The 72,089-nt window shown below is 47.1% G+C and overlaps 1 protein-coding gene across 1 annotated transcript; it reads right to left on the bottom strand.

Annotated features, from left to right (window-relative positions):
* Positions 1-9,307: 9,307 nt before the first annotated feature.
* UQCRFS1 (ubiquinol-cytochrome c reductase, Rieske iron-sulfur polypeptide 1) lies at positions 9,308-36,201 on the bottom strand. The gene is made up of 2 exons (XM_069607071.1): positions 35,852-36,201; positions 9,308-10,119 (listed from the first exon to the last, which is right to left on the bottom strand). Exons 1-2 carry the CDS (start codon positions 36,063-36,065, stop codon positions 9,509-9,511), a joined length of 825 nt encoding a protein of 274 aa, XP_069463172.1. The 5' UTR covers positions 36,066-36,201; the 3' UTR covers positions 9,308-9,508.
* Positions 36,202-72,089: the final 35,888 nt, after the last annotated feature.

Below are 72,089 nucleotides of genomic sequence, written 5' to 3' on the forward strand. Positions count from 1 at the left end.
AGAGCACCTCCTTCAAGCCATAGGCAACAACCTAAAAAGCTCAACCAAAACCATGTTAGGTGATCTTAATCTAGGCCCGCTTTACCCAAAGGACAAAGCAGCCGCCTCACTAGCCAAGGAACTATCCAACATTGGGTTTGACCATAAAATCACCGCAGCCACCTATTGCAAAGGCAGATCCATAGATTGGATTGCAGACCACAACTGTTCATCCTCCATCACCAATATTCAAGCCCTCCCATGGACTGACCACCACTGTATTAATTTTTCTATTCCCACCATCCCCACTCGCAAGGTGCTCTCATATGTCCCACCGGCCAAAGTCATGAGCTCAAAAAAACTCACTAAAATCAACCTCTCCTCAACATCCAAGAGCTTAAACACCCATTCACCAACGCCCCCATCTCTCTCTGGCCAACACATACACCCAACCCCTCACTCAAGCCATTGAGTCCTTAGCACCCCTAGAAGACAAAAGAAAAATATATGCACTCCAAGGCATGGATCAGTGAAGTACTAACTTTAATGCGCACCAACAAACGCAAAGCTCTACCAAAATGTCAAGCCACCCCCAATCAATCCTCACTGAAAGAATTCTAAGATATCTCCTCCTCATACAAAAAAACCACAATATTCCTAGCTAAATCAGAATCATTCAACTACAGGATCGCCAGAGAAATATTCGACTTCAAAGATCTCATCACCCCGGCCTCTAGCCCTGATGAAATCAAAGATGAAACCTGGTGCTCCAACATTCAGGCGACTTTAATAAACAAAGTGAAAATGCAACAAGAAAAAATATTAGTACAAAACAAAACCCTTCACCAACCAAAGCACTTCATCTGCACCCTCCCCAACCAATCCTACCGATGAAACCCCTCTCTTCAGATTCAGGAGCGTCTGAGACAGAAGTCACTGACCTACTAAAACACAAACATTCCACATGTAAAGGGGACATCTATCCCTCAACCATCATCACAGAATCACTGGTCTCCATCATCTGGAACTGCACCACAAAGCTTAAAAGAAGCCTGGGTTTGCCCACTCATAAATAAAACCCACATTGGACCCGAATGCGCCAACAACTAACTACTGCCCGATCACCACTGTGCCCTTTCTTCTTACAATTCTCAACAAAGCTGCTCACATCCAAATCCAGCACTATCTGGACTCCAATGCCATCCTGGGCAGAAGACAATCAGGCTTCCGTAAAGGACACGGCACAGAAACTGCACTCCTAGATTTAAAGAACCTAATCACCAAAATAACGGACAAAGGCAACTCTGCCTCCTTCCCGATCTCTCTGCAGCATTTGACCTTGTAGACCACGACATCCCCATCCATCAAACGCAGCCCACCTCGAGTAACACCTCCTCTTGGATTTCCTCCCTCTTAGAAGGAGGAGCCATGATATGATATATATGGCATTTGTAACGCGCCTATACACAAGTGTTTCAAGGCGCGAAAAGGCCATGAAAGTTTACTCTGAACAGGCCAACGCAGCCCCCACCATCATCAACTGTGGAGCGCCCCCCCCCCCCCCCCCCAAGAATCATGCACTGCCCCCACACTCTACAACCTATTCACCAAACCCCTCTTTGACCTGCTGGATGCACTCGGCTTAGCTAAACTATGCCGACCATACCAAAGTCGTCCTCCCCCTCACTGGGGACTATGACAAAGATACAGAAACCTTCTACCAGATATATGCCAGCATCCAAACCTGGATGGCAATCAATGGTCTTTGCCTCAACGGGGACAAAACTGAGGAAACCCTCTGCAAACTTAACCAATTATTCTTAGTTCACCAACAACACAAATACACCAGTCTCTACCTCTGTAAATACACTGGAGTCTACCTAGATGCCACACTCTCAATGACCAGACAGGTCAGCGCCATCTCCTCTGCCTCAGCCCTCACCACCAATCTGATTTATGCCATAAAACCCTTTCTTACCAACCAGAACTGCCTTTCCATCGTAAGAGCCACCATAGGAGCAAGACTAGACTAGCCCGTCTTGCAGGAACCTCCACAAAAAAACATCAACGGGCTACAAATAGTACAAAACATGCTCTGCGCCGCCCTACATATCCCTAAAAATGAACATCTCAGGCCAGGCGAGACGCCCGCTGGCTCCCAGTCAAAGGATCAATTTCAAAATCCTCACACTCACACAAATGAGTCAATCTCTCTGCTCCTTCCTACCCAACAGAAACCATAACCAAGAACACTTTGGCACGCCCAAGAAGAATCTTCTACGCTAACCAACTCTGCGTACCCGCCATAACAAGAGCCAACGCTGGTGGCATTAGCTTCCCCTACATAGCTCCCAAAGTTTGGAATGCCCTACCCAATGCACTCAGAGCAGAACCAGCTCTACTCCCCTTTCGAAAGTCCCTCAAAACCATGCTTACCCAGATACTCAGTGTATGAAATCTTGCGCCAAAAAGGAAATGCATTCTTTATGCAACTACAAGCAAGAACAAAATGTATAACCTTGGTAACTGCCATGTTCTTTCCCTGTGTAACCAGCAATGGTATCTGGAACAGCACCACAATGAGCGCTTTAAAAATATGAATAAATAAAAAAAAGGATGGGGAGAGAGCAAGATCTTACGGTTTCTGTCTCAGCTATCTTTTCTAACTGCTCACCTATCTTTTCTAACTGCTTTTCAATCGACTATTTTATCAGTCTGGCAGGAAGAAGCTCAAAAGGGACATCCTGGTCTCCAACCCAGGCTTCACTATCGCCGATACCCATAACAGCGCTTCCTCCAGACAGACCCTTATTGACCTACTCTGCCGTTCCCCCTCGAGGCCTATGGATCCCTCCCGCCTCCCCAGGTAGGGACTGTGTTCTCTCCTTTTTCCTCTTCTCCCATTAATGGCGGCACCCTGTGGGAGGCCCTCCTAGCACCCTTCCACTCCTCCAAGAAAATCATTGTCTACTTAAATGGCACTGTCTTGGTCCAGTGCCCTCAGGCCAATCTCCTCCTCTTTGATCAACACTGCCCGTGCCTGATCAACTTCCTCTACCACCATCCCTTCTTACCCCCCCCCCCCCTCTGCTGCTTCTCTGGCCACCCCTTTTCTCCTTCTCACAGACTACCCTGCCTTCTCTTACTTATTCCTCTGCCCATGCAACTCCCTGCAGGGTGTATGCACTCTGGCCTGTACCCCTCCACTGAAGTCCATTAAATGTGGCAACCTGCTCCACATCGCTACTGTCAACTCTAGTTCAGCTGCCAAACACTGACATCTGCCGTATCCTGGAAGAGCTTGATTTTGATGTACTCTCTCACAAAGACTTGGTTCACGGCCAGCTGTGTCGCTCTCCTTTCCGATGGCTACAAGATACCCTGCGAAACCATCGCCCAGGTGGGGGTGGAGCCTTATTTTCCCCCAGAGTGGATCCCTGCTTCCATCATTCCAATGCAGCACTACTCCTTTGAATGCCTGGTCTTCAGGCTCTTTATCCTCTCTTACTGTGATCACCATCTACAAACCGCCTGGCCAGGTCGCCCTCTTCCTCTGAGTGGACTACCAGCCCTTTCTTCAGGACTCTTTCACAACCTCTGCGATTCTCGCTCTCCATTCTTCCCTCTGGCCTGACTCACTCTGCAAAAGGAACACACTGGATGTTCTGATCTCCTCTGACCTCTCCTTCTCCAACTCTCACCACTCCTCTCGAAGTGATCACTTTCTCATTTCTTCCCTGCAGCTCAAGCAGACTCCAGCACTGCCACCTACCTTCTCGTTCATCCGACCCATGAAGCGTGTGTCAGTTGAGGGGTTTGCCACTACCTTCCTCCTCCTGCACCTTGGCTGACACGCACCCCGACACAGCCCTCCTCTAACCTTCATCTCCAACACTTTGGATGTCCTTGCCCCTGTCAGGAGGATCCGCTTGAAGCCCAAACCCAAGTGCAACACAACCTCTCCTCCCTTAAAGAAAAGTGTAGATCAGCAGAGAGGAAGTGGAGGGCATTGGGAGCACCCCCTGCCAAACTGGCCTGCCACCTGCTCCAAAGGCATAACAGACTCAGTCTTCTCTAAGAAGAGAGCATACATCCAAGACTGCATCTCTATCATCTGACAACTCAGCCAAAATGTTCAAAATCTGGAAGGAACTAGCCAATCCTGCTGCAGGGTCTACCTCTCCTGCTCCCTCACAGGCCTCTGCACGGCCTTGGCCTCATTTCACTACTAAAACTAAGGATATTCTGTCCACCGTCTCTTCCACTTCTGGCCCGTCAGATGCCGCCTCTCCTCCTCCATTCCCCCGTTCACCGTTGGCGATGTTTCTGATCTAATCTATGCAAGTCTTGTCAAAGCAGGTTCTCCCCCTGAACCATCAAGGACCACATCGGCTCCCTTGCGCCAGCATTGGCCGATTTCTGCAATCACTACTTTGCCACTGGAACTTCCCTCTCTCTCACTGGTTCATCAACCACTACACCTGGTACCTCTTGCCCACTGCATCACTACTTTCTGCTCCAATTTTCAATGTTATGCAGATGACACTCTTTGGGGCTCTCCCCAGCCACCTCTGCTTCTTCCCTCATACCCGACTGTCAGGAATGGTGTGCCGCCAGTGAGCTCTGCCTCAATGCCAGCAAGCCTAAGATCCTCATCATTGGGACACCCACTCCCTCCATTCCTCTTACTCTCTGGCCAACCACTCTGGGCCCTCTTTCTACTCCTTCATGTGAGGCTAAGAACCTCGGTTTCATCTCCGTCTCCACCCTCTCCTCACATCTCTGATGTCGCTCAGAATTCAAACTATAAGTAGCACCTCCTCAGAGGTATTCTTCCATTTCTCACTTTCCGCCAGAAGCTCAGTATATCCAGAAATCTGGTCCTCTCTCAGATGGAGTATTGCAACAGCCTCTTTTTAAATCTTACTTCCTTTACTCTTCGACCTTTACAACTTATCCAGAACAGGACTGCAAGACTTCCTTGGCCTCAAGCCCAGACATCGCATCTCTCCAGCTCTGAAATCTCTTCACTGGCTCCCTGTGGCTGCAAGGGGTCACGTTCAAGACCCTCTGCATCATCCACAAGGCTTTCTGGGACTTTGTATTACTACCTCTCTTCCAAAAAAATCTTCCTTCTAAAGCCCTCTGCTCAGCCACCTCCAACAGGGAGGGTCAGGCGCTTCTACAAGCAGAGAGTTGGGGGCAGATCTATCTTCTCGGCTGGGGGGCTTCCTTCTGAAACAGCCTCCCTGCCTCTCTCAAAATTGAGCAGAATCACCCCTGGTTCCAGAAGCAACTCAAGACCTTCCTTTTCGCTTACACTGCCTCCTATCCCCTGCTGATGCACAAGACTGCTCCACGCACTGTCACCCTCTGAACTCGGGCCCAGGCTCCGGCATGACCAGTTGCCCTTGGCACTGCCAGCGGGCTCCCCAGCCCTTAAGGGTCATCTGCAACCGTACAGTTTCTTCTCTGCACTTATGAGCCACCTGCTGGCTGCACTTGAGTTAAATGCACTTCCCCCTTCCGTTCCGCCCCTGGCACTTCGCTCCTCCCCTCTTCCCCACACTTAGTCTGAATGACAAGGCCTAGTAAGATTTTTGTCTTCCCTTCGTTTCCCCCCTCCTTGTCTTGTCACACCTAGGAACATTTGTGTACAGGCGCTTTATATAAATGCCTGATCAGACAAGGAAAGATAGCAAACAAAGGAGTCATTTTGTCTGTTAATGTGTTCCCATTCTGTATATACTTCTTGCAGTGGCTGCTCTATGGCATTGATGGGAGATTTTACAGTGTCAAGTAACCACCACACAATATTGTCAGGTGAGGGATTTAAAAGCAGAAAGCTTCCCTCTGTGAAGCTTAAGTCCATCGGATCACCTACCAAACCCTCAGCACTGCTCAGAGGGACAGATCCTTTGTTGTGCTCCTATATTGTTGCAGGCTAGGGTAGAGTTGGAGTACTCTGCCAGCCCACGCTGTTTAACACAGCTGTGCTTTAACAAAGGAGTAGCTGCTGTCCTCCGGAGCAAAGCTACAGGCTCATCTGCTCGGAGCCCAGTAGCTACATTGCGAGGACTCCCCCTCATGTTAGTGCATGCAGGACAGCAGAGCCCAAAAAGAGACAGAGGGTCTGATCACAACACTCACAATGATAATGTTAAAGGACATTTGTACCGCGCACTATCACCACCGGAGTGGTCCACTGGCGCTCTGGTGGCTCTGAAAGATCGAGGGCGAGTTAGTGTGAGGAAGCTGGAAAAGTGCAAGAAAGCAGTAATGTTTTGTTGTTGGCCTCAGCCCGGTGGGTCAGTTGGCTGGGCCTGGGGTGTGAAGCCGGTAGTAGTCGTGTACTGTTGAGAGTGTGTTTTTTGTTTCGTTGTTGCAATGTAGTGAGGTTTGTGCAGGTGGTTGTGCTGTAGGTTTGCGTTTGGTTTGGAGTTTGAGGTGTATGCAGAGGGAGAAATTGTTAGTGGAATTGGTTAGTTGGCATCTCTATACTGAATTGACATGTTGGGCTTGCATAATTTCCCCAGATGGGGTGTGGGAGCACCCCTGCGCCTCTGTCCCGATATGGGACCGTCGTATTCAAGGTCCTTTTCACATCTGACTCCCACCTCCAACGGCCTCCATCATAACCCCACTTGTCCTCCCTTCCCACTCACATAGCATTCAAAAACAATTGTGCATTGCACTGTAAGAGCATTGCCGTACAACAGAAGGCGGAGTGAAACTGTAAACATATATGTCCAATGTACTAAACGTGGAAAGAAATACAAGCTGCGTAAATATTACTGACGTCAGCAATTCCGTCATTTTAGGCCTAGGTTTTGTAACTATTAAATTGAGAGTAGGCTTCATGAACATTGCTGAAGTGAACGCGTTTGCCATTGATTGAATAGGATATTTCTGCAGCTTCCTAGAGAACCTTTAGGTTGCCAAGTTTCCGGCAGGGTAGCTGGCAGCGCAAAATGAGTCCTTGTTAAAGAGTTAGGCCTAGATTGTATTTTCTCCTAGAAAACCTCAGACAAGAATGTTGCGAGAACTGTGTCCTTGGCATATGTAGACTGGTACGTGATAGTAACAAGGACATGTTTTAACATGGGATAGCACCAAGGTTGGGAATAGCTTGGGATGCCAAGGAAATATCACTAGTTGATGCCAAGAGAAGGGGTGGGGAATTCACTCTCCTCACTGATGGAGGTTAAGTCATCATAAGATGCACAAGAATGTTACATATTGTTGCAGTAGTCAATTAGGGTAGGCTAGATTCTATTCTAAGTAGTCTGTGTAGGCAGAAACCAATAGGAAGGTTGGAATGTACTAGTCTCCTCATGCTTTTCTGAAAGTCACTATTGGTCTACAAAGCATATGGTGTGGTTTAATAGTCTTGTGTACGATCTGGCACACCATTCCTGGCCATTCACTAACATGGAGTGCAGATTGCAGAGCCCTCACCATCAGATTCACTGAATGAAGAACAAAAAAAAAAAAAAAAAAAAAAAAAAATCCTGCGTCCAGTCCTTTCAACCATTTCATTTGAAAGTCCTCAGGGGGGGGGGCGTGGGTGGTATGCAGCAACTGCACAGATGGTGCCAGTTATTAGCCTTATAACCATGGCGATAGATTCTCTTCTGTATTATTTTTGTTCTGGGGCTTCAAATGTGCCCTTTGCAGCACTCCGGTAACAAGCTTAATATGTTGGAGACCTTCAAGGCCATCACTTGGAGTGTTGGCCTGAAGGGCTCCAGCAAATGTAGCCTGTAATGCAGGCACTGCAAACTGCACATTTAAAACAAAGCAATACACACAGGGCTTAATGTCCGCCAATGTATCATGAGATCCAGCCAGCATGGAGCAGAAACACTAAATGCCCAATTATCAGCATCAGCACATTGCCATTTTACAATGGTTCCGCCTCCTCAGCACCTTGCTGATAAAGGATTTATGGCTGTTCAGAGGGCATTTAGTGTTTCAGCTCCCTGCTAGCTGGCAGTCACTTAATTGGCTTCTTAACCGATGGGTGGATTCCTGTCTGTTCGAATATATGCACCCCACGGTTTTCCTGTTCTAAACAAAGTGGGTGTGAGGGGGAGAATGCATATGAATGTCCAAGTCTGATGCAAAAGAGCAGAGTCAGTTTCTTCATACAGTATAGCATGCCACAATGGCGGCTAATGCAGGTCGCTTAGATGGACTCCAGTCACTGACAGCTCAAACAATTCCTAGAAAATATTTTTCTTACAGTCAAGAAAAAATCCTTGCATCTATTGCAAGAACTTCAAATCTGAGGTGAAATGCCTTTAGGGCACAATCAAGCAAAGAACCGAAACCTGGAAGAACCATCTTACTCTTACAAAGTCAAATCCAGCACATAAAAGACAAGAAGTGAAATTACATAATTACATGTTAAGCTTCCCCCCCCTCACAAAACCAATTTAAAAACCAAGAATAACGGCTCGATTTTAAAATGAAGCTTCTCACCATGTCTCCTGGCTATTCTAACAAGCAACACTGGGTCCGTTTTTTTTTTTTTTTTAAAACATTCCTTTAGTCCTACGAATGCATTTGTAAAAAAGTGACCAATTGGGAAGACACGCGCATGATGGTACCTGGACCATTGAATACAACGGTCTCCAAAAGTCATCACAAGCAAAGTGGTTAATATGGGCAGTCCCGATTATACTTCGTCTAGCGGGTTGATAATAAAACTTCCTTATTCAACATTGGTTGCTGGAAATGTAAGATTAATGATGCACGTTTCAAAATAATTAGTATTTAACTTGACATTTAGACAAACGAAAGGACCCAGTACCTTTAGCCCCAGGCTAATTATTTGGTGGGAATGAAAAACTATCAATGTTTCTAAGAAGCGGAATGAACCAATGGTTTAAATAAAATAACACTGACCTTTAGCTTTTTGAGTTCCACACATTGGGGTCCAAAAGTGCTGTACATACGTACAGGTATTCCTTCACAGTAGGAAGTCATAACTGTATCCAATAATTTAAACATTCGCATCGAGAACAAACCCCTCCCTTCCTTCCTCCAGGGTCCACCCCAAAAAAGCAAGTTAGTTTTCATTTGTTTGACATTTATTTTGCATTGAGATTTTGTCTGGCATTGAAAAACGAGTCAATTATCCTGAAACAATAAGGACACAGCACAGCAGTTAAATAAGTGATATTGTGAGGGATCATAAATATACAAAAAATAAATATTGTGCATTTATATTTTCATAAAGCATCCCGAAAAGTGACCCACCTCAATTACTCTGCACAAAACGTACAGGATTCTAAAACAATGTAAAGATAAGTGACAATCTGCATGTTTTGCTGATGCATTTATTAAAACTTACACCAGTGTATTAAAAGCATTACACATTCAATACAAGCTTAAAACAGGTTCCAAAGTTGCAAATGGCCAAATAAAGCCTGGAAGTTAATTGTAATTCTACAAGCATCCGGTGCAATGCAAGTGGAAACAGAACCTTAAATACATGGAATGGAGAGGCAATTCCTCCACTTATTTAACCAACTATTACAAGGTCGTCAGAGACAAATTCATAAAAGGGAACCTCAAGGTTATAAGGAGCAGGGCCTTTCCTGATCCTTCCCGATGCATCATAATGCGACCCATGGCAAGGACAGTAATAACCACCAAACTCGCCTGCATTTGCGATGGGCACACAACCAAGGTGAGTACAGACACCTATAAGTATAGCCCATTCTGGTTTTTGAACTCGGTCTAAATCATGCTGCGGGTCCCTTAACTCTGTCAAACTGACTTCAGCTTCCTGGTCAATTTCTTTTTGGGTTCTATGGCGAACAAAAAGGGGTTTTCCTCGCCACTTGAAAGCCATGTTCTTGCCCTCTGGAATATCAGACAACTTGATTTCGATCTTCGACATAGCCAGCACATCAGCAGAGGCACTCATGGTCATGACAAATTCTGTGACTATATTCTTGGCAGCATATGCTGTTGCAACAGCTGTTACTCCAGTAACCAGATAGGAGAACCCCCTTCGATTGTCCACACTGTCCTGAGAAGACTTTGTGCTGTTCTGTACATCACTCCGCCTGTAGTCTGAAAAGTCGGGCACAGTGACATCGCTGTGAGCAAAACGGACAGTGGATGGCCCTAAAAGAAGTAAAGAAAAGCTTAAGCAACCAACAGAAATATAACATACAATGTAAAACTAGTTGAAATAGGCTCTTGGTAGTTTAATGAATCCACGTGGGTGGGAGGGGTTTAGAGTCGTTTGTCCAATCTTTAAAGAGTACAGGGCACTTTGAAGCAAATAATGTGTATTCGACCAATTTGTACCACATAACAGACCTGTGAATTGGGGCCACAATACGTTGCAGTGACCTATACCCTCAACAATGGCACCTCAAGGACTGCAGAGGGATGCAGTTTGTTCAGGAACCCTTGAATAGCTGAAATGCTATTTTGTCAGGTGACAGGCAGTGACATTTGGAATTCGCTTTTCATCAAGACAGACGGTTTTGGGCATTTGGAAGGCGGCTACACAGGGTATGTACTGCCATCCCCATTGACATGCAACGTAAACCAGGATTTTAATGGATTAAACAATTATATACAAGACATTGATCGCAATTTATTGCATAAGAAATTTGCTGAATTACAATTAAACAAAGAAAATGTTATTTTACAAAGGAATACAAGATGCACCATCTCAAGCTCGAGATCCTACTCATCGGCACACCCACTCCCTCCTTCCCTGCAGCTCTCTGGCCTGCCTTTCTTGGCCCTCTTCCTGCTCCCACCTGCAAGGCAAAAAACCTCGGGGTCTTCTTCGACTCCTGTCCTCACATCTCTAAGAAGTCCCACTACCATCTGCACCACCTCAGAGGTATTCTTCCTTTCCTCACCTTCCCCCAGAAGCTCACCGTCTCCAGAGCCCTGGTTCTCTCTATGCTGGACTATTGTAACAGCCTCTATCTCTCTATGCTGGACTATTGTAACAGCCTCTATCTAAATATGCCTGCCTCTACTCTCCACCCTCTGCAACTTATCCAGAACAGGACTGCGAGACTTGTCCTTGGCCTCAAGCCCAGGTATCGTATCTCTCCAGGACTGAAATCTCTGCACTGGCTCCCAGTGGCTGCGAGGATTAAATTCAAAACCATCTGCATTGTCCACAAGGCCTTCTGGGGCTGGGGCCGAAATACCTTCAACTCGCTCTTCCTAAATATCTTCCTCCCCGAGCTCTTCGCTCATCCGCCTCCAACTCCCTCAGGGTCAGTCGCTTCACCAAGCAACGAGTTGGTGGTAGATCTCTCTCTTCGGCAGGGGCCTCCCTGAAACTTGAGGAGAACCATCTCTGGTTTCGGAAGCACCTCAAAACCTTCCTCTTTGCGTCTGCTTTCTCTCTTCCGCTCCCCTGCCGACTCCTAGCTGAAACTGCACTGGTTACATGGCCTCCCTCTCTGCTCACAGGCCCTGCCCTGCAAGTTGGTCAACTGCACTGCCTCCCTGGCAACCGCACACTTGGAAACTGTTGCTGTATCCCTACAGTCCCTCTACCTGCACTTACCTGGCCATTTATTCTGATCCTTCTATCCCATGTACCCCACTTTCCCCTCCCCCTCGCAACTTTTCCCCCCCTTCCCATGCACTTGCGTGATCTGAATGACACCTGGCCTAGTAGGATCGTTATCCGTCTTCCCCTGTTCCCCCTCCCTTGCCTCGCCGCACCTTGAAACACTTATGATATGGCATTTATAACGCACCTATACACATCAAGCAGTGACCAACATAGCCAGAATGCTCCCAGCTTGGCAAGTGATAAATCTGCATCCACTAAACAGTTCCGAAACCATGGAGTCCTTTAAAGGCCATCATTCCGTTGGGTTCAAATCAGTTGGAAAAAGTAGTTTAGCATAAGGGCAAAAAAAATAAATAAAAATATATATATAGTAAAATTATACACATCTACCTGTACACCCTTCACTACGAAGAGGGGCATGGGGTGGAGGTGTGTGGTGTGCTTGCCTCATTTTATCAAAATAAGGCAAATACTGGTACCGTCTCCATTTGGCACCTCTACACATTGCAAATGGTAGCAGGGCGTGGTAATTTGTAACAAATATTGAAGTGCATTCTTCAAATAATGGATAATTTGAGAGTAAAGGGACTGCCTAAAATTGGTCTCCAGAAAAAGGAGCGAGTGGAAGCGTGGACCTTTGCTGCTCTGAATTGTGTTTTTCTGCTGTGCCCACCTGGAGTCCATCTTCTCTTTCTACTGCAAGAGGGAGGTTCCAGGACTCTTAAGCCACCTAGACCCGCGGAGCGGAGTCGGTGCAGAGTCACTGGAGTCCCTGGAAGTCCACGGAAGTTCGCGGTGCGCTTCTAATATCTGCAGCACCAGCAATATAATACAACGATTCAAACTGTCTTGCAGGTAAAGCTGTGCTACTCGGCACTTTACTAGAACTTATTATATTTGGAAGCTACGCCACGTGGGGACTGCGGGGAAACCTTTGACCCACGTGATCGTTCACCAGACAGTCGCCAGTAAAATGCGAGGAAACATTTAACGGATAACACTTTAAACGTGCGAAACTACCGGACATAAAGTCCTTGCTCTCTTGCAGTGTTCAAGGAGCCTTTTTTTTTTTTTTTCTGCCTCTCTCTTCCCAGACCTACGTCCAACAGTTACATAAATTTCAGACACCGCGAGGGGACTGCGGGGAAACCTTCCTTTGACCCTCGCGACCCAGTTTATTGGTACCTCTCCCCCTTGAAACCTTGCCCTCGTCTTGACACCAGATTGCTTTTCCCCAACCCAAATTAGCTTCATTCAAGTTAAATCTTGCAACTGTAACCTTACCGCTCCCGATTCATCTTTTCCCAGCATTTTCCATTGGCGGACGGACTCCCCTACCGCCCTCGCTGCTCCCGGACCGCTGTGGCTGCAAGCACGGCGGGTGCCTCCCGGTGCCGCGCATCTCCCTTAGGCCGTTTTGGTGCCCCGCTGCGTGTGTGAAGGGTCTGATTGACGGATCCGTCAGCGGTTGTCCCCGCGTTAAGTGCGGGGTGCGTGCAGGGCCCCGTGGCACCCATTGTTTTTGCGGCTTCTCTTCCCTGTGCGGGAAATCAACCAATTTCGGCGGCTTCCTGGCATTGAGGAGGCCCCGCCCATGAATAAACGGCTAGATTCTGCTATGTTAGCGAACCAGGGAGCCTCAACAAACCAGCCCCCTAGTGGTCAAGCTGGTACACTGCGGATGCAAACAAGACAGCAATCTGGCAAATTACACTCAATGCAATGTTCAAATAAAACTAATCAAAACATCAACCAAAACATTTCACTTATGTCTAATGAAAATATCTGCCTCATATCAAAAACAATTCTTAGAGAAACCACCACGTATATGAAGACGTCAGACGCCCTTCAACAAACCTCTACTTCAGATACCATATCTGACCCAGCAATTACTGACGATATCTCCTCTGTGGTATCCACCACATCACAGACAACTGTGCCACAGTTACCTAAATTAATATCACCAATAGATCTTGAATTTCAATACACAGAAGTCACGCCTCGGACAATCCAATTGGAGAAGAATGACGTTCTGTGTCCTGACCCAACTAGCACTCACCAACCACAGAATCCTGATAACTCTATTCTTTCCAACCTACAACACTCCACTATTCTTCAACCAAAAGTAACTCTACTATCTAGTCACCAAGCTGACCCTCAACTTAGTGCAACTCCCTCACAAACTCGGGAAGACCAAAAAGATAGAGCAAAACTGGCCAAAGCAAAATGGAAATCCCTGCATGAACGCAGAACAAAATCAGAACGGCACGATTTGCTCCCACAAGCAGTCTCGAAGCAACAACTGCAGCGTTTGTCGCTAGACTTAACGGAGATTGAAGCCCTAATGGAGCTTCAAGAAAACAAAAGGAAGACCTCTAAAAACACTTGGGACCGACTGCAAACTTCAAATAGTGATCGCTGCGGACCATTTACAAGTGCTAAAACACATCAAACAACAAGCACACCATTGCCGGTCATGAATGCAAGCATGCAACCACTACGGCAGTCTAAATGCGAGAATATATTCTCCACATCTGATCCCTACCAACCTCTTCCTGTGCCAAACCCACCCCAACACCAAGAGTCGATCCCTACGACGATGGTGGATCTTCAAAATATGTTGGTAACAGTTTGCACTCAAGCTCTAATTCCGTACATGAAACTACAAGAAGCACAGGCAGATACAGCACGGGATCATGCCTCAATCCTAGCCTCAATCTACTCGAAACAAAAAATCCAAGAGGTACTAATGATTAAAATAGAAGGCCGGATTCAAGCGGAGGCTGAAACCAGTGCCTCCTGGCAACAAAGGCTAGCTGATATAGCACAAAAGGAAAGAATCGAAAAAGCACATATCACTGATGCACTGATACAACTGATGCATACTAACATAGCTAATTCTGCACCAAATGTAGCCCCCCAGCGAGATACGAAATATAGTCCAAAAAATATGGCAACACAAACGGACCAGCACAATCAACACCATCATGAGACAGCTACGCGCTTTTCCTCGGAATTAAACAATAGAGGAAGCACCGTTGATTGCTTAATTGACTTAACCATCAATCCAAAAGATTCAATAAGAGAGCCAGCTAATTGTTCAGAAGTACTTGCTGACTGTGCCGTAAAAACGAAGGCCTCCTACAGTATCTTTGATCCAACGCGGCCACACATCAGCGCCAATTCCAGTCATCCGAAATCAAAGAAACAATACAAACAGCATCAAAAAGGCTCACAAGCTTTCTTACGCAATCTCAATTTCCCAGCAAATCATACTACTAAACTATCAAGACTCATACCGCAACAGACTCTGACCCGACCTATCATCGAACCGGATCCAACAATCAGGAATCTGCAGCAACAGCAAATGCTGACAATTCCACCAAGTATTTCTAGTGAAGCTGACATACCTAAAATAGACCAAGCTGAGACAGAACTTTTACTAAATTTATCTACATACTCAAGCAATCATAACGAAGTTAGCACTCAAGAAGAGCTCCAATCCGATGTATCTGCCCAACTCACCATCGATCACTATGAACGGACACAGTCAGACCTCCAATCCATGACAAACCCTGTTGATGAGACCTTCGGAGATTCTGACTTTCAAGTCCCTACCATTGATTTGGATGGTTCTGCCATCTCGCAAACTTCATTAGATTTTTCAATTCTTAACCAACCGATGCCCGCCATCTTGAAACTTCCTTCTTTAATCAACCCAAGAGAGAAATCTTCAAAAAACAGACTCCAACTCGCAAGAATTGATACTCAATATGACAATTTAATCCTTAATAGGACAAATACCTTGCGTCTCTTTCACGCCATTCCAGCACTGACTAAAGTTACTACGAAAGACATACACCTAATCGAATTCATAGATCACAAAAAACTTGATAAAATTGCGATTGAATGTGCTACACTGAAGATTCTGCGCTTGATTGAAGCCCATACCGAAGATCTCCGCACGTTGGGTTTTCATCTCAGCGTCACAGATATGACAAACGGCTCTAACCTTGAACAAGAGATTGATGAAATGAGTAATACAACAATATATTCTTCATTTAGCTCCAGTGACAGTCATTATTTAGCAAACCGGCCCGCCTCTCACGCGCGATCAATAAACCTTGTGAAGAAGTCTACCCTTTATCATAGACACCAGTCGACAAAGGACCGACAGCCAATATGGAGAGACATGAGCTACATATCCACATCTATAAACATGAGCGTCCAAGAATCTACTTAGCAACGACCGGATCAACACTCAAACTCTTTGACAATTTGCTCATGGAACACCCGCGGTCACCTTCATCTGTACCAATCTGTGAGACCCGAACTAACAAACTCTGATATAATTTGTCTCCAGGAAACATGGCTACATCAAAAACCAGTAAGTGATGGATACACTGCTTATATGAATCCAGCGATTTGCCGGCAAAAAGGACGCCCTTCCGCTGGCCTTCTAACTTTCATCAAAATGGGCTCCCATCTTAATGTAGTAGAAGCGCAAGACATCTCTCCGTGGATCCAGAGACTCATTATACAACAAGAGAGGACTCCGGAGAAGAACTCTACACAAGACCTTTCGATACCTGGCCACAAGCAATATATGGGCATCTTCAATCTATATTGGAATCCCAATAAAATGTGAAGACCTCTTTTTAGATTCTTTCTTGACAGCAATGGACGAAGACTCATTGAAATATCCTGGAACTATATTTATCCTATGCGGCGACTTGAATATCCACCTTTTTTCCTCGAACGGCGAAGAGCTACCCGACCACTTGCTAGAACCTCGTGCTCGGCGATGGTCTAAAGAAATGACAGATCGAAATATGATGCGGCTTGATGCCTTTAATGCATCTTCTAACTGATTTTCCCCAACGTGGTCACGCGGTACTAGCTCTGGGATCATCGACTACATCTATCGTTCACGGAGCATCAAAGAGCCCATACGCCGGATGGAAAATATTGCCACAAAGGATAGCGACCACTATATTTTGATTAGATCATGGTCCAACAGCAAAGAACCTCCACTGCGACTTCAATTGCCTGAATTGGAAGCTAATTCTAGGGCAACAAGACTGAAATTATCACAATCTGAAATAAAATCCCTCCCAGACAAATTCACCAGCACAACGATGATAGATGAATCCAAACTAAATTATGAATGGATACTACAAAATTTCCATCATTCTCCAACAGCTGGACTCCAACCGAGAAAACAACATCATCATGCATACAGCCGCATGATAGCTCTAAGGAAAAAAGCCCTAAGAACTCAGATCAGGCTACTGAAGAAACTACCAAATCCAACCAAGGACATTCAGATTAAACACCTAAAACAAAGTCCTAAGAATTGGTTGAAAAACGCTAAGATGACACTGGAACAAAATGACGCAGAGTCCATGTTAAGAGCTATGGGGACGCGAAATACACGAGATCTTTGGAAACTGTTGAATGAAACAACCACTACAGCTGACCACATGATCTCCGAGGTCCCTGAAACAAGCTGGATTATCCATTACAACCAGCTATATCAAAAGCGCCCCGTGAACAACTGCGACGAATCAGCACCCTGACAACCAGACTGGACGTTCGAGTGGAATCTTCCGGATATAAACGATGCAATACGCCATCTAAATGTATCTCGGGCCCCCGGCCCAGATGGCTTATCTAATGCCATTATTAAAAAGAATCCCGACACATGGGCAGCTTTCTGCAGCCATCTATTTGTACTGATAAATCGCACCAAAAAAATCCCTGTGTCATGGCAAAGAGCGACAATAATCCCCATCTATAAGCAAGGACCAACTGAGAACCCTTCAAACTATAGGCCCATTGCGCTTTTGGACCCATTAGGCAAAGTTTTCGCAAACATCCTTCTCTTGAAACTGAACCAATGGGCCACCGCAGCAAACAGACACGCCATTCGTCAAACTGGTTTCGTAAAAAATGTCGGGACCAATATCAATTTACTCATCTTAAACCTACTTAAACACGAAACCATCAGATCCAACACCCCGACCTACGCGGCCTTCATCGACCTCCATCTCGCCTTTGATAAAATCAATAGAAACATCTTATGGGAAAAATTGTCAAAATGGGGTTGCCCAGACAACATACTGGAACCAATAAAACTGCTATATTCATCTACACAAGTGCAGATCCGTTTGAGCAAGAGTGGTCTTATCACACAACCGATCAAAACCTGGCATGGACTCAAACAAGGCTGCCCACTGGCTGCAGCCTTGTACAATTTGTATACATCAGATTTTGAAGAGACTATAGCTACTCCACAAATGAATCCGCCAAAACTAAACCAATTCCAATGATTCTTTATGCCGATGATATTGCAATCTTTGCCAAAACACCGAGAGGTCTGCAGACTGCCCTGAATAACCTCCAAAAATACATGGACACAAATCAGTTGGAAATAAACACCAGGAAAACTAAGATCATGTCGTTAACCACACAAAAGGGCCCCTTTCAGAAAACACCATCATTTTTTCTACAGAAGGAAAAAATTGAGCAAGTGCAAACAATTAAATATCTAGGGGTCTGGCTCAATAAATCCTCAGTTGAACAACCATGGATTGACCATCTGAAAAGCAAAGCCCATTCTCTAGCGCGTCAGGGCTTAATACTACATAAAAAATTTGGGAAATATTCAATGAATCCAGTCATAATCTTTTATAAACAAAAAGTTGTTCCCATTTTAACATACGGCGGAGAGTCATTGATAAACCTATCAATAACCGTATGGGACCAACTGGAGCGAATCTTTTGGACAAAGGTCTTAGCCATCCCAAAATGTATTCCAACATCTAGAATCCGATTTGAACTAGGCCTCCAATCCCTACACACGGTGGAAACAACTAGATCTTCTCAGGAAAATAAACAACAATGAGAAGATTCCCGCCTTGAATATTCTTCGTCCAATCGATGGAAACATCAATGCAATGGCTCTGAACAAATGGAAGGTATTCCTTAACCAAGAAAGGATAAGATATGATATATCACTTGAAACCCTACTCTGTAGACCCCAAAGAGCCAAAATTCAAATTGAAAGATTCGATTGGATATCAACAATAAATGAAAAAAATGGATATAAACTTACGTTAAATTGTACCACCGAAGTTAGAGCCCTAAATGTGATCCCTCGCTATCTGAAGCCATTTCCCGACCGTCTTATTAGAGACACCTTCATGAGGCTGCGTCTCAATATACTCCCAACACAACAAATCCTTGCGATACGAGCGCAGAAAACCCTCCGACATCAAATATGCAGGTATTGCAAGGAAGATGACACTATCGAAACTTTGCATCATTTACTAATGCAATGCCCAGCCTTAGCAGACAAGCGCCTTGCAGTTGCTATACTCTATATGCAATCCAACAAACCTATGGACCCTAAAGAACGATGGGCACACATTTTATCTGGCAATAATATTTCTATGACAACTGCGGTTATCCGCTTCTGGCAAACAATCCAGACACACGTAATACCTGATCATGGACAATCGCTTTATCTTGGATAAATGCAGACTATCTTGTTAAACTTTTGTGTGACCTAATGTAATGAGATTTTCTTGGATAAATGTAAGGTTTAAAGTGATAAACCATATGCATTTTAATAAAAAAAAAAAAGGAAATGGGATTTCTGCCTGTGGATTAGACCACCGACTGCTACAGATTTATTAAACTCATACTTGGAGGCAGATCGTCGTAAAAAACAGGGCACTCGGGGCACACAGTGTAAAAATTAAGCATGACTAAACTACCACAGCATGCAAGCAGAAGGCTTTAAACTGTGCGTTGTCGGTCCGGTCCTGCATTACAGTACAGCAGGAACAACACCTAACCTTACAATTAGAAGTCGGACATAAGTCAAAGAAAGATTAGGCGCTGTAAAAGCTTTCTACTGTGCTGATGAGAGATGAACCTACTGAAGAATGGAGGTTTACACCTGTGAGAGACAAGCCCAAAAAACACCTTTTAAACCACTAGCTACTACAAAATGAAACGAGCACTAGTAAAGCCAAATGGATTAAATTTGAAAATGTGGAGAGTGTAGACCATCCACTGGCTTAAAAGCAAAGTGGAAGCGTCGTAAGTATTAAGTCCGTATTTGCGTTTTTTATTGCTCCAATCGTTACCTATCATGTATGCTCGATATATCAGCCACGTCTCAAATGCATAACAAGGATTGGCTTCCACTTGTAATCTAGTGTCATATTTCAACACATGGCGGCTTAGAAGGGGCCTAGTGAACAAAGTTGAATGAACGGACAGTATCACGCTACCGGGTTATTAGCTTTTGTAATGCTTTTTGGAAGCAATTACACCAGGCATGTTAAGGAGTTCTGAACCTTTTGTTCTGGAAAATGTCAATTTATATTGTTATATACCATTATCTGAGAAGATGAAATATTTCTATGAAAAACATTGAAAATCTACCCAAGCATGGCTCGAAATGAAGATTCAATGAGCAGGAGCTAAAACCAACTCCTGGTGTTGTGCATCAGGTAGGAGCTACCAAAGGGGAACCCAAAGACTACACCACTCACTGCAATTGTAAACTCAATACGAGTACTTTCCGTTTGCCAATTATGTAGGACCCATTAGTGTGTCACACAGAATTCTTTATTAACACTCATGGCATAGTGTTGGCACCAGTGGGCCTGGAAGCTAATGGTAGCTGCACTTTACAAGATAAACTGGCTCTACTAGACTAAAAGCAGGAGCTGAACAGTTCCAAGCAATTGCACGGGAGGGGATCTCTGCCCAAGCTACAGGTCCCGAGTTCATGCAAGCAAAACACTGCCAATAGTCCAATTCAATAGCAGCATGGGCGAGGCACCATAAAGTGCACCTGCAAAACCTACATTGACTTGATTTCACGCTAGATATACAATTATATGATAATGGCACTATACACAAGTGTTTCAAGACGCGACGAGGCAAGGAAGGGGGAACAAAGGGGAGGACAGAACAATGATCCTACTAGGCCAGGTGTCATTCAGATCGCCCAAGTGCAGGGGGGCGGGAAATAAGTGCAGTACATGGGATAATTGAATAAATTAGATAAATAAAAACGGCCACTGATGGCAGTGCCAGTTAAGTGCAGATATAAGGGCTGGTAGGGGGACTGTAGGGATACAGAAAACAGTCACCCGGTGCAGGGGGTCCCAGGGAGGCAGTGATGGAGGGCAACTGGTGGGGCCAGAGAATCAAAGGGTGGCCAGGTGACCAGTGCAGTTTGTGCCAGGAGTTCATCAGGGCACAAGGGGTTGGGGGGGGGGGGCAGCGGGGGGGGAGAAAGCAGAGGCAAAGAGGAAGGAATGGTTGCATACTCCCAGACAGGGGCAGATCGAACTCGGGTGAACCAGAGCCCAAAAGGGGAACACTCCAGCATGAATGGATTGAAGGGAAATTATACAAGCCTTTACTCAAGCAAACAGATGCACCAGTCAAAGAGCATATCAAAAACCTACCCTGTGACAAGTCAGGGTCTCCTTACCCACCACCGAATGCCAGACAGCCGACCACTCGCCCACTGGAAAATAGCAAGAAGGGGCACAGACAGGATAGCCAGCAGACAGAACGCTGCAGCTTTGAATGTGGGCTTCTGCTAATTGTTAGAGGCTGGATTCGAAGCTCCTGATCGGCTGTCAAAAGGGCCATGTTCATGAACGATACATAAGTGGCCTATGGTGAATAGAAAAAGAATACCAATATGACCCACAAGCCTAGAACTTTCTAGTGGCAGCAACCACTGTGTAGGAAGGGAAACACAAACATCCATCCACCCCAGCCCCCAATGAAAATGCGCAACAAGACTATTTTGCAATAGCACAAGCGCACTGGCAGCAAGAGAACATAGGAAATATAAAGGATCTCAAGGAGCAAGGGTGTGCTACCAGGGCAGATTTCATACTGGCCCAAAGGGTGACGGATGGTATGCCATGCTTCAGCCCAGTGAAACAGTGGCTGTGTTGATGGAGCAGGGTCCAGTGAAGTAACGAGTAGAGTATTAGGAGAGTGCGGGTTGAAACCCCAGTGTCTCCAAAAGGGACAGGGAGAAGGGAGTGAAATAGCGAACTTGCGATGGCCTTGAACGGGCAGCCTTCAGCAACCACCCGACGCATATACATTTTATTTAACTATAGAAATATAATGGAAATATAATGGACTGTAGTTTGTCCTGTTCATTGGAGGGTGGGTGAAAGCATACCTGTCACACGATAGACATTGCAACAGTAACCAAGCTTCTGGATGCTGTGCCTCGTTTTGGAATGCTTGCGAGCATAAACTGATTAAAAGTACTCCCTTTACAGGTCAAGTCATTTAGGAGTATGCACAGCATTACATATGCACCTAAAGCATCTCTGCCCACAGCACCGCCAATCAGCACGGATAGTGGAAACAAAACGTCAACATATAAATTAAGCTGGTTAAGTGTGTGGTCCAGCAGGTTTTAAATAACTAGAAGAACAAGTTACTTATGCCTGGTAACGTTTCCTTTGATTGGATGTTCCTGCCACGTTTTCCTGAACCTTTTTTTCCCCCAGACAGAGGGCGATGTGCATCGATACAGTCAACTCAATGGCTTCCAGCCTCGAGTCGGCGTCCTCGGCGGTATATAATGGCACGTGCAGCACCAATTAGCTTCACTTCTGTTTTTACGCCTTCCTCACGCAGAGCTACCAGCCTCAGTGAGCGCTGGACAGTATTAGAGCGCAAGTGTAATGCTGAAAATTCAACAGAGGGGTAGGTTGGGAGGGGCGATGAGGAATAACGTGGGAGGAACATCCAATCGAAAGAACGTTACCAGGGGTAAGTAACTTGTTACTTGAACGGATTGTGTCCTCCCACGCATTCCTCATCTTGTGATAAACTAGCGATAGGTTTTGGAGGAGGGAGTACGAATTTTCTGTTTCAAAAATCACCATGGATCAGATATAAGACAGCTTTTCTAAATCGCCCTTCCTGGCTATAGAATGAATCCAGGCAGTAATGTGTGGATGATAGTCCAAGAACGCACACATTTATCAGCATCCCCCTTTGAAGATTATAAGATGTTGCCATGCCCCTTGTGGAATGGGCTCTTAAATCCTTTCCGGGGATCTTTCCCAGCCACTTTGTAGCATTCTGAAAAAGACTGAATTATCCTTTTGGACAAAGTTTGCTTTGTGACTGGAAGACCAAGTTTGTGTCCAGTACACCCAATTAACAGCTGACCATGTCGATGTATCTTTGTCATCCGAGAAATGTAAAAGATCACGTTTCTGGGATTAAGCCTATACTCTTCCTTGCCAGAATGAGGGGGCATATAGAAAGTTGGAAGCACAAACTTTTGTGCCAAATGGAAATCTGACACAAAAGGTAGCCAGGGGATAACTATCCAAACAAAAAAACAAAAATTAAAAAAAAAGGGTAAATGGAGGATTACTAGATCTGGCCCGCAACTCAACTCACCCCGATGTGAACGCAACTAAGAGAATGGTTTTCAATGTTAGCAGTCTTAATGGACATGATGGCTCAAAGAGATTTTAATACCAGATTAAGATTCCAAACTACTGGGACTTCAAAAAGGGGTAGGAGGGAATACATTATTGAGCCCTTTAAGAAATTGTATGATCAATAGAACTTTAAATAGGATACCTCTTCCGAGGAGCGCTTATAGATTGAAAGCATAGCAAAGTATCCTTTAAAAAGGTCCTAATCTGGAGCCCCAGATAAGACAAATATAACAAAACAAAAAAAAAAAAAAAGACACCACCATAGTCGTACTGCACCGAAGGGTCCATATCCTTTTCCCTACACACCAGCTGCAGAATATGTTCCAACAACAGCAGTATAAGGCCTTCGTTGCTGGCCTTCTGGCCGAAAGCAAAATCTCCATTACGTCATCCGGGGGGTCCCAACCCTTATATCTCAACCTCTCAGAAACCATGAACGAAGGTTGAGTGTCTTGACATCTGCATGGAGAACAAGACGACCCTCTGGCGAGAGAAGGTCCTCTCTTTGTGGAAGACGAATTGGAGGGCAGATGACATGTCCAGAAGGTCCTCTAGGCTCAATCCAGAGCAATTAGGATAATTGATTTCCAAACCTTCTCAAACCTCCTGCTCACGTGAGGAATGATGGGGACTGGAGGAAACGTGTACAGTAGTGGACACTTCCAGTCCACTACGCACAGGTCTCCTAGAGCAGAACGGTATGCACTTCCGGTTGACACTGGAGCAGAACAAGTGTGATGCTGGAAATGCATTGAGGGACAGGGCCTCCCTGTCCTGTACTACTTTTTCATTTGTGTTCTGCACAGGAGGACATGTGGGACTCCTGCAGTGCAGCTCTTCCTCTTTTTGGTTGTGGTGAACAGACCGCTGGGATACCCTTATGGCACCCATGGGTGGGGGTACAACCCGGCACCCCCTAGTGTATGTTTTTGGGCACCCTTGTGTGGCCCACAGAGCAGAGGGATGAGCTGGTGGCAGCTCCATGCTGAATTTGACAGGTGCTCAGAGTATCCTCCATTTTGGGATATAGTTGATCCCCCCGATAGGAGACAAGATGGCCCCGTGGCCTCTTGCTTTCCATTATCTGTTACCTTGTTTTCCAGACCCGTCCCTTCCCCCTGACTGGCTGTTGGGTGGAAGTTCTATATAATGGTATGGGGGTAAAGGGGGGTGGGGGTTGTCCAGGCCAGAATGGCTGGAGCCTTCCCAATGACTATGTTGTGGGTACGCCCGTGGGGTGGGACCTGGGTGAATGGAGTGTGTGACCAATATACATTTCATGTTCTGGGTGTCTGGTTTCCGGTGTGTGACACAATGAGACAGCCCTGCCCAAAACTGGTATGAATGCAGTGTGGAGTGCTCAACGGCTGGGTACTTGTCCCAATCCACATTCCTTGTTGGAAGTGTCTGATGAAGAATGGCCTGAATGCACTGTGAGCCTGATTGGCGGCCTGCATGAATGAATCCCCTTCTGAATGATGCAGTATAAATGAGAGACAGTATATCTGGGGATGTCTCACTGATGGAAAATCGTTCAGCAGCCAAAAATTACTTATCCTTGAAGCCTGCGGGAAGAATAGTTGCTGCTTTCCTTCACCAATCTGAAAGCTGCTGTGTCAGTCAAGGACGGATCCAAGAGAGGACCTGGCTATGAGACCTCTTCCCGCGCTACGAGGGACCATTGGGGACCAGTTTACCTCCACAAAGACTCCCTGGAAGTCAGTCCTCGAAAGGCTGCCGACCGGAGATAGGGACCACTGAGGAATCTGAAGCGAAGCACACAGGCGTTGAAGTCCATCGCCTTCGATTACCATAATCGTCGACCAGAGTTGCAACGCTCCATTTCCTAAGACATTTGTATCCAGGACTCCCTTGATCATCACCGTCGACCGCTTTCTCAGTCAGGTCACTGACGAACTGAGGAGAATCCGCGGGTGGGATTCCCGCCACAGGAAGTCCTCAAAGATACGGACGAAGATCCGAAAGCCAGCCACGTTTGAGTCCCAATCCCCGACGCTAACTGATGATGGCCAGACGCCCTTGCTGGGCCTACGTTCTGCATTGATCTGCTTTGTGACAACAAACCATCATTGAGGTGCACCGCAGACCTCATTCGCAGGACGTCCATGGCAGATCCTTGACGAGCACTGCAAGGACTGAAGCTGCTGCCTCTGCAACGTTCACCCTGAGGAATCTCGACGATCCATGGCTCCTGCCTTAAGGGAGTTCACTCAACGACCGGTCGTCGAACTCTGCTAAACCAGGTACATTGGGTTAGTAAAAAAATGTTTAGAAGGAAAAAGACTGCTAAACAATATATGGACTGGGCTTGTTAATATAGCTTATTTACAGGTTGCCTAGGTGGGGGATCCTCACACACAACTGTGCCTAGTGATAGGGGCCCAGTATCAATTGTTCAACCACTTGTTTCCCTCAATGTCTGGTGTTGGGTTTGCATTGCTATCGATTTGTATTCCATTTGAAACTGTCAGTAGTTGGTGCATTTTAATGGAGTCAGAGTAATTATGGTACCCATAGAAAACGTACATTTATCATTATAGTGTTGCCCGAGCACAAAGTGTGTATGTAACTTGACCGTTATTTATAAATAACGGTCATCACCAACATAGTGTGTGACATTCCTTTGTGGGGGCTTGGGGACTACATTGTACTTAAGAACCAGCCTGCATCACCTCCAGAGAGCTTAAGCCTCGAATGCTCGTCCAACGTTACTAAATAGAGAATCTTGGCTGGGGTTCTCAGTGCTACTCTGCTATATAGAGAGCAGGAGTACAGATACACCCCCTCCAGTCTTTACAACAGGTCTACCTGAGGGGTTCCCAAAAGGTGAGGATCTCTTGAAGGACTTCCTAAGCCAGTTCCTTTGCCTGCTCAGAGGGTCCACTGCCATGTTCTCTCTGGCTAGGTGAACTGCTGATATGGAGACACTTTAATTTCCCATAACCAGAGCTGCATTGCCTCTGCACAGTGGTAGTGACTCTACACCGCCTCTCTTGTTACGGTACATGAACACTGTGTTGTCTGTCAATATCAGGACATTCTTTCCCTGTACAGAGGGCAGAAAGGCCTTCAGCGCTAATCTGTTAGCACTCAGCTCAAAAGGTTGTGTAGTTTGGATTCCGATGGAGACTAACGAGTGCTGACTGATAGTTTGTGTGGGCTCCCCACCCAGTGAGTGAGGCATCCGTAACTACTGTTATCTCCGGCCACGGTTGCCAAAAAGTTTCTCCGTTTAGATTATTGTCCTTGCAGGCCCACCACAGAAGCTCCTGTGCGACCCTGTTGGAACCTGAAGGAGTTCCTTCATCCTGCCCGAAAATTAAGACCACCGAGTCCTGAAGGCCCACGTAAGGGATCGCATGAGATGCTGGGCACTCTAGAATTTGATGACCAGAGCACACCTCAGGTGCTGAGGTCCCCAGTCTGTAGAGACTGGCAGGTAATGTTTATATGGGCTTGTAACCTGCCGAAAGCCCGCGGGCATCAGGGCACGGAGACACAGAAAGATTAACATCATAAAGCCCAAGGCATAAAATAACGGTATCGCAAGAATAAGTAATTGCTTTTCATGTTATAGATCATGTCACGCGAACTGCAATGTAATTTCAGAGAAGGTGAGCATGTTTATTCTTTGTACCAAGCTCCAGGACAGTACAGGAGCTATGCAGAGGAAAGCAGAGATCCAGGCTGACCCCAAAATACACTTTTAATGAGCACTTCTGGAAACTACAGATACGGGTGAGTGTGTGGGAGCTGGTCTGTCTTCCACTGTAAATATTGAGAGGGACGCAGGATGGCACTAAACAAGTTAGCTCTTTCTCTCTGATCCGTCATTGCTGGCACCTCTGTACCCCAGCATTTTTCAACTTCATAATTTGTTTGCTCACTTTTGCACCCTAAAAGGGTCTGTTTTTTGTTAACTTTGCTCTAATGTATCCACCGACCCTATAACTTTCTCTTGCCAATCTACCCTCATCACCTCTGAGAGGTTCTTCTTTCATCCATTTCTTTCTTACACATCTTGCCACCCAAGTCAATTGTCCAATTCTCCCCTCTTCACTATTGACCTTTGCTGAGCTCTATATTCCACTCAACTGCAATGCCCTTAAACACGATAGGCCTTCATGTGCGCATGCAAAAGGCTATTTCATCATGCATCTGAAAGGATGTGAAAGGCTGAGTGGGCACGTGTCTAATGCATGTGAAAGGTTACAGTTTGTGCCTGAAAAGCTATGCTGCATAAGAAAGGCTAGGTGTGCACATGTAAGGCTGAAGTCTGTGTGCATGTGACAGTCTGCATTGCTCATGCAAAGCTGCAGTACCATCGTATGTGTTGCTGTGTGTATTGTACATGTTACCATTGGGACACCATCTTAATTCATGACCGCACCAAAAGCTAAGATTGTGGCTAACCCATCTATTACCAGGTTCTATAGTCCTAACCAAGCATGCAAAGCATAGACTAGTCTTTTTTTTTAATGAATACCCACACTTGATGGGAACTTGATATGCATGCTGGCATTAAACTCATGACAAACAAACTTTGCTTTCCATTGAAAGTGGTCAGGTTTATAATTTAAGTGGCTGTGAATACATGAAGCCTCCTCTAATTTGCATATGTATTGACATCACTGGAAGTGATGTCCACAGAAAATGAGCGCATATGCAGCCTTGGACACTAAATGTGATGATGGTAAGTTACATTACAAAACGTTTTTTGATAAGTAAGCCAAGAGACAAATAACTTTGCTGTGCAGATTAAGTGGCATTATCAATATTATATATGAAGCAGTACCTTGAGTGAGCTTTTTTGTGTAGCATACACATGTCAACTGAATGGCTCGTGGGCACTTCTGCAAGATCAAATGATTTGCCAAGGATCACACGTTAGTTAATTGTGAAGCCGGGATTTGAGACCGCAACATAAGGCCCATAACCAAATGTCTTCCCAGCTTTAGCTGGGAAAAATAATACTGGTTTTGTAGAGATGCTTTGAAACTTACAAAAAATAAAAATAATAATCTTCATCCAAGCTGAAAAATATATAAACCCATGTTGAGAACACACTATGGTCAAAGCTTTAGCTACTAATTCTTGAATAGAAGACTACAAGAACGCAAAGTAATATTAAGCTAAAAAAAAATCCTATGAGTTTGGTAAATGTACGTTTAAGACGTGGGCACACAAGATATTGTACGATTAAGACCACCTTCTTGCAGTTATTGCTACTGCATATCAGGTGAAGGAAAAGTGTACGCTTGTCAGAAAATGGAGCGTGCCATTTAAAGGCTCCGACGATAGATGTGTGCGTTTATTTTATTTATTTTTCCATTTGGATAACGCACTTAGCCAAAGAGCATCAAGGCACCGTTGCATGACCAGTTACTCAGAAATGTACAGACATTGGGATAAGCACAATGTAATAGTTAATCAGGAAAAGTTACTGTAGCTTGGAAGTTCAGACCAGGTAAGGGCCTGTGTCCAGCATTCAGGCAAACAGTAGTGCTTTTAGAGTTTTTCGGAAAGTCGAATAGGAGAGTTCAGCATGTAGGGCGGGAGGCAGGAGGTTCCAGTGTTGGCAGCTGTGGCTGGGAAATTAGAGCCCCCAGCTTTGGTCCTCTTGAATTTAGGCGGAGTGATGCGGTTGGCGTAGGCAGCTCTGGGAATTGTTGACTATTTGCGAGGCACTAGTGGGAAGCCCTGTTGAATTTGCAAGGGTAGTGGCAGTCACATGTCCAACAAAAGGCATCCTCATTATAGCACCAGGGGTAAAACAAGTCTGCAAGATCCCTAGGTCCTCTGCTGCCATACAGGTGAAATATGTCTTGCATTGGCCCCGATTGAAAGTAAGGCTATACAAATTAGTTAATCATATACGTTGAATTGCTAATCGAAATTATTTTTATTTAGCAGTCTCGACTAATCAATTTTGCAAGACTAAAAGTATGCCTTGAAGCCAAGCTAACAATAATAATGAGGAGCTAACTGACTTTTCTGGTATAGCGATTTAGTGGAAGCTGAGTTTTCAGCAATTTCCTAACACTGATACGTTTTCCTCTTGCCGGAGAGTAGCCGGCAGCTTCTGCCAATGTTGTGCTGCATGCACTGGGAAGGATCTTCCCCGGCCTGAAGCGCGGATTGCACGTGGTACGTTAAGCAGGCCTAAATCTGCTGATCTTAAAGTCTCCCGGGAGTGTAGCTTGAAAATTGTTTATTAAAGTAACTAGGTACATCACCGAATAGGCACCTATGGACTTTTGACCGTTTTCAACTTTGAGTCAATGTAATGATTTTCTTCCTGCCGCTCTGTTTTTAATTCCCTTTACTATACGAACAGCATCATTTTCCATCACTTGGCATATCTCTATTTCTCTCTTGGTGGCTCCGTGCAGCAAGGCGTTGCCATAATCCAATCGGGACCATATAATCGCCTTAGCAATAGTGGCCGTATTTTCCTCATTGATGTATGGTCCGATAGCCCTCAGTAGGTGCAGGTCGTATGCATTATTTTTATGCCGTAATTAAGCTGTACCTTGGACCCTACTGAGGTTTCAACCATCATCCCGAGCTTTTTAACTTGGATCATTACTGGGATAATAGCATCTTTAATAACGAAAGCTTTGTATTCCTCGCCAAGTTTTGATCTGGCCTCCCGAGTTCCGAATATCATTAGTTCGGTCTTGATGTTGTTCATAGACATCCAGAGGTCTTATAGACCTCTTATTTTTGCACTGTCCATAGAGTAGTCACCATTTATTTTTAATATTAGTTGTGTACCATCGGCGTAAATCTTAAAGGATAAGCTGATGTGTTCGAATAAATCGCAGAGACTTCTCATGTAGAGATTAAACAATAAAAGGGGATAAACTAGCTCCCTGGGGGACTTCAAAGATAATGGGAGCCAACTGAGAATTTGTCCCGCTGGTGTACTCCGGCACGCTGATTCTTCAAAATAAATAAATAAAAAGAAGGACTACCATGCCTGGGCAATTGGAGAGCCACCTGCTATTTTGTCCAGCGCATGTTGTAATAGCTGGTGATCCACCAGGTCAAATGCAGAGATGTTCCAGGTCTTGTTTGGGAGAATGAGCCCTGATCAGCCAATCGACATGATAGGGTAAAACGACTCTTCCCACCCCATATCCTCTCCCGATACTCACTGCCACCACTGCCATCAACTTGGTGATTACTGCCAGGGTAAAGGTCAGTCAGAATGGCACTGACAACCGCAACCCTCAGCTATTTTCTGTGATGGATCAGCACGCGTCCTGAAGGTCCAATGACACCACCAATACTGAAGCTGGATGGCCTTAAAGTCTGAGAAAGGGTAACCATTTTAAACTGGTCCTTCCTGTAGAACTTGTTCAAGTTCAAAATTGTCTTAATCCTTCTTGGGGATTAGAAAATAGGGAGTGTGCAACCCTTTGTGCCTCTTTGGAATTTTGAAAGAATGGCTCACCGGTGGATGGTCCGGAGGCGTCTCAAGGTAAGGCAGTAACCCTGGGCTACGGTTTCTAATGCCCATGCATCTGAAGTAATTTCTCGACATTACTGTGGTTAAGGCCTCAGAGGTTTTGAGGCAGCTGAAACCGCGGCTGATGGTAAAGTAGTAGTTGCTTGGGCAGGCTTTGCACCTCTCCTTCGCCCACCACGAGGGAATCTTCTGACCCCTTTTACTAGTCAGTCCTCTCGCTCTTCCAACTGTGGAGAAGAAGCGAAAAGGACTGGACTCTCGATCCACTGAGATTAGAGGATTGTGGTTTTCTGATGGCGGCTCCAAGGGACTTGGCCTCTTGTCTTTGAAATCTACAGCTTCAACAGCTTTGCTGCCAAACAGCTGGGTGCCCGTCAAAGGGCATGGAGGAATATTCTAAAACCACGCAAGTATGGGTATCACTGCACTTTCTGCCATGGCTCCACTGATGTCTAGCTCTAGCTGAGTCCAATCCTGATAGCAGAGACTCGCACATAGCGAAGAAATTTCGGGAATATGGTCAGCCGCCATAGATGCACACTCCAACAGGGTGAATGTGAATTTTGCTAAAGCACAAATGGAATTTGCTGACATGAGCCCCATGCTTCCGGCAGAAAATACCTTTCTTGCTCAAAAGTCGACACGCTTATCCCCCATCCGTTGGGATGGTAGGGTATGCAGTCCGTTTTGAGGTAGACTGCGCTGCCTGAACTTCCTTCTCATACTTCCTTTTCATGTAGCTCTCCAGAAAAGGGTTATGGCAAATTGGGAGGTTCCAGAGTCTAACCCTGAGTTGAACAAAAACTCACCAAAAAACCTAGCTATCCGTCAATACACCTGAAAGTCTAGTTGTTCAGGCAGTGTTGCCCACAGAGCAGGGTATGGCTGGTGGCAGCGTCATGCCGATATGACAGGCATTCTGAATATTACATTTTGGGATACCATGGCTTTGTCACAGGAATAAGTGGATTCCTGATAAAAAGCAAGATGGCCCCAGGGGCCTCTTGGTTGCTATTGCCCGTTACCTTGTTCCCCCCCCCCTCCCAAGTCCTGGGAAGCCCTGACTCAGTCCCTTCCCGTGACTGGCTTGTGGGCCGAAGAACCATATATGGTACTGTGGGTAAGTCCAGGCCAGACTGGCTGGACCCTTCCCAGTGACTGTACTCTGCGAGTACACTCTTGGAGTGGGACCTGTGTGAATAGAGTGACCAAAATGCATTGTGTGTTATGGGCGCCTGGTTTCTGTGTGTGTGACACAATGAATGAGACAGCCCTGCCTGAAACCAACATGTGTGGTGTGCTGAAAGGCTGGGGCCTTTTTATGGTTGTCAAAGTGAACGGCCTGAATGCCTTTGAGCCAGATTGGCTGGCTGACTGCATGACAGCTCTTCTGTGCGATTGGCTGACTGAGCCTAGGCACAGATGTGTGTATCTGGGGACTTCTCGCTTATTTGTTCAGACGCTGCAGTCGAAACTTGAAGCTCTGCTGGAAGAAGACTGCTGCATTTCCTTTGAAGTAATATAAAAGCTGCCACAGACTGATCCGAGATAGGACCAGGCTACTTGGCTAAAAGACCTTCCCTCCGCTACGAGGGACCAGCGGGCAAAAACTGCTGTTCTTTACCAAGGAACCATGGAAGCCAGTTCCGCATATCGAACAGAGTTCAAAAGATTTCCGTGACCAATGGCAGCCAAGTCGAATCGTGTCACCAAGAAGCGGGGACACCTTGACGCTGTGACGCTCAGAGCCAAGAAGCTCTTGCCATTACAGAATTACCAGAGTACAAAGCGTGTTACTGATTATCTCTGAACCTTATTTTTTATAAAAAGAAGGGTCAGCACATCAAATAATGAGTGGACATTCCTTTGTGGGGGCTTGGGGACTCCCTGTACTAAGAACCAGCCGGCATCACCCAGAGATCTCAAACCTTAGTTGCTTGTCCATAGAAACCATATAGTAAACCTTGGCTGGGGTTCTCTGTGCCTCTACTCTGCCATATAGAGGGCAGAAGTACAGATACCCCCCACCCCTCCGATCTTTACACACGCCACCTTGCAGACATGTACTAGAGCCAGGGGAAAATATTTCAAGCTACTAGCCAGGTAAACAGACACACTCCACCCCCTGTTTTGCACATGCCCACAGCACACCATTTCTTACTTGCCTCACCGGTAGCGAGGAGTACAAATTGAGGCGTGCTAGAGACCATGGTGTATTTTGACCAGCATTATGTACAATGTCCTGAACGTGGAAATAAATACAAATTGTGTCAATTTTATTGAAGGGTGCATTTCCACCATTTTTACTGAATAGGCCCAGGCTGTGCGGTTAGTGAACTGCCTTTAAGCTTAATTACACTGCCGAGACGAAGATTAAATTGGACTTTTAGTTCTGCAGCATCCTAGAGAACCATATGTTGCCAAATATGCAGCAGGAGCCAACAGTACAAATATGCATCATTATCCAAGAATATGGCCCGATAAGCCTATACCAGGGGGAATGTAAGCTTGCAGTTGCAAACTGAGGTAAAGAACTGTGCCATTTATTGAATTAGGTTTGGTTTCTACCGCATCCTAGAGAGCCTTCGGACGGCCGAGTTTGTGGCGGGATGACCTGGCAGCACAAATATTAGCTATTATGCAAAGAAAAAGGCCTTGGTTGTACTCATGAAATCCTTCCGACAGGAGTTGAGCACACTACCAAATCATTGTTTCGTCCTTGGCATAGGAAGATGTGACAGTAACAAGGACAGGCTTTAACATGGGAGAGCAGGTTGCACGGGAGAGAATGGCCTTGTATCCAATTAGATGCTGAGGAGGGCAGATCTCGCTCCTTGCCGTCCACACTCCACAGGAGCGGGTCGTCTGCAGGGGATGCACATCAGAATGTAACCTGTCATTGTACTAACTGTTAGTAGGACTTCAGCTATACCAGTGGTTTGTAGATCCCATCAGTCTGTTCTAACTCAGGACCTTGGAAGGGTGGCAGAGCAGTCGGGCTTATCTTAAGAAGAAGATATGAGCTGTAGGCAAGTACACTGAACGCAGCTAGTAAAAGAAACACTTAAATGTATATTAAAATACATATTATATTTAAGCGAAATCACAAGTCTGTTAAATATTAAGCACAAAAAATAAATAAACCATCACACAGATTTACTTTTCAATACTTTAAAATAATCACTTTTTAGTTGGTAGTTGCTGAACGCATACAGGAGTGGACAGTTCCATCTGTGGAGATGTGCATGTGCCAAATGACAGCAGAGTACATGATGCGGTTGTTCAGCGCTAGTAAGAACCAACACCACCGAGTCAGTGGCAAACAACAGTCAGGGGGGCACGAAATTTCATTCCCAGTGACTAGTAGTAGCAGATATGTTTTTGGCAGAGAGCAACTTCCTATCCCTCAGAGCATTGCATACAAGAGGGTGGACAACGTGAAAGCAGAAGTGTGCAGGACGCTTGGTATTATCACTTTGAAAGCCTGCAGAATGCACCATTTACTCTATTCGGCTTCAGGTTCCAGACGGAGAAGGCATAAGGGGTAGATGTAAAGTCAATCACACGGCCCAATATGCATGTCCTCCTTTCCAAATTGCTGATCAAAATCAGGGACTCTAGGTCAGAAGTGCTAACCCCTTAAAGCCAAGAAGAGAATTGTACCGCCCGCAACCCCCCAACTTCCAGACTCAGAAACAAGTCCATTTTTTTTTGCATATTCATCTACAATCGATCAGATACAAAATTCAGCAAAGGAACGAAAAGATCTCATGCTTTGGGGGGCAGTTGTCCGGAGGTTGGATTGGTCTGGAGTATGGTTGAGCAGCTTGCAAGTGGATACAATCTGTGGTGTGAGCAGGATCAGTTGTGGTGGGGGGCAATTTGGTTAGAAGTGTGGGTGGGATGTTGGAGGGGTTCGGAGTAAAGTAACCATTAAGGGAATGACCGAGTTGAGGCGAGTGCAGGCCTGCGACGTTGCATACTTTTAGAAAGAGGTCTATAAACTATGAACACGGAGCGCTGAGGTGCGTGCTGCTGTGGTTGGATGCTATGGGCACATAGGTTGAAAATAGATAATGGCTGTGAAGCACGTTTCACTTCAATACAATTGGGGCATACAAGGCAGATGCACTCAATAGATGCTCCCTGACTGCAAGGACATGCCATCAGGTGCTCCTTGTGTCCTAGATACACAAAAACCAGGATAACAAAAAGGTGCACAACACACTGCAACAGTCCGCAGGCCCAAACGCAGCTAAATCTGCTGCTCCTGAACCAGTTGCAATCAATGAAAAAGCTGGTCCACAACTGGCCTAGGCCACGCTTGTTCAGCTTCAGTAAATGAACCGAGCTCCACAAAGCTTCTGTGGTCGTCGTGGCAACCACACAAGTGCCAAGAAGATCCCTGTCAAACGGTCCTTTCCTTTAACTACTGTCAGCAGTGCAGCGGGCGGGGTGGAGTATGCACCCTGAGGCATAATTGTATTGACTTACATTATGCAACTTGCAGAGGACACCCTTACACACAGATAAACATCCAGTTCTCCCTTTCAAATTCTGCAGTTCCAGAGCTTTGCAGTAGAGTTCTAGAACAAAAACACCATGCTTGTACAGTTAACCGAGGGGTCACGGAAGAAAAGGAGAGGGTAGAGACAAATAAAGTTACGAAAAGGCTCCTGTAACGGAGGCCTGCCTCTAAAGTATTGTGACGATTAATAATCAACACGTTACCCAATAGGCTAAATGTTACATTATGGATCATTCATCTAATGGTTTCAGTAAAGCAGGGCCACGTAGTCTAAAAACGCAAAAAACGAAGAAACGCAATAAAGACTGGGTACTAAAACAGAAAAGGTTTACGAAACGTAAATGGGCATAGAAAAAAGACAACCGGCCAGAACGATGCATATGGTGTTGGGTGGGTGCGTTTTCCTTAAGCAACATTTCCTCCTAGAGGGGTGCTGTGTGTGGGGGAGGGGGGGTACATCGCAGATCATACTATATATCGTTTATTACTACATTGAAACCAAGCTGTTTTAACTTCGTGTAATCTGGAGGTAATGAAAGGTTAAATATTGTCCAAAAGTCGTGTGCACGAAAAGCTACCCCTGCCCACCAGATCTCAAACCCCTCAGTACATAATTATTGTACTGCCCTTCGTCGCAGACAATGACAGCAATACAACTTCCAGATTTGTATTACTTCTGCCGTCGCCTCCATTCAAACATTCACAAACGCACCAATCCCCGTAATAACCCAGTTCAGCCGTTGCCTCCGTCTTACCATTTATGCTCACAGTGGCCCTGGGCGCACTCCCCGCAGCCTGTCCGCTAAGAGAATCTCTGGTCAGGAAAGGGCTCTTGATGTCAAGCCCCTGCAACTTCTCCGCCAGCAACGGAGCACCGGACACCAGTGGCTTTAGAGGACCGGCCACGACATGCGACGTTGCGGCCAGGTAGGGCAGAAATGCCCCAGAACGAGCGGCCAGTGACAACATGGCGACAATTCTGCCTGCCGGGAACTGAAGGTGAAGGGAAAAGGACAGCGCAGATATTTGACGTCACATAAAAGCGCAGCCTAGGATGGGAGGCTCATAGAGAGCCCAAGCTCTTTGACTGCAATAGAAGAAGGACTATTACGTGTTGGGCGATAGTACTTACACGCAGGAGTAGTCAGACGTGTATTGTGTTTAAGAAGAGAACTAGCAGTCACAATATGATAAGCACTTGATTGTGCTGTGTATTGGGATTTTTCAACTGATGTTCTGTTAAAGAGAGAACCGCGTGATGCAACAAGCAAACCACGTGATGGGGCGGGGGAAACGGACACACTGAAGGTTAAGGAAGCTGTAAGAAACCGGTGGTAGTCGTCCAAGTACAGTGTGACCTTCAAGTTCACTACCTTCATGCCAATCTTTCTCGTGCTAGTACTTTTGAGGAAAGAACTTAACAGCTGGCAAGTTTCACCGTATGCATATGTGAAGTTTATACGTTTTAAACGTACTTATGTGCATACCTGCCTACATTTGACAATCAAAATTCCTGAGATGTACTATGCCCCTCCCACACTCACACAAAACTCCACCCATTTTCACATGACTCCGCCCACATGTCAAAAAGGTAAACTCTGTTGTACAGTGACGTCAGAAATTTACAGTTTAAATTGAAATATGCACATTTCATTAAATTCTATGTCAAGACTCGGAGGCTCAGATTATGCTCTTACTTCTCTTTACTAACTCGAGCAGCAACCATATAAACAAGATAAACCTGGAAAACAAAATAAAACTACAAAGTCCAACGAAACCCAGTAATTTTTGTAGTTCGTTTTCCATAGGATAAGCAAAACCACGTGATCCACTCTTCCAATCAGTGTCACTTCTCCCTTATAACATCCCATAACTCTGAAGTCCTTCCTCTTTCTTTGCTGCTCGAGCAGCTGAGATAAGTACCTTTTCATCTTACTGTTCGAATGTTTTGGAGTGTATATGTGTAAACCTCAATCAATTACGAACACATCTATTGTCTGAATGTGTTTCGGGTATACGTGTGTGTTTAAGTTCATACGCGCGTGGAATGTTGGCGGAGCATATCCGCGGGGAGGACGCGACGGGACCTTTGTTCCGGCGTCGCTTCCCTCGTTAGGAGGCACTGTGGGCACGGAAGTTCGCAACGGCGCGACGGGACCTCGGGAGTTCCGGCGCCGTTGTGAACTTACGTGTCAGTGAATGGAGGCAGAGCGCCAGGCTCCTCACAACTTTTAAAACTAATTTTGATCCCTGATTGTTACGGAGCTCCCGGGACTCAGCCACTCAGCCGTGTGTACAGTGGGGACTCACCGGCTCCTTATTAGCAGTGCACGCCACCTAGTGGCTGAAGCGGGTACCGCAGGCAAGTGGACCCTGCGCAGATAACTGCAAGTCAGTCTAAATACATCATTCCCTTATTCTGCCACTGAGGAGGAGGTGAGAGAGGCTTAGACCTCCGCTTGACGGGCTCAGTCCCAGGTAAGACTGCTGTTCTAGGAGGGCTCGCCTAGCTTCACAATACAGATATTGACGGGGGCAGCCCAAGCAAACTGCACAAGGCACCTTCACAGTATAGAGAGGCGGTGAAACCATGAGCGACTACACCGACGACTCTGACGGCCCTCATGTCAGTGGGCGCCGCATGAGCGAAGCAGTTCAAATGCTGCAAAGTGCCGAATGGCCCCGGGAAGAGAGGGGCATATTGCGAAGCTTGGCAGCTTTGTCCCAGGGCAAAGCGCGCAAAAAGAGAGGGGGAAGTAGACATAAAACCCGCAGGGGCCGTAACGCCCAGACCCCCCCGGGTTCACCCCACAGATCGGGGAAAAGGAAGGCGAGATCCCGCGACAGACGGAGCACTAGCTCGAGCGAGTCGGACGACGACTACTGCAAGAGCAGCTCTAGGTCTGAATTTTACACCTCCTCAGAAGGCCAATCCTCCCCGGAAGAGGAGGAGAGCCAACCTAAAAAGAAAGGCAGGATGGAACAGGAAGATCTTCTCAGGGAGGAGTTAGATCCCGATGAGCTCATTCACCCCAGGTCCAATGAATGGGATCCTCCGGAGAAGATCGCGGAATACCTTAGACGGCGCCTGCGGGCACCTTTAAGTAGACAGGCCAGATCTAAATTGAAGGCCGAGTGCCCAAGGCCGAGAGTCCCGGACGGGGTAGCAGAGACCCCGGAAATTGATGAGAGAATTCTGACGTTCCTGGGCCGGTATGGCAGGGACGTGAAGAGGGGCATCGACAGATCCTGGCGGTCCTGTCAGGACAAGGTGCTGGACATGCTAGGGCCGGTCACCAAGATCTGGCAACTGGCCGAGGAGGCGAAGGCCAAGAAGGAGCCCATGGACCCAGGCATTATATCCGGCTGGGCTCAGAGGATTATCTGCCTGCTCGGTAACGCAAATACAGCGTTGGCGACCGAAAGGAGAAGGTCGATCCTAATGAAACTGGACTCCAGACTAGGGGAGATGGCGACATCCGAGCAGGCCACAGCCGCGAAGGGCAAGCTCTTCGGGGACTTGTTTATCAAGGACATGGCGAAATTCGCCAGTACTTATGTATCGATGGACAGGGCCCAATCTTCCCTGAAGAAGATTTTCGGTCGAAGAGTCCAACCCCTTCTTCCCTTCTAGGGGAAGAGGCAGGGGCAGGGGTTGGAGGAAAAACGGAAGGCAACAACACCAGAGTCCCCCAGGTGAGAGATGTGAAAGTGATAGAAAGGTCAAATGCAAGTATTCCTCCAGTAAGGGGGAGAGTGAAACTGTATGTAGAAATATGGGAAGAGTTGTCTTCAGACGCTTGGATAAGACAGACCGTAAGAGGGTTTCAGTTAGAATTCTGGCGGGAACCATATCAGGTGGTACGGCCAAGAAGGATAAATTTCAGCAGAGAAGATGAGGTCCTGCTAGACAAGGAGGTGGAATTGCTAAAGGCAAAGAATGCAATCGGTCCAGCCTCAGAGGGACCAGGGGGTTTTATAAGCAATCTGTTTTTGGTCAAGAAGAGACACAAGGTCAGACCAGTGATAAACCTGAGGGGTTTACATTTCTTTCTAGTGTACAGGCATTTCAAAATGGAAGGCATCCATCTTCTAAGGGATGTTCTCCAACAAGGAGACTGGCTAGCAAGGATAGACCTCAGGGATGCGTATTTAACGATTCCTATCCGGCCAGAGCAGACAAAACTTCTTCAGTTCCTTTGGAAGGGACAGAAGTGGGAATTCAAATGTCTCCCCTTCGGGCTAGCGTCGGCACCATGGTGTTTCACCAAACTCTTGAAACCAGTAGTGACACACCTGAGAGAACAGGGGATCAGGCTAATTATTTACCTGGACGACATATGTCTAATGTGCCAGGACAAAGAAGTTCTAGTTCGACAGGTCCTGTTAACCACGGGGTTATTACAACAGCTGGGGTTCCTGATAAATTGGGAGAAGTCACAGTTAGAACCAGCTCAAGATCTGGAATTTCTGGGGTTCAGCTTAGAGACAACGCAGGGCATTCTCAAATTACCCCTAGCCAAAGTCAATTCAGTCAAGAGGGAGATCAAGGTCATGATAGCGAAGCAAGAAGTTTCTCTGAGAGAAATAGCGAGACTTATAGGACGTCTGTCATCATCGATACAGGCGATATTTCCAGGCCCCCTGCATTACAGGGCGTTGCAGAGGTTGAAGATCAACCATCTCAGAAAAGGGTTTTCTTACGAACAGAAAGTGAAGCTATCACAAGAAGCGAGACTGGAACTAGAATGGTGGTTCTGCCACATGGAAACCTGGAATGGCCGGGCGATATTTGGCTCATCCCCGGACCTAGTGATAGAGTCCGACGCCAGCCGCTGGGGATGGGGAGCCAGATGCGGAGATCAGTCGACAGGGGGGAGATGGTCGAGACAGGAACTGGGTCTCCACATCAATTGCCTGGAGCTTCTAGCGGGCTTCTTCGCAATTCAGTGCTGGACACAGAAAGCTGCGAAATCGTCCATTCTTTTGAAAATGGACAACGTTTCGGCAGTCAGATATATAAATCGACTGGGCGGAACAAGGTCACAGAAGCTGACGGAGATGGCCAAGGAGTTTTGGCAGATCTGTCTCCAGAAGGGGATAAGCGTGAGAGCAGAACATTTACCGGGGGAGCTCAATCTGGTAGCAGATTGGAACTCAAGATATCTGAGGGACTCCAGCGACTGGCAGCTGGACGACTCAGTATTCCAGGAATTAATGCGCCGCAGGGGTCCCTGTCAGACGGATCTCTTTGCTTCCAGGTTGAACAGGAAGCTCTCCAGATTTTACAGTTGGAGACCGGATCGGGAAGCGACAGCGACGGACGCTTTTCTCCAGGTCTGGGGACCAGCAAGGGCATACGGGTTCCCCCTTTCTCCTTGATAGCACGCACAGTTGCGCAGGTCAGACGTCAGTTAGCAACAGTGATTCTGATAACACCAGACTGGAGAGGCCAAGCTTGGTTTCCGGACCTTCTGGAACTGTCGTTCGAAGCCCCTATTCGGCTGCCAGCCAGGGAGGATATACTGCTGAACCCGGCAGGAGAGATTCATCCATTGGTCAGGTCAGGGAGCCTGAGTCTTCTGGCTTGGGCGATTTCAGGGAGAACTGGTCTAAACCAGGACTTTCAGGCACAGCTCAGGAATTCATCAGGGAATCTTGGGATCCAGCGACAGGCAAGGCATATAGAGTGGCATGGCATAGATGGAGTAATTGGTGTCTGGAGAGACAGGTTGATCCCGTATATACAGATGTAATACACATAGTGAATTTTTTGGCAGCGCAGGCAGCACAGGCGAAGGCCTACAGGACCATTAATAATTATAGGTCGGCGATTTCAGCAGGCCATGCGTACATAGACAGTAAGCCTGTAGGCGAGCATCCCTTGGTGTGTAGGCTTCTGAAAGGCATTAGGTGTATGAGACCCCCAGCTCCCAAGTACTCTCGTTTGTGGGATGTGAGTATAGTTTTAAGAATGTTTCAAAGTTGGCCGGACAATGAATTCTTGTCTCGGAAAGCACTGTGGGCTAAGTTAACTACCCTTTTGTGTCTTATTTCTTGTAAAAGGGTCTCGGACGTGAGAGCTTTAGAAACGAACAGAAAGTCCTTTTCTCCTTCAGGGGTAATATTTTTCATAATGAGGAGAACTAAGACGAATATTAAGTCTGTAGAATACATGGCCTTCCCGGACAAGCCTAAGTTGTGCCCAGTTAGGCGTTTGAAAGTGTACGAGCGAAAAGCAAATGAAGTGAGGCCCGCGGGTGTAAGCCAGCTACTAATAGCGATTAGGAAACCTTTTAGAGCAGTAGCATCAGCCACCTTAGCTAGATGGGTCAAGTGGTGCATGGCCGAGGCAGGCATAGACGTACAACAGTTCGGGGCACATTCTACAAGGGGTGCTATGGCATCGTCCGCCTTTTTGGCAGGGGCTCGTCTGGAAGATGTCCTAAAGGCGGCAGACTGGTCTAATGAGGAGACCTTTAAGAATTTCTATTTTAGACCAGTGGAGCGAGTAGCATTGTTGGTGGTAGGTAAGCTTTAAACAAGCATAATCTGAGCCTCCGAGTCTTGACATAGAATACAGATTTTCCACACATTCGTTACAGAAAGTCATGATTCTATTAAAGACTCGGAGGCGAAAGATTATTCCACCCAATTTCAATCGCTACGATATAAGTAATTTTATCATGTTGTAATAATGCAATTTTGTTGGAAATATGCAATTTCGTCTTGACTTATAATGGTATTGCTATGCGATTGCCCACCCGTCTATGAGGGGATTTCTAACGACTTATGTTTGTTTCAGGAGCGGAACAGAAAACGACAACTTGAAAAGATTGGCCGGAACAAGTCGCCTACCGGTTGGGGCACGAGTTTGTCAGTGCAGCGAAAGAAAGAGGAAGGACTTCAGAGTTATGGGATGTTATAAGGGAGAAGTGACACTGATTGGAAGAGTGGATCACGTGGTTTTGCTTATCCTATGGAAAACAAACTACAAAAATTACTGGGTTTCGTTGGACTTTGTAGTTTTATTTTGTTTTCCAGGTTTATCTTGTTTATATGGTTGCTGCTCGAGTTAGTAAAGAGAAGTAAGAGCATAATCTTTCGCCTCCGAGTCTTTAATAGAATCATGACTTTCTGTAACAAATGTGTGGAAAATCTGTATTGCCTTTTCACAACCACCCACATTTCATAGGACAAAGGGCATTAGCCTCCCAAAAGATCAACACGTTAAAATGTGCAGATGTAAACTCCAAGAACTAATAGAAAGGTTTTCCCTGAAATTTGCAGTACCGAAATTGGACATTTCACCTTAGTTGTTTTTCATCAGGTTATGTAGTGCAGTGGTGAGTTGTCCAGCCTGCAAACCTGATGGCTGTGGTTCAATGGGGCTGAGTCCACCCTAACCTGGGCAAAAAGAACGGAAGCAAAAGAAACGCGCGTTCGCATTGAAAGTCAGCAAAAACAAATGAAAGGTGAAGCAAAATAAACACGCGTTATTTTGCTTCACCTGCACATAGCTTCCAACCATTTATGTCACAAAGGCAGGTGAAAACACCCGATTTTATTTTTGGCGGGTGAGAGGCCCATTGAAACGAATGGGAGTGCAGGAGGCTTGGCGGGTGTGTCAGCTGTTTACAAGGCGGGTGACACCCGCCAAAAGCGTGTGAGTTGAGAGCTATGCCTGCATTCTTTTTGCCAATGTGCTGGAAGCCTTACAGTCATTGCTGCAGAGACAAAGCCACACTCAGACAGGGAGTCCAAGGCGGCGCAGCCCTGCAAGCATAACACAAAAAAAAGCAATCAGTGAAAGCTGTCACCCACCAAAATTCCTGAGATTCCAGGATCTTTCCCGGAGACCTGGAGAAATGGTTAATATTCCTGAGTCTCTGGGAAAAATGCAGAGGTTAAGCAGGTATACTTATGTGTGACATTTAGATTTTTCGTGTGACTTTTTGAGTGACACTTAAAGGGGCTTGGGATGCAGCAGCATGATTGCAACAGCTGAACAGAATACATACATGCCAACCCTCCCGATTCTATGTCAAGACATGGAGACTCGGATTCTATTTGAAGACCGGAGGCTCGGAATATGCTTCTCTTTCATTTTAATAACCCAGCAGCAAATGTACAAACCAATAAAACATGAAACAAAAACTCATAAAAAATACAATAACCATTGTTTTGAGTCTTTTTGTAGTTCTGTTCTTATTGGTCCTCCAAACTGACCACATGATACTAACATCCAATCAGCATAGTCCATAACCCTAAACCATACTCTCCCTCAACTTCACGTCCTCTTTCTTTGCGGCTCTGTAGCGAGTTAAGTGCCCTTTTATAATTCCTTATGAATGCGTGTGTTTGATGACATTGTGTTTACTTTAGGCAGACCGCACACATGCTCGTCACTATCTAGGATTTGGCAGAGCATATTCGCATTGGTTGCTGAGTGGTTAGAAGTTGCGGTTGTGACGGGGCCAGTGCTCCAGCGACAGCAACCTTGCGGGAGAACCACAGAGGGCACTACAGTCACGGAAAGGGAAGCGAGATGGGACCACATAGTTCTGGTGCTCCCTTCATTCCGATGACCGTTAGAGAGGTGAAACAGCACATTGAGCGAACACTCAGAGTACAACAAGTATCCTGCCCCTTGAAACGAGCGAGGGCTGCTCCAGTGGGTCTCCCATTCACCCAAAGGAGGTTGTGCCCCTCACCAAGATGGCCAGTGGCATAGAGCAGAGGCGGCCCCATCCAGAGGCCCTCGCTGGAGCCCAGCCTCCCCATGCTCCGGATTGGTTAGATCTGCACCAAGCCTCTGCATCACCACAGAGCCGATACGCACAGCGACAAAGGCACACAAGCAAGGCTGGAGCCGGTTTGTGCCGGAGTATGGACTATCCTGCCCTGCCTTCAAACTTACTCATTCCCCAAGAGTACCCTGCCCCAATGAAATGAGCGAAGGCTACTCCGGTGGGTCTCCCATTCACCCAAAGGAGGTCGCTTCCTCATCAAGATGGCCACCAGCATCTACCAGAGGCTGCCCCACCGAGGGGCCCTTGCTGGAGCCCAGCTTCCCCATGCTCCAGATTGGCTATATCAGCACCAAGCCACAGAGCCAACAGGTGTAGCCGGCAAATGCCCCCCACAAAGGCCCACAAGCAAGACTGGAGTCAGTTTGTGCCAGAGCATGGACTATCCTGCCCTGCCTTCAAACTTGCTCATTCCCCATGAGTACCCTTGCCCTTGAAACGAGCGATGGGCTGCTCCAGTGGGTCTCCCATTCAACTAAAGGAGGTCACACTCCTCACAAAGATGCCCACTGGCATCTACCGGAGGCTGCCCCAACCAAATGCCCTCGCTGGAGCACAGCCGCACATGCTCCAAATTGGATAGATCTGCACCAAGCCTCTGCTTCACCACAGAGCCGGCAAATGCCCACAACAAAGGCCCAAAAGCAAGACTGGATCTTGTCCAAGCTTGGCCGGCGCTCCGGCCAACCCATGATGCGCTGACTCCTATGTCTGTAATCTAGAATTCTCTCCTACATCTGAGCCACAATTTACCTAAAGTGATGGAAGAGTTGTGAGACTCAAAGTCCATGCTGACTCCTGCAACGTCCTACAAGGTAAGGCAAATTCTGCCTCTCAAGACAGTCTTGCTTGCTTGGACCATTGCACCAATGCTATATACTACCCCGCTATCCCACTCCCCTCCCCTTTTCTACTGCCATGTTACCCTGGGTCTAGGCTGCTGTACTCCACTCAGCACTGCACCAGCCCGCAGAAGCCACCACTTCTACCCCCCGGTTCCTGCTGCCACCTCTACCATATTAGCCCCTTGCTTGTACCCCGTGGTGGAACTCTACACAACATGCTGCTGAACAGCACATAAAATCTCCATTGTTTGGTGTGACCCCAATCCACTAACTTGCGCGTCCTCCCCAAACCCATCCCCTTCCTACCCAACCTCACACCTACGCCATGTGCACCTCGCACCTTATCCAGTAGTCATACACCTACCCTACCCAGCCCTTCACGCTTCCTTCATGCCCTCTATCACATCACCCCTAATCACAAAGCACTCCACTTGCAACAAGGGCTCAGTGCCGGCCTCACTTGCCCATGCATTGGAAACCCAAGTTCCCCCTCACCTTTGCTAGGCCTCTCTCTCTCCATTGTGGGCAAGTCCAGATGCTCAAGGCTTAACTCCTGTACCCCACTTCCCACCCACCCCCAATGTACGCTGCACCTCTCCTTCAACACAGCCCCATCAGGCTGTAGTGCTAAGCTGCACCCTGATAAATGTACGCTCACTTGGAACTCAGGCCATCGCTGTCCATGACCTCCTCATCGACCACCACCTGGACATTCTTGCCACTACGGAATCCTGGCTCCATAGCACCTCTGGCCCGCTTCTCTATCTAGCCATTCCCCCGATTACTCCATCTTCAGAGCACACTGCCCTAATCCCCCAGGAGGTGCCATTGCCCTCATTGCCAAATCGTCCCTACAAATCAGACCAATCCCTACCCCTCCCATGCAATACTACTCCTAAAACTTACTATTGATCCCCAATCCACATGCAACCTAGTACTCCTCTACTGGCGACCCAACTCCCTCAGCCCTCCAGAGTCAGACATCCCACTCCTTATTACACCCCTCATCAAGACAACTTCCAAATTCATTATACTGGGTGACCTCAATCTGGGATTCAATGACCCACTGATGCTAGATAGGCTGCACTTGCATATTCACTTGGACAAATTAACTTCACTCAGTTGGTCTCCTCTCCTACACATGCCAAAGGTTGCATCCTAGACTGGATCCTCACCAGCAATACCAGCATTGACATCTCCTCCAACAGTCCTGTACCCTGGACGGACCACTTCCTAATAGAGTTTGGATTATTTCACTCCAAACCATTAAGTACACCTACACCCCTAACTAGCCCAATACTGATACGCAACACCCACAAGCTCATGCATGATATACTCGGGCCTAATCTCCAGACCATGCTCACCACCCCATTACCTGCAAACAAGGGCCCTCAAGTCTTAGCCAACCATTACCATCAGAGCCTCCTCCATACTATGGTCCAGCATGCCCCTCTCAAAACCAAAATACCCAAACCGCACAAGCCTGGTTCACAGATGAGCCTGTCACACTCCATGGAAGCAAAAGAGCCCTAGAACATCTATGTAGGAAACATCCCACCCCGTCAACTGCGAAAACCGTACAAAAAAGCTGTAGTCAACTAAAAAAGCTAATTCCTATGAGTCCAGAATCTCCTATGCCAGTTCCAACGCAAAATAACTCTTTTCTACACTAAAAGAGCTAGAAAACCCAGTCCTCACCAGCACCTTGACTCGGTCGGACAAAGCCTGGTGCCCCCCCATCCAAGCCACTCTCGCCAACAAAATGAAAACACTATGGAGCAGCCAATCCCATCACAGTCCATCTTGGTGTCCCCCAAGACTCCGGCCTTTCATCAATGCTCTACAATATTTACACCAAGCCCCTATTTGAACTCCTTGACTCCCTCTGTATCATCAACACCAATTTTTCCGATGACTCCCAAATCCTCACCCTATTACAATCACACCTGTGATACTGTCGCTAAAAATAGGGTATTTAGTACTATTCAAAGTTGGATGGTTACTCACAATCTTTGCCTTAATGATGGCAAAACAGAGCTGCTCATTAAGGGCTCCCCCTATGTCACAAAAACCTTGACATGACATTCTCCTCCTTTTCCATTGATTGCACTCTTATACCTGTCCTGAAGCATGTCAAAACCCTGGGAGTTTATCTGGATGCAGATTTATCTATGACCAAACACATCAATGCATTGACCTCATCCACGGCCTACACCTCTGAGCTCATCTCCTTGAGTAGACAATGTCTTTCACTGAGCAATTGCCTAACGCTTGCAAGAGCTATCATCATTAGTAAACTGGACTACTGTAATATACTCCTCATGGGTACTTCTGCAACTAACCTTTCCACACTTTTAACTTCTTCAAAATAAAGCCCTGCATGCAGCATTGGGCTTACGTCGCCCAAACCACATCTCAGAAACCAGGTGAGAGGTCCACTGGCTATCCATCAAAGCCTGCATTGACTTCAAATCTTTGACCACTGCACGTTGTTGTAACTACAAAGAGGCCCCCTCTACCTCAACAGCAGCATTGCCTAGAAACATCATGTGCACGCTCTACCATCATCCACCAGCCTCACTCTTTGGATCTATCTACCTCCCAACATCAGAAATGAGTGATCCCACACAATCTCCCAAAAATCTGTGAAAACTTGCCTGTTCATCAAATATGATTAATGTCTCAATTTCTGTACCTACCATTTTCCTACCACTGTACAAACACCATGATTCCTCTGGGTTTGGGTGTTACACAAATGAAATACATAAATATAAATAAAAGTTGAGCACTTTGTCTAGAGCCGTGGTATTCACACTTTTTCATACCAAGCCCCCCCACACCCTTGGGTCAAAATATTATTTCAGCCCACACCCACCTAGGGCCCACCCCCCTAATGGGCCAAAAACAGGGCTCAAAATTAAGATACGGTAAGCAGAGCTAAAAGCAGTTCTTGAGTATCCAGCATTAACCAGTGACCAGGAGATACCACTGGGGAACGAGGAGCTAGTACAAAGGGTTCAGCAAAACTAACTTCAACATAAAATGGAAACATTTCCTTTTGACTATCATTTGTGACCCGCTTATGCTTTAAATGTCATATTGATGTTCCCTAGAGTTTATTTATAGTATGTCCCAAAGGCACAGGTTAATTGACAACTATGTATTTGTGCGGCATCAGTTGGCATGGGGAGCCAAAAGTAGCCCCTGATAGCGGTTGGTGCCAAGCTAACCAGGCTTTTCTAGGCTACAAGGGAGATCCAAATAGCTCCCAGCTCCTCTCAATTTCAAACCCTGCAAAGGATGCCCACAGGGCCCCAGGCTCTTTAAAATATAAGCATATATTCTACTGCTTATATTTTCTATTAAAAGCAGTCACCAAAAAACCTTTTTTTTATATTAAAACAGTCATCTTAATCCCATTTGAAGAGTCTGGACATCATTTGGGAGAGCCCCCCAGTTTGAAGACCACTGGTCTAGATGGATGACGGTGTAGACAGGAAGGCCAAGGAGTAGGCTTGAGCACTATACGCAAGATGATAGTTTTGGTAGAGTGGTTGTAAGAAAAGGACACATTTTCTGTATATTGAGGATGGTAATACAAGCAGCAGCAGCAGTGGTAGTGATGTATTGTTGCAGTCGTAAGTCAAAGAGGACACCAAGATTAAGAGCCTTGGGTTCAGGTACAAGAAAGTCCCATGGGAAGGAGATAGAAGAGTAAATGTTAGGGATGGCATTGCAAGCCGGGAGAAAGATGTATACCATTTCTGAAAAGTGCAGCATGAGGCAGCCGAGAGCCATCCAGTATTGATTTGCAGTGAGACAGTCCATAATCAGTTCTGAGATGGCTTGGGTGAAAATGTTTTGAGTGTCATACCAAAAAAGGTGATAGTGAAATCTCAAATAATGGTGAAAGCCCAAATATGAGATACGTCTTCTGATGGCAAAGATATAGATAGTGAAGAGCAGAGGTCCATGGACTGATCCTTGGGGACACTGAGAGGGAGAGGGGTAGGTACAGAGGATTGTCAGGTCCAAGTGATTTTAAAGGATCGACCTTCCAGGGGGGAGGCGATCCAAGCAAGAGCAGATTTGCAAAACCCTAGGTCCTGAAGTGTGTGGAGTTGAGACGAGTGGTTGACAATGTCAAAAGTGGCAGAAATGTCCTTACCGTGGAAGCCAGATTAAAGTGGATTTCATTTAATTTCAAATACAATATTTAATTTCATTAATTTCATTTTATCTCCAAGGCCATTATCTTCAAGAACTCAATGATCCGGTCGAAGGCCACTTACTCTAGGATTTTGGAATAATGGGGAAGGAGAGAAACTGGGAGATGGTTTGCTGATGTTTGTGGGTCATCACATTTTTTCTGCAATATAGGTAAGAGAGTTGCAGATTTGAAGGAGGCATGGAAGAGTAATCAGAGAGCTAAATGCAAGTGACTGAGACAACTTCATTAACCATTTTGGGAGAAAAGCAGTCAACATGAATGTAAAATGGATTAGCACTGCAAAGGATGGGTGCTAATTCAATAGGAGATGTTGGAAGAAGTTGTTAAGAGTAGACGACGTGGGGGAGAGGTGGTTGAAAGAAGAAAAGTTGGGGTGGGAGACAGGGGAGGGGTAGGAGTGTGGCATGAATTTGAGAGATTTTAGAGGAAAAGAAGTGAGTAAAGTCATTTGTTGATAGAGGAGGTGAAGGAAACTAGCCTGGGAGGTGTAAATACTGATTGGAGGGTAGATGAAAGTTTGTAGAGGTGATTGTGAAGGGAGGACATGGATTTGGAAGAGTCCAGTGCAGAGGTCACGGCAGCAAGGGTTTTTTTGTAGACTGGGAGTAGGGAATGTGTCTGAAATTTTTGCCAGTGTCGCAGGTCACAGCACTTTTTTGTGTTCAGTGTCTGGAGTTCAGAAGTGCTCCAAGGCTGAGGATGGGGACAGAATGGTGTGAATGTGCAAGCAGCACAGTGTTGGCCAGATAGAATCATATGTGTATAGTGAAAGTCAGAGAAAGCAAAGTCAATGGAAGATGCATGAATAGTGGAAGGATACATGAGAGAGGTCCTCAAATCATTATGGTAAGGGCTGAGGGTGAATTGGAGAGAGAGCGAGAGGCATGGAGGCTGGATGTGGAGAGAGTGGTCAGAAAGTAGAGGGTTATGTTTAAGTCCAGTGGCTTGCGGAGGTTAAAGTCCCCCTTCATGACAATGGGGTCTTCAGAAGAAAGTGACTCAAGCAAAAGGGTTACATTAGGGAAGACATAGTTGAGAGGATAAGGTGAACAATAGAGAGCCAGAACAGTGAGATGAAGTGGAGGCAGGAGTTGAATACTGGCATATTCAAAATGGGAAGAGTTGATGGCATTAGGGGGCAGAGGGGCAGTATTGAGGGCCTTATTAATTAGGAACTCCACAATGCCACCTTCCCCAACATTTCCGAGCGAGTGGTAGAAGGTAGTTTAGACATTGTAGAGAGCTGCTAGTGTAGCAGAGTTATTGCGCCTGGAAACACTTTCTGCTGTATAGGTGCCATACACATGTCCAATAAGTAAAGGTGGGAGATCCATGTTTCTGTGATCGCAAGAAATTAATGTTTAGAGTGAGATAGGTGTGAGATGTTGCAGATGATGACCATGAAAGAAAACATTGGAGAAGGAAATGTTACTGATGAACAACAGGTGTCTTGAGTATATGCGTTATATAAAGACATTCTTGTACCCCTGCTCTGAAACCTCCCCTGTGTATTATTCCCCTTGGCTAGGTGGAATGGAGTACACTGCATTTTGATACTTGAGTACCACACAAATACTAGGGGCCCTATTCTCATCCAGGAGTTAAGTACCGAAAAGGACGTTAAAAGGCCTAATGTTAAGACCTATTCTGAAGGTGCCGCATTCCTCCGAAGTCAGAACGAATGAGCCACTTTCAGAATACATGTGGCGGTTGCTGGGATGGGAAGGAAACCAACCTAGCAACCGCCACATTCGTAAACTGGCTTTTTGGAAGCCTATTCTTGTGGCACTCTGCCAGTTTAATATGTGTGCTAAAGTAGCGCACATATACGGTACGCTTTTGGTGCCGTTAAACTAGAGGAGTGCCACAAGAAGCCTTGTTTGATGTAAATGAAAGTGTTCATATACACCCGTGTGTTGTATATGGACACTTTCATGTACACCAAAGCAAGCAGCTTCAACGTTGTAGGATGCAACGTTGAAGCAGCTTGCTTTGGTGTACATGAAACTGTCCATATACAACACACGGATGTATATGAACACTTTCATTTACACCAAAGCGAGCAGCTTCAAAGGTTGCATCTTACAACGTTGAAGCTGCTTGCTTTGGTGTAAATGAAAGTGTTCATGTACACTGCATGGGTGTATTGTAACACTTTCAGTTACACCAAATCAAGCAGCTGCTCGCTTTAAATGAAAGTGTTGATATACAACATAAAGGTGTATATGAACACTTTCCTACACACCAAAGTAAGCAGCTTCAACATCCTGCAATGTTGAAGCTGCTCACTTTGGTGTATAGGAACGTGTTCATCTGTGTTCTCTGCAGCATTTTTGTAAAATAACGGATATGTCGTTATTTTACTAAAATGCTGCCGAGATTGGATTGCGTCCGTTTAAACCAAAAACAGGCACAATCCTCACAGATCACTCTCGAGCTCTACGAGGATGCCCGGGCCCACTTGAGAATAGTAGTGGAGCCTGCGGGTCCTCTTTTGGTGCAGTGAATTGTGCTGTTTAGCACCTTCACTGTGCCAAGTTGAGAATAGGGCCCTAGATGTCTGAGAATTGGCAGTTGTGGGGTAGGTTGATGAGCACATTGCCCTCTTATCAGAATCAGTTCACAGTCCTCAAAAATGACTCTACACTTGCAGAAAGTAACCATTCTTTGGACCACAGTAAATGAGGGACACATGCTGAGAAGGAGCACCCAGTAAGGGCACAAACTCAGTCAGGTGATCGTCCTGCAACCAATTATTGGGCATAGGGCAGAAGAAATAGGCTCCCAGGAGGACCCTACCACCTCAATTAAACAGATAACCCTTCCCCTTGCCATGCTCCCAGATATGCAATTGTCAACATAATGAAGGATGTGCAGTGGCAGTAACTGCTGACATCCAAAGTTTTGGCAGAGCTGCCTGGTTTTCAGTTTGTGTATGTTTGACAATTCCATATGTCCAATGCGCTGATAGGCATTATGAAGGAAGAATTGCAGATACGCATTTATCTTAAGTACAAGCTATACATTTAGATATTTTATTGTCTCTGCTCTGGCACCTCTCCTTGCTGGAATGTGATAGCATACAAATGTGACAGTTGGCAGGTCTGGAACCTTCCTTTCCAATGTAATGTTCCACAGCCCATCCTCGGCTCACCCACAATCGCTGTTTAAAATGTTGCTGTCCTGCAGACTTGAATCCTACATGCTCTCACTACTGCTCTTTGGGGGCAGCATTGGGGGAGCCTTGCTAGTACTATTCGGGATATCATCCTTAGGGGTACTCCAGAGCTTTCAAGTTCCCGCCTCATGGTCATGCGTGAGAAGGGCAACGGTCCTGTTTTTTCCCCTTTGAATCAGAATAGATGACCTTTTCATGCATGGCCACAAGAAACATGGGAGCTGTGTGTCCTACTCGTGAGCACCCTGCTTAGGTGAAAGGGCTTGGTTGGCCATCCTGACATACAAAAGTTACCCGTACAAAAGGGTGCTAATCACTGGATTCCTTCTGAAGTCAGCAGACATGGGAAGGAGCTGGAGTTAGATAGGCCAATGGAGAGGGTTCCACCATCTTGATTTATGGTAGGAGTAGCCCTGGTGGTTTTGCTTACGCATTGTGGTTCACACACTCTCCCACCCAACTTCCCACAGACGAACTGCAAGCACAGGGTAGTAGGCAACTTGAAAAATAAAACAAAAAATGTTATTACCTTTCCTGCAACACGGGATGGGCTACCCCCTCATTTCCTATCTTCCTGATCTAAACACTGTGACACATCTTTGTATGTCGCCCCTTCTCCACAAGCTGAGAGGAAACTCCGGGAGAGATACAGAGTTCCGCAGAGTCGTGCCCACGCCTAGAAGAGACTGAACCGTACCGGAGCCTCGTGAGGAAGTCCTGTTGCACGGAAGACGTGAACCGAACAAAAAAGTATGCAGGGAGTTCGAAAGGGGCAGGAGGTCCAGAGAAGCTGGGAGAGGCTGTGAGAGAACAGATTGTGAGGATCGGGGAGCGTAAAAGCCAGAGAGTAGAATGTGCTAGGACCCTAAGTGAGAGACATATAATACGAGGGTCTGGGACCCTAGCCATGAAAGAACCTGCAAAGGGAAAACGTCTACCTACTTTCAGAGAGGTGGGTAGTGTGACTCCCTCGATGCAAACCTCTACCACGATATTATTATTAAAACCGGGTAAGGATCAGAGGGACTGTGCCTATTATAGGCCAATATCTCGGTTGAATATTGATGCAAATATCGATTCAAAAGTATTGGCAAACCGCTTGGCCCCACTGCTCTCAATGCAGACCAAATGGGTTTTGTCCTGGGAATTAAGACCCCCCCCGCATTAGGCGAGCCCTGCACCTGATAAAGACTACCCCCATGAATTGCGGAAAATTAGCTCTTTAAGCCCTAGATGCCACTAAGACGTTTGACAAGGGGGACTGGTCCTTTATGCACCTAACTCCAGAGGCCTTTCATTTTGGGCCCTGGTTTAGAAGAATGATTGCGGCCATCTCTACTTCCCCGAATTCTTTACTCCATTATAACCGGGAACAATCTTCACCGATCCCCCTTACATGCAGAACACGACAGGACTGCCCCCTCACCCCCCACCTTGTTCGCCTTAATCATGGAACCGTTGGCACAGATCAATGCAAAGGGTTATGGTTTGAGATTCTTCGCACAAGGTATCCCTATATGCCAACAATGTATTACTCTCTATTACTAATATTCGGCCTTCTCCCCAAGAAGCAGGCTTCGAAATACATTTATTGGAAACCGGTGGCATTGGGGTTGGGGCTATCCCCACAGGATGTCTCATCTGTTCAATCCCTCTGTCCAATCTGCTTGGATACTAAATCCGTTGAATATCTGGGGGTTTGACACACGACTTCCTCGAAAGACCTCTTTGTAGCTAACTTCCCCCCTCATCAAGTCATTAGAAAAGGACCTAGAGAAATGGGCAAGCCAAGAGATTTTGTTGATGGGCAGAATCACAGCAGTCAAAATGAACATACTTCCTCGCCTTCTCTATCTTTGCTCATCCCTCCCAGTGGAAATCCCGAAAAACGTATTGGACCGTCTTCAACGTAAACTCCTAGGATTTATCTTGCGAGGCAAGAAATCTAAGGGTTATGATGGGAGGTTCCCTATTGGGGGGGTTGGGGTGCCCGATGTACATACATTTGCAGACGTGTCACAAATATTTCACCTGTTAATATGGATGTCCCTTTCACCCCATCCGTTTTCTGCTCTTTATCCCCCATGCCCCCATGCTACATGGAAACAATGGCAGAATCTGCTCTCATCAACTAAGGTCACTCTGAAGTCATGGGACGAGGCTTTGAAACAGAAAAAAGATCCCTAGAGGCAAGGGCCCATTATCTCCAATCTTTGGCAACCCTACCTTCTCTCTGGGTATGCACTCAGAAGCTTTTGGGAGCTGGAGGCGGGGCGGTCTTCAAACATTAACTCATCTATTTGAAGAAGTTCAACCCCGCTCATTTGAGGAATGCAAAAAGTCGTTCCAACTCTCGGAAGCAGACAGGTTCTCATATGCTCAGCTAAACCACTAGATCACACACCCAGAGACAAGGCAAAAGGCTACACAAATTCTGAGCCCAATTGAATTAACGGCCTTGGAGAATGCAGGGATGAGCAGGGTCTCCAAGGTATATAAACTCATGAGGCAGGATTTGCAGGCTTCTCGTCCTGCTTACATGAGCCGATGGGATATGGATTTGGGCCACCGGCTGGAGGATCAATCGTGGTTAGATATTTTGGACAGGGGACACTCTTCCTCCAGATACATGACCAACAATGAGTGTGCCTTAAAACTCTTATTTCACTGGTATTATCCCTGAGCACAGATACATCACCTCCAGGCTTCGACACTTCCCTCTTGTTGGCGAAACTGTGGGGCGCTAGGCTCATACTATCACATGGGGTGGGACTGTCCACTGATTCATTCCTTCTGGGAAACCATTGTGGCAATCATAGAATCTATCACTGTCAGCAAACTCCTGATGTGTCCCAAAACTCTTCTCTTGGGGTCCCCCAGTGAGGAGGTGTACCCTAAATCTGGGGTGCGGGCGAAATTACTGACACATTTGTTGTTGGCTGCACGCATTACAATCACCCACCATTGGAAATCAGTAGAGGGCCCAGACCTTTCTGTATGGTGGATTAAGGTATGGGACATGCTGGTGGCAGAGAAGATTACAGCTGCAACGGAGGGAAAGATCCACCAGTTTGCCTACTGGACTACGATCTTAAATACCCAGCATTGACGTTTAAACCCCTCATGGCGGGACTCTTTTTGCTCCCGGGTGAAACTAAGAAACATTTTAGTCCCCAGAGTAAGCGGGATATGCAGGGATTTGGGGGGGATTGCTCCTTTTTGTGTATTGTCCATCCAATTAGGCGGAAACAGGATGAGTTATGTTGAATGCTGTAACTTTTATGCAATGGCCTCAATGTTATGTATTTCTTGTTTTTTCCATGTTCCAACCGATTAATAAAAATACAAATTTAAATAAAAATGATAGCCTTTTACAAGGTCAAAGCGGTATTGAATATATATCATCAAGACATGTTGTAGTTTGTACGATGTTAATATTGAAAAGTCCAATAATCGATCTTTACTTAATTCTTCTGAACTCAACATTCCTCGAGATTCAGCATTATTCCTTGTGTGATTTCTTTCTAGTCTACATACTGTGAAGGCATCATGAAGGACACAGACAATAGATTGCCTTATTTGGGCATTGATTATTGTTGTGTGAAACATAGTTCTGTATATCTTTTAACTGTCTCACATAAACATGGTGTGATGCCAAATCCTTATATGGACATGAACAGCTTGGTAACCCTGGCAAGTAAACATGTTATCACTTATTTTATAACTGTATGGATACCCATGTTTTGTTTGCAGGTCTAGTTTAAAGTTGCATCTACAAATCAGAATAAACTTGTTTTGTAATCTCATTGGAGATATAGAATCTTCAGAAGGTCCTATAACATTGTATATATGTGTGAGCCAACCTTCTGGAGTTGAGAATCAGCTGCAGCAGGAGGGCTTCTTTTCTTTATGAAAATAAATACTTCAGGTGGAGAAACGTATCTAGCTCCTGGGATTCACTTACTTCAGAATGGTGATGAGCTAAAGTGTACTAGAAGCCCTCCTGCACCTTCATTGTGCTCCTCTGCTTTCTGCTCCTTCTGGACTGGATTTTACCTCCTCCTCCTGGGGCACTTTCTGCTATCCAAGCGCTTTCTCGGGACATTTAATCTGTGGCTTTACCTCTCAGGTGCCACGGCCACACACCCAGCAGCACCCAGGAGCTCATCCCTTTTCACAGAGCCACTCTGGTTTCCTCTGTCCTCACTGGCGCCTCACCGTGGACTGCCATCCCGGCACAAGTTGGAGGTTTTGCAACATCAGTTACTTGGTTTGGCCCCCTCATTGTCAGTCAGTTCAGAGTGCAGTACCCTACTCCACTTTGAGTTACCTTGTCAGCGTTACCCACGTTGCCAGCAAATCATCCTGTTCTGCCAACCAATCTAGGCAAACCTTATACAGCCGCCATTCGCAGCTGACCTTCTTTACTTTTGCATACAAAGCTCGGTTCACATGGACTAGACAGTTCCCTGCTCCATTTCGCCACAACAACTTCTTCAAACACTTTCTTCTTTTCCTATACTTTGCATCCTCATCTTGGTAGAGTCTGTATACTTGGGACGCTATGCTGATCTGAATTGCTATTGCATTCACCCGTAGTACTAATGCTGGCTTATCTTTCATGCCTTACTTGTCACTCATATCGATAGTTGTTGAGGATCATCTGTCAAGTTATTATTATTAGTTTGTCATAGCCATCATTTGCTTACTGCCTCCACCACATACCATTATTAACTTTATAAGGTCTGTATACTTGGGACGTTATGCTAAATTGAGTTGCCATTACATTCACCATTAGTACAGATGTTTGCTTATCTTGCATGCCTTACTATTGACTTATATTGATAGCGTTGGAGCATCATTTGTCAAGTTATTATTATTACTTTGTCATAGGTGTTATTTGCATACTGCCTCACCATGTTCCATCATTAGCTTGGTAAGGCCTGCATATTTGAGACCCTATGCTAAACTGAGTTGCTATTTCATCTACCATTGGTACAACTGTTTGTTATCTTGCATGCCGACCTGTTCACTCATTTTAATAGCTGCTGTGGTTCATCTTGCAAGTCATCTTATTACCTTGTTATAGGCTTTGCTTGCGTACTGCCTTAAGCTCTCTGTAAACGTTTCTGGTTGTCTACGCTATCAATTGTCATGCATGAAAAACTTACCCCCTCATTTTTTACAAAATGCGGGCGAGCCCTCAATAACATGGGAAACTTGGAGGGACGACTTTTTAGATTATGTCACAGCCATCCATGGTCCGAACTTCAACATGGAAAGGCGCAGAGCACTATTAATGCATTGCTTGGGATATGAAGGCAGAAGGATACTAAAAAAGCCTTCCCCTCACTTCGTAGGCCTCTGGTGAAGGGTCAGATGCACCCACTTCTTATGAGTGTGTCATTTTGAAAATTAGCAAACACTACTAGTAGCATTTAAGTTTTATCTTGCAACGATACTATTTCAGCACTAGAGAACATGCTAAAGATGAATCTATTGACAGGGTAATTCATAGATTTCAGCGCAGAGGCAGCGCACACGAGCAGCACAGAGAGGCATTGTGCACCAGCGTACGCCAGCCGTGTGCGCTAAACAGCATTATGGCGCACTGCGTATTCATGGAACATCAAAGCCATTTTGAGGGCTGCCGCAGAGAACATCCCGCAGCACCAGTTACACCCCCAAGAATGCCCCTTGCGCAAGGATAAGGCATTGAAATCCCCAATGCAGCGCAAAGGTCCGCGCTAACCCTGCACCAGTTCATAGGGCTGGTGGAGTGGGTGCTCGGGAAGTTTCACACGCGATAGGCCTTGGCCAAGTGGGGTATGTGTATTCTCAGGAGTGCGCGGGAAGTCTTACACGCGATAGGCCTTGGCCAAGTGGGGTACATGTATCTTGGGTGTGCGCGGGAGGTTATACACGCAATAGGCCTTGGGCGAGCGGGGTACGTGTATCTAGGGGGTGCGCGGGAAGTTATACATGTGATAGGGCTTGGGCGAGCGGGGTACGTGTATCTGGGGGTGCACGGGAAGTAATACACGCGATATGGCTTGGGCGACTGGGGTACGTGCATTCTGAGGGGTGCGCGGGAAGTCATACACGCGATAGGCCTTGGGCGGGCGGGGTACGTGTATGTTGGGGGTGCGCGGGAAGTTATACGTGCGATGGGCTTCGGGCGAGCGGGGTACGTGTATCTTGTGGGTGCGCGGTAAGTAATATACGCGATAGGCCTTGGGCGAGTGGGGTACGTGTATTCAGAGGGGTGTGCGGGGAGTATCACACGCGATAGGCCTTGGGCAGCGGGGTACGTGTATTCTGAGGGGTGTGCGGGGAGTTTCACATGCGATTACGCTGGGCGAGCGGGGTACGTGTATTTCTGGGGTGCACCAACGCGAATTGGCAGTGTGTGTCCTCCCAGGTGTGCACTCTCCCCCCTCCCCAGGCCCTGCAGGCAGCCCACAACACAGGGGACTACCCTGCACCACTGGCCATGCCCCCCAGCCAGCCCACATATCACCATGCACAAGTGAGCACCCACACATGTCCCCCTGCACCCCCACCCACTCAGCAGTGACAGGCACCTGCCAGCAGGCCCCAACTCATGTCCCCCCCCCAACACGTCATCATGATCCACAATCATAGCCCTTATGGCCACCCAAATCCCACCGCACGCCACCCCTGTCCAAAGACCCAACCAAGTATTCCATCCACCGCACATTGAAATGCCCATTACATGACACAACCCGGGCGACAGGATTACACACAGGCACCTCCACTGCGGCCTAGGCGGCCTCCTGTCCCTGCCCCTGGACTGCACCACTAGCACCAGTGGAATCCCCCTCCAAACCCTGTGTCTTTCCCTTCCACGGTCTCCTCAACCAAACCCCCCACCAACCTGTCTGACTCCGTGCCATCTTCCTCCATCGGACCCTGTGGGGTCTCAGCTGCCCCTTCTGCTGCCGAGGAGTCCACCTCCGACCTCCACCTCTTGGAACTACCCTCGGCAGCTGCGGCCCCGGACGTGGCACCAGACTCCTCACTCCCCGACGAGATGACAACATGAGAGTGGAGCCGGCCCTTGCGTCTCCGACTGGCCGTGGCATCCCTGCCGCTTTGCTCCACAGCACTGTCTCCGCCCTCTTCATCAGTTGATGCTGCAGACAGGGAGAGATAGAACACAGGCATCAGGGCACTGTACAAGGGTCTGATAAACACATGACAGTTGTACATGAGTGGCAGTGTCAAACTTCAGACATGCCATCACACTCCCCAACACACATGTCATTTCAACTCACACACATGAGCAAATCAACACGTATGTTGCACCAGGCAGCACCATCCATACACAAACAACAGCATCAGCAGCCGAAGGTGAGCCTCATGTCACATGCAACACGGGCAGTGCAGAACACATGCATACACGCCACCAGACAAACATGCATCTGTACATCTCCACCACCTGTCACAGTGATAACATCGCCATCCATGTCACATCTGGCAATCAGCCTCCTACATGTCAGTGTCACATGCATCCATGGTGTATCATAGTTGCACACTTGTCTAATAGACACACATGCACATGTATGCAGTGCAGATACATGCAGGTGGAACCACCATCCATGTGTGACACCGACAGCGCAACCATGCCACTGTACATACACAGAAATTTAAAAATGTGTTCACCCCCACTGCATTTGGCCAGCATGCTTACCAACACATACACCATCGATATGTCTCACACATGAGAGGACGCACATGCGGCAGGCTGATTTCCTTGTACATACTGATGCATACATGGCCCTACAAAGACATATGTACAACCTGCACACTCCTGCCACACAGTGTCCAATCAGGACGCAGTGTCCAATCAGGACGCATGTACACTTACCGCTCGACTCCAGATGGGTCTGCCTCTCAAGGACCTGGAGGTGGAGCGCTGGGCGTATACATTCCAGGACCCTCATCTGGTTGTTGGTTAGGCGGACCCGGCACCCCTTGGCATCCGCTGACTTCGAGAGGCGCCGGGCCTTGTTGAGGGTCCTGGACCTGAAGTCCTCCCAGCGTTTCCGGACGTGTTGAATGTCGCGGACTGCCACCCCCTCCACGTTGATGGCAGTCACAATGTCCATCCAGATCCTCTTCCGTCCTTCATTGTCGGCGTGCAAACTTCCAAAGAGGGCATCATACTGCCCCAGGACTTGCTCCACCAGGATACCAACTTCATTGGCACTGAAGGTGGTAGCCCACTGGCTCTCTGGCTGGGGGTTGCCAGTGGTGCCAGATCAGTGGTCGAAGTGAGCGGGAGCGGTCGGGAGCGGTGCTCCTCTACTTTTTTAAATTTCATTTTACAGCTCCTATACTTTTATTTTAAAAAGAAACCGTTCCGGAATGGTTTTGTTTCAAAATAAAAGTGTAGGAAGACGTTGCAGCTTGCACTTTCAGTGCACTGCACTGAACGTTCCCTTAAACAGCAGGTGCAAGAGTTTGGGGGATTGTATTGTGTGTGGGAGGGGCGTGGTGATGCAGTTTGTGGGAGTGGGTGTAGGCCAGCAGGGAACATAGTTCCACTACTTCTTTTTGTACACTTCGACCCCTGTGCCAGATGGTGTTGTGTCCGACATGGCAACCCCAGAGGCAGGAGTGGGTGGGCAACTGGGTCCTGGGGCTGGGCTGTGGAGTGATGGAATACCAGTCGGGAGTCTTCTGTTCCAGCAGGGGTGGTCACAGCAACTGCACCCCTGCAGATGGCTGACGTGCAGGCACCAAACAGCAGGGCACATGGGCAGCAGGCAGGCAGGTAGCAGCAGATGGCAGCTGGGAGCGTGCTCAGGGCTCTGGGGGGCAGGAAAATGGCCGTCTGGGCAGGAGCGTGGTCTTCCTTGTGTTGTTTCGTGACCAGCTTGATACGGAGTGATTTGGCACGTGAAAAAACTGCACGTCTTCATGTAATTCGAGGAAAGGCCCTTAGCGTGTAAGCGGGTCTGTGACATGACGTGCAAGGGTGTTTCCCTCAACACGGGTGCATGTTGATTGTACACGTTCAAAAACTGCACGTCCGGGTGTCACTGCGTGCAATTGGAGGAAAGAGCCTTAGCGTGTACGCGCGTAAGTGACGTCGCACCTGTGGGCTGGGTTACAAGGTACGCGTAGGACGCCATTTTCTTGTACGTGCTTTTTGTGGAGAGCGAGCGGGTGCTTCTTGTACTTCTTGTCGGTTCACACGCGATTACTTTACAACGGTTCCAGTTCATACTCCCTGTATACTCAGACAGCGTTCAATTCTTCTTTTGGCGGGGGTGTTGCCAACGCGCACACGCGCCTCTTTTTCACGTTATTTTTCCAGGCAGACGGTGAGTCGCGCACGTATTTTTCAACTGTGGTTGCCCCTGTGTGTCGCATACCCATTCAGCGGTCATTGTAGGCTGCGTGTACCCACGGTACGCTTATTCTTGTGTTTCCGAGTGCCACAGCGTAGTGCGGGTTCTTCATTCGACGCATGTGGTCTACAAGTGTTGTTGCACGTTAAATATTGTTTTCGGGGTGCCTGTGCGTTGCGTGACCCGTCATCTTCCCCCAGGGGTCACAGACAGCCTTGCTAGAGCACTAGGGTACGTATTCCATCTAGTACCCTACCCCTTTCACCCCAATTGTCCAGGACAATTGTTTACTGCAACTCCCATACGCACAACAACATCAGTGCCATGGTTGGGAGGGGACCAAGCAGTAAGGGAGGCAAAGGTGGCTGACCTCAAAGAGGTGGCCGCGGTAGGGGACGTGGCCAGGATGTGCAGGGTGGCCCAAGAGGCCAGTGTGTGGAGGATCAATTAGGGACACCTATCCCCCCCCAATGGTTCGGGGAGATGTAGCTGACACCATCCCAGCTCATGCCTTGTTAAACCGGCCCATATTGTCAACCAAACCGGCACAGGCTGACTTCCGTGTCACCAAGTCTAAGCCACGTGTGGCAGTGAAATTTGCTGTCACCAGGCCATGTAGATCTGGAGCAGCAATGTCATCTGCTGCCCCAAGTAGCCAGGGTGAGGAGGCTGCAGGGGCAACTGCAGCTCAATCCACCCCAGCTCAGATTCTCCCAGCCGGGACAGTGTTGGTCCAAGTCCATCACACCGAGGTTGGTCCTGCCAACATCACCCAGCAACCAATGCATGCAGTGAGACATTTGGTCATCGTGCCTTTGGCTACTTCCAGTGCCCAGTCCACCTGCGCTTCTGCCCCTACCAACCAGAGTGGCGTAAGCCACTCAGGGTCCGCACCACCTTCCAAGAGGAAGAAGGGTGCTCTTGCGGTACAGGCTGGGACCCCAGACACGGCTACCCACTCCGGCACGTCAAAGAAGCCTAGTTTCAATGATGCCGAACTAGATGCACTTGTGGGCTATGTGTCGGTCCATGGCTGCGAAATGGTGGTGACTGCAGAAGGCAAGACTACGACTGCTCAACGTAGGGCCCACTGGCAGACAATTGCGGACCACATTAGTTCCCTTGGATTTGTGAATCGCACAGCTGATGATTGCTCTAAGCGGTGGAATGACCTGAAACGCAGAGCAAAGAACAAGCTGGCTTCAAATCATGCCCCTACTCTGGTGACTGGCGGTGGGTCTCCACCAGAGTAGGAACAACTCACTGAACATGAGTCTATCGCTGGAGCATTCATCACAGAGGATCAGATCCAAGGCGTGGGAGACCTACCAGATCTTGAAGCAATGTCCAGTGAGTGACCATGCATGTGTGTGCAATCCATGTGTATGTTGCTTGGGTGATGTGTTCTGATTGAGTGGAGGCTGTGTAGTCATGACAGCTATGGGTCACCCATGTGGTCCCTCAAAACCATTCCCCGGACTTGTGTTTCCGTTTCACAGTATCCCTTCTGACCACAGTTCACTTTTTGCACATGATTACTGCACTTGGCCTTCAGCTGTCCTCTTGCCACGACATCGTTCATACTGTTTTCCTGTTCATTATGCCTGATTGATTGAATTATTAGCATTTCTACCACACATTTGTGTGTCCTACTGTCCCAAATGTCACATACTTCAGTCATAGATTACACTGCACAATGGGCCACATTTCTTGACTTATTATGGGAAAGATTTGTACAATCAGGCTGATTGAGTAATGTGCATGTACACATGGCCTGCACACAATCAATTTGGGGCCCTGTTTGAATGTTGAATATGACAATTGTATCCTCTCATGTCGAAGTGACTAACCATTGATGTATCCATGTGCCTGCCATCACTACATCAGTGAACACTGGCTTTGTTGCAACGTGTGGCACATGCGTGTTTTCTCACTCATTTTTCCATGTTGTGTTTCATGATGTCCATCTCACACGGATGGGTGACAGTACTGATTTGCTACCATCTGGGTGTCCTTGTCTAATCTGCCATGGCTATGGTACGTGGCGTCTGTGTGCTGGCATGTGTCATGTATGTGGATTGTCCATGCCACTCACAGGCTAATGTTTGATGCCAGTGCTATCCAGCATGCAGCACATGTGTTGGTATTCCATTTTGGAGTCATCAGTGTCTGCTTTTTGCCTCCCCTTCCAACTCATTGTCATTTATGTACTGGATCTCTGCCTCGTCATGCCTATGTGTGTGTGCTATGGTGCTCATGCCTGTTTCCATTAGTAATCTTTCATGGTTTTGCAGGTGATGAGGCATTTGATGCTGTTGAGGAGGCGGAGATGGCCCAGAGCCAGGAGTACTCACAGCAACAACCGGGCACCATTGGAGGAAGTGGGGTGCTGGTGGGTGAAAATCCAATCCTCCTACAGACCATCCTGTCCAGCAATGTCTCTGGATACAGCTCCGGAGACCTCTATGAAACAGGTGCTGAATCGGACATTGAGACATATGTCCCGTCGCAGGTGAGTGTTTCTGGCAGGGATCCTGTTCTGTCCAACCCACCTGCACCGGGGTAGGCCCCTCTATGGGGATTTCAGTGTTGGAAAGTCCGCCTGTGGTGGTTACGGATGCAGGGTCACACTCCACAATATTTGCTCCTGTTCCTGGGCCAGCAGATCAAAGGAGGAATGCAGTCCTGCAGCCTCAGGCAGTGCCAGCACAGCAAGGTGCACATCACCTTGGCCCAAACAGGTGTGGTGCCCGCCAACGTGGTGGCCATGCGCCACCAGACAATACTGTGTGGGAGAACTCCATGTACACTATAGCAGCAGCACAGGGGGCATTGTGTGAAATGATGGCTCAGGCAATGGATAGGGTGGCCACTTCCATTCTCCCCCCTGAAAGGCAGATGGAGCTCCAGCAGCAGGCAACAGAGTCCATTTGCCACTCACACAGGGAGGACATGTTGGCGTCCGACAGGGAGTGACGGGCTGGACTGGAGACTCTGCGCATAGCCATATCTGTAGAGTCACAGGCACACAGGGAAGCCCTGAGGTTGGAACACAGCCCCCTCAGAGATACTCTGTGTGAACTTGAGGTTCCCGGAGTACAAGGGCAGAACAGCAGCTGGAGCAGCTGACACGCACACTGTCAGCTGAGCTCCAGGCAACCCGTCATGAAATCTGGGCATCACGCGATGCCAGGCAGGCAGAAATGCGTGCTACCCGTGAGGTGCTGCACGGGGATCTCCGTACCACCATCATGAAGAACCAAATCTTTCAGACCCGCATGCTTGCTGCCATGGAGGAGCATGCCAGGGCTTTGCGTGGTCTGCCTCCCATATCATGCCCACCTTCTAATGTACCACCAGAGGGTGATGACAGCGACGGCAGTTCTCCCACTGTAGCCGTGCAGGCCATGAGCCCATGGAGGTATTTTTTTTTTTTCCTCAACATCCACGCATGTGGGTGTTGGGGTGCACCCTGTACCTCATCCCTCCTGGGTGGCCTCCCCCACCCGGTCCACACATGGCCATTTTTGATATATTTTGTTTAAACAGTGTGTTGCTTTGTGTCGCTCACATAGGCATCAACTGTGTATTCCAGCTGGACACATGCAGGCTTGTCCTGTCTTTGGGTTAGATACTTGGGTTCCTGACAAAGACACCCCTCCTGCTTCCCCTTTCCATGGGCTTGCAAAGGGTGTGACCAAGTAACAGTAACTTACACAGTGACATTGGGCTCCCATAAGTTGTGTGGACAGTCTGTAGTCAAAACTGTGTGTACATCCCTAGTGGGTATTGTTGTAGAAATCTCCACTGCATGGTGGATTTATGTATGGTTCTACATCCATGACTTTTTCCTTATATATATGTACCTTCTTCATGTCTTAACAAGCCTGTCTACTTTGCAGATGCAGTTCATGTTGTATGCAGTACACTGAAACATTTGCCTACCAGTTGGAAGGGGTTGATGTGCTGCCTTAGTGAGGTTGTGAAACTTGCACTACTTTGATTTTTAATTGTCATATATTGCCACTGTTTGAACATGTACTGATGTTTTCTCTTGCTGGTAAGTATTTGTTCATAATTGTTGTTTTTTTATTCATTATTGAGAGCAAATTGTCTGTGGCCTGTTTCCATTTGGGACAGTGCACTTTGTGACACTTGTGTCATGTGTTGTGCATTCATTTGGTTGCTTTCACATTGGTGTGTTGGGGAGGTGTTGGGTGACATGCCACTATTTCGATGTGGTATTTTGCAAGGGGGTAGTCATTCATGCTGCATGCATTTGTGCCTTTTTCTGACACAGCATTGGGTGTCTTTGAGTAGCTAGGGATGCACACAATGTAGCACTTCCCGGTGAACAATCTCAGGCTGGTATGATTGTGACAGTTGACTGTCCCTTTTGTCATCCTCATTGATTGTGAGCTGGTATGTGCCATGCCTGTGTGCACTCTGCAGGGGTGGGATTTTAGGTGAAGTAATTTGCCACAAGCTGGGTCCGGGCTGCCTCACCACGTGCCCTTTCACCTCCCATGCGCAGCGGCCATGCATGTGGTTGGGGATGTGGGGGCACCACCATGTCCACCGGCACGCCTGCCGGGTTGCAACGTTGTGCAGGACACATGCTGCCACTATGATCCTGCACACTACTGGGGGCGCATACAGCATCTGGCCACCAGAGCGGTCAAGGGAGCGAAAGCGTGACTTGAGAACTCTGAATGTGCGCTCCACTATGCCCCAGGTTGCTATATGGGCTGTGTTGTATCTTACCTCAGGTGGTGTGGTGGGGTTCCGAATTGGCGTCATCATGTAGGTGCTTAGAGGGTAGGCACTGTCCCCTGGGGAGGTGATAATGGTTGTCATTAGTTGGGTTTTCCCATTTCTCAGTTTCTGACATGCATGCATGTGCAGAGGCATTTATACTCACCAATTAGCCATGTGTCGCCATGCTGGCCAGCTGTAACGCTCACCTGACTCCCACGGAGATGCTGACCAGGTCTGGACTGCTGCAGCCTCTTCTAAGGTGATGCACAGAACTCAGAAGACCGACTGGACAGGACCCCCCAAATCTCGCTTGTCTGACTCGCAGGAGAATCCTTCTGCAGATGGAGAAAGGGGATTAACAACCTGCGGAGTAGCGCGTCGGCCTCCCAATTCCCTCTTTCACTCTCCTCAGACCACCTCCGAAATTTGCCGTTAACTCTCACCTTAAGGTTTGAAAGGATGAGCTCTCCATCCTGCTTCTGGTGCAGGTGTGCGATTATATCCAGTTACTTCACTGGTGTTCGGATTGGTGAGGATCCAAGCTTTCTTGACTTTCCTGGCAAGGTGCCGTAAGTATACTGTTGTAAAAGTTCAAGAGTTGGTCTCCTTTTCTATTTGCCTTTATATTCAGTAGTCCGTCTCTTATCCCTTTTATCACAGGTGCTGAGTGAAGATTTTGCGGAGAGGAAACAATTCGCCGAAGGTAAACTCAGGGAAGTTTATGATGGGTGGTTCCTTTAATGTCCTTATATTCACCCACTAATGCGTATGTCTTTTTTCCCCATAGGGGCCGGGGTACGGTACTGCCGAAGAAGCGACGCCGACCCGAGATGAGGAAAGATTCTCCCAACAATAATCAGGTAAGTCTTATGGCGAAAATCTGGCTTTCCTCAATATGTTCCTTTTGCTCACCTTTTGTTCTTCTCTTCCCCCTTAGGCGCAGGTATGCGGCGGATCGTGCAGATGGTCGCTAAGGAGCACAGAGATGCCTCGTGAACAGGTGAGTGGAACGCGGCGCTGCAGCGAGCAACGCGATGCGTCTTTAAAATAAATGTCTTCCCTTAGGATCGCCGGCGTGATGACTCCGGACTCCGGGTAGAAGCAGGTAATGTTCTTCTGTTCACCTTTTCCCTTCTCTTCTTTCCTTTCAGGTGTTCCAGGATGGAGGCGGGCGTGGCTGGAGTCAGGATGCAGGAGCAGACACGGTGAGCGTCCAGCTGCTAGGTGCAGAACAACGCGAAGCGTGAGCTGCTGTCTGGGCGTGGCTTAAATAGCCCCCAAAGTAGTTCCAGGTACGTATTCTTCCCCGGCCACGCCCGAGTGGCAAAATAGTCCCACAGGTAAAATAGTCCCTTTCAGGCCTCAAAGAGGTCTGGATCTGGCAGCACGGTCTGCATCAGGTAAGTTCACATAAAAACTCCCTTTATGAGCCTGGCGCCTATGGCACCAGGACTGAGGTCCAAAATGAGCCTGGCACCAAAGGCGCCAGGACAGTGTCCAAAGGGCCCCTACTAGGGGTTGCTGGCCTTTTCCCCAGGAACATGATGTCTGCTTCCGGGGACACTGGTCCAGGACTGGTTTAGGGGTGACATTCTGAATATGAAACTATCATGGGTGGACCCTGGATAGTTGGCATATACTGAGATGATGACTCCCTTGGCATCACATACAACCTGCACGTTGATGGAATGCCAGTGCTTGCAGTTCCGATAGATATGCTCAGTGGCCCTGGGTGGACGTAGAGCCACTATGATCCTGCACACTACTGGGGGCGCATATAGCAGCTGGCCACCAGAGCGGTCAAGGGAGCGAAAGCGTGACTTGAGCACTCCGAATGTGCACTCCACTATGCCCCGGGTTGCTAGATGGGCTGTGTTGTATCTTACCTCGGGTGGTGTGGTGGGGTTCCGAATTGGCATCATCATGTAGGTGCTCAGAGGGTAGGCACTGTCCCCTGTGGAGGTGATAATGGTTGTCATTAGTGGGGTTTTCCCATTTCTCAGTTTCTGACATGCATGCATGTGCAGAGGCATTTATACTCACCAATTAGCCATGTCGCCATGCCGGCCAGCTTCCAGGTCCTGTTTAGGGGTGACATTCTGAATATGAAACTATCATGGGTGGACCCTGGATAGTTGGAATATCCTGAGGTGATGATTCCCTTGGCATCACATACAACATGCACGTTGATGGAATGCCAGTGCTTGCGGTTCTAATAGATATGCTCAGTGGCCCTGGGTGGACGTAGAGCCACGTGGGTGCAATCAATGGCACCTAGGACTTTGGAGACGTGTGCCACCCTGTATAATTGCTGGACAACAGCCTGCCTTTCTGCAGTTGTTCTGGGCATGTATATGTGCCTGCGGACTGAGGGGCGTGCAGTCATGATGGCCAACACCTGGTGTAGGCAGCGTGACTGCGTGGCCTGTGACACCTCCGCCCCACTATGGCACTTGTCCGCTGAAATGAACCAGTAGCCAAGAAGTGCAGTACATTGAGCACCTTTTCCAAGGGGCTCAGTGCTTGGGAGCACAGGGTGGGTGATTTGACGTCATCCTCCCACACCCTCACCAGGTCTAGGATTATGTGTGGTGGAAACCTGTACCTCCCATACGCCTGGTCATCAGGCATCCCAAAAAGGCTGGTCCTGGGTAAAAAAATGCGGGGCCTGGCTATCCTCCTCCTCCTGCGGTGTCCCACGACCACTGCTGCGAGGAACGGTATATTCATCGTAGCGTCTGAGCTTGTTTGTTGTTTGCACGCACTTTTATGCTGCGCGGGGCCGCTTACGCCTGCTTCCTGCTGGCGTACATGTTTCCGGATTAGCGTGACTTTTTTGGCGCACGCCTTTCCCCTGTTCGATTCCATGAATACGTGTTGTTACCGTACATGTGGGCGTTGCAGGCATTTACCTCCTGTTCTTCCCTCGTAACGTGCACATTTTCACGCATTGTTCCTCCTTCCGCTTGTTACGCCCCGTGTTCTGCCCACTTTTCTTTTGTGTGCTACACGATGTGCGCTTTCCCTATGTGCGTAGCGCACGCCATTTAGTGACGTGCCACCCGCGTGCGCCACCCACAGATTTGGCGCACATATCAGGTTTTACTAGTGCAGCGCATTCCATGAATCGATGAACGGCTGCGTGCGCGGCTTTGGTAGGTGTGCGCTGCGATTTTCACGCTTGCGCTCCCCTTTTCGGCGCACATTTATTCCAAGAATTATAACTGCACTCTGAGAATTATCAGATACCTGCAATTTCGGTTCATCTTATGACGAAAGATTATGTGATCAATTTATGCTCGAGGTAAGGGAACTAAAAATGAGGGAGGAAATATGGGCAACGGGTGACCTCTCCTTGATTGAAACTTTAGACATTGCCAAAAGAATTGAACATATGAAGACATGTTTCAAACAGCTAGAAAACAGGGAGAACAAACATTCTGTTTGCACCAATCTACTCCTGAATCAAAGAAAATAGTTGAAAAGAAAAAAGCATCCAGCAAGGCAGCTGACAAAAAACTTAACAGTACCAAACTTCCATCCACATAGAAGTGTTATAGATGTGGTAGTCCCACGCATATGGCCAATAACACCTCTTGCCCAGCACTTAATGCAAAATGTGGGGAAAAAAAGAGCACTACACCAAATTTTGTCACAGCCAGTCCAAAAAAGGTATAAAAGAAATCAATGCTAACACTGAAAATGATCAAGAGGAGTCACTGGTGCCACATGGTTAGTTTGCAATGCTCACTCTAATGTTAATGAGAAAGCACACTGAAAGGTATATATTAATGAAATGCCCATCAGGATGCTAATTGGTTCGGGATTCGACTATACCATAATAAATAGAGAAACGTAGCAGTTTACCAATATCAGCCTCAAACCCACACATGTTAATTCTAGTGCTTATGGGGGGTCCAGAACTACCATGTTAGGCTGGTTTAATGCAAATTTAAAAGTTAAAGGTAAGACTAAAGAGCAAAATATATGTCTCTGATAAAGGTGTATGTCTACTAGGATTGTTTCAATAAAGGAACATAGGTCTAACCATTGATCCAAAAGTACCAGGTGGTGTCTCCACCATATCGAACAAACCAGAAGAAAAAGTAAGTGATCTATTTAGGGAAGAACTGGGTTGCTTCAAAGGGTAATGTCATAGGTTAAATTGAAGAAAGGTGGCACTACCGTCATAACAAAAGCAAGATGTGTCCAAATCGCAATTACGGAGGAAGTCACCAAAGAGATCAACAGATGAATAGAAATGATATAATTGAACCAATAGAGGCATCTGAATGGTGCTCCCTGGAGGTAGACACCCTGGCCCCTGCTCTGGCAGACTACTGCAACCACTCCTTCACCACTGGAGTCTTCACTTCCCCTGTGAAACACGCTCTTGTTCACCCCCTTCTTAAGAAACCCTCAGCTGATCCCTCCTGCCCGGCTAACACTCGCCAATCACCATCACTCCTTTCCTGGGCAAACTCTTGGAAAAGCTGGCCATCTTCCAGCTAAAACATCACACTAAATCTTTTGGTTGCCCCCATGACCATCAGTCTGGCTTCAGTGCCACCAGAAGCACAGAAACTGCTCTCCTGAACATCCATGAAGACCTGCTCTCCAACCTCGATTCTAATACCCCTGTGTTCTCATCTTACTTGATCTCTCTTCTACCTTTGACATCGTCAAACATGCCATCCTGCTCCACCGTCATGCCATCCTGATAACCTGGGTATCACCGATAAGGCCCTGGCCTGGCTGATGTCAAAACTAGCAAAGGGATGATAGGGGTCTCGACCACCTCTCCCAAACCACAGAAGCCGAATAGATCGACCCTCCCACCTTGGTTAGCATGGGCGCCTGAACTGAGTAACACAGGAAGCCACGTGGCAGCCAATGGGGGGAAGACGGAGTTAGGGAAAGGGGGTGGAATGACAAAGGAAAGTAGGGGAAAACATAACATGCAAATGTAACAATAGCTACCTTCTATGCAATACTCATAGACCTAGTCCTACCTCCTAAAACCTGACCGAACCTGACCTGACCTCCTACACAAACCTGAACCTGTTGCAAAGCAATCAAATGTATTCATATACTCTTAGCATTCCCATAAGTGTGGCCACAAAACACTACTTAAAGCACACGTAACAGGGTGTTAGAAACTTGTACATAACATGATATGAAAGCAAACAGATTTTGTGGCACACAAGCATGATGGCACAAACTGGGTTGAAAACATTGGACTCATGGCCCACTGGGCACAGTAACGCGACAAACACAATATGGCACACTGAATACACAACACAAATCTTTTCCAAGGAGAGGCACCATGGAATTACTTCCAAAAACACTTTAAACTAGGATAGGATTCCTGACGCTTCCTGAAACACTCCTAGTTTTTAACACAGTGCCTGACAAGTAAACTAGCATAGTTCTTGCCCACATATAAGTTCAACTGCGTGTTTCCTCACACGCGCAACCATATCAAACTGCACCAAGGATGAATGCACTTATCTTACGGTCCGGGCTCCTCACAAGGACACCCAGATCCTGAAGACTGAAGCATCAAACGAACGCCAAAGCCGCTTGGAATTCACTGCCGCGGCCCGGCACCTGTTACTTCATGCTTGACTGCTTCTCAATCATCGCCGCAGCCCAACAGTCCTACGGCGTCCGAAATATTGCCTGACTCCTCACGTCCTCCAATGCTGCCGCCCGTGCATATTATCAGTAATTATCTGCACTGAGGCACGGGCGGTTGAGGACTTTAAACAGTTCTTAATTGCCAGCGGTA

The sequence above is a fragment of the Ambystoma mexicanum genome, chromosome 1p (genome assembly GCF_040938575.1).
Source record: "Ambystoma mexicanum isolate Mex_15411 chromosome 1p, UKY_AmexF1_1, whole genome shotgun sequence".
Lineage (NCBI taxonomy): Eukaryota > Metazoa > Chordata > Amphibia > Caudata > Ambystomatidae > Ambystoma > Ambystoma mexicanum.

Bases quoted from the DNA above. Each gene is read 5' to 3' on its own strand.
- UQCRFS1 (XM_069607071.1), bottom strand. From the start codon at position 36,065: ATGTTGTCACTGGCCGCTCGTTCTGGGGCATTTCTGCCCTACCTGGCC. The intron at 10,120-35,851 runs GTAAGACGGAGG...TACTTCTTTTAG, and splicing joins GGCCACTGTGAGCATAAATG to GGCCATCCACTGTCCGTTTT.